The sequence below is a fragment of the Neltuma alba genome, unplaced genomic scaffold, assembly GCF_004799145.2.
Source record: "Neltuma alba isolate B1F8T4 unplaced genomic scaffold, ASM479914v2 tig00012988_pilon, whole genome shotgun sequence".
NCBI classification, from domain to species: domain Eukaryota; kingdom Viridiplantae; phylum Streptophyta; class Magnoliopsida; order Fabales; family Fabaceae; genus Neltuma; species Neltuma alba.
In genome coordinates this window covers 112,801-184,889 of record NW_021637341.1, presented here as the reverse complement: position 1 = coordinate 184,889, position 72,089 = coordinate 112,801, and the positions used below count along the sequence as shown (strand labels likewise).

At 32.3% G+C, this 72,089-nt stretch overlaps 1 protein-coding gene across 1 annotated transcript; it reads left to right on the top strand.

Annotated features, from left to right (window-relative positions):
- The first annotated feature begins 46,865 nt into the window (after positions 1-46,865).
- On the top strand, positions 46,866-50,368 carry LOC114733225 (50S ribosomal protein L3-2, mitochondrial-like). Its single transcript, XM_028920637.1, has 5 exons — positions 46,866-47,422; positions 48,091-48,300; positions 49,130-49,234; positions 49,399-49,512; positions 50,137-50,368. The coding sequence occupies exons 1-5, from the start codon at positions 47,072-47,074 to the stop codon at positions 50,308-50,310; spliced, it is 954 nt and encodes a 317-aa protein (XP_028776470.1). The 5' UTR covers positions 46,866-47,071; the 3' UTR covers positions 50,311-50,368.
- Positions 50,369-72,089: the final 21,721 nt, after the last annotated feature.

The following is a 72,089-nucleotide window of genomic DNA, read 5'->3' as shown; positions in this document are numbered from 1 at the left end:
TAAGTGTTTTATTGATTAGTTTAGGCATTTTACTTCTTGTATCCTAAGAGTTATTTTCTTACAGGATGACAACATCCATGCTACAGCTAAGACTGTCATCCTTCCATGTGTTGGAATGGCTGAACACCCAAGAGGGGGGGTGAATTGGGTGTTGATTAAAATTAAAAATCTTTTCACAATGTAATGAAATTCATAAGAAATTCTAAGTATAAAAAACAATGAATCGAGATAAGTATAATCACAATAGTAAAATGGTTTAGCTGGAAATATAAAGAGGTAAGGGAAGAGAAGATGTAAACAGTGATTTATCCTGGTTCGGTCCTCACTGACCTACGTCCAGTCCCCAGGCTCCCCCTGAGATTTTCAATCGACTATCTCCCTCAAGTTTAACACGGGTACTTGAGAACTATTACAATCACAAGTTTGATCCGGGCACTTGTGACGCCACTTACAATTCTTAGACTAACCAGTCTAATTCAACAACAACCTCACACCGAGGTAATACTCCCCCTTACTCACCGTAAGGATACAATCTAATAATGATAATGAAGATTGAATATTTCTTCTATCAAAGAAGTGATAGATGAATCTTAAGCACGTTTGGGAAACTCTTCTCTCTATCTTACGGATACATATGTTTTCATCTATGGAGCACAGAGACAGGGAGTTTTCTTTCGGAGTTCTAAATGAGAATATGTTGATTCGGCATTTTAGCATTTGATGTTGTAAGCTTGGACTCTTCTTCTTTTCTTGTTTTGAATGCTCTTCTATTTATAGATGATGTTGGGTACTTGACCGTTAAGCATTTTCTTCCCGTTTGGCTTGAAGAATATGACCGTTGAAACTAGCCGTTGGAAGCTCCTGATGAAAGTCGATTCTTCACATCATAAATTCGTTGTGGCTCTTTACCTGAAATAATCTTCCTCAAATCAAGTGATAAGTATCTGATAATCTTAGAAACAATAAGTTGGAAAACATGGAATCAATCATCAGATCTTCAGATATTCAGAAAGTAAAATAATCTTACTTAATCGATGCCTTGATCGATAACCCAAAAATGATTTATGCAAGAATAAACCTTTTCAAGTTATGTTTGCCTTCGTATCCTTTTAATAGAGAGTTATGTGTAAAAAGAAGGCTGAGAAAAGCTTTAAAGAAAATAGATCATTGATTTTAAGAATCATCATTGTCGACTGATGTTTAAACGGAGAACGTTCCATGATCGAACAAGTGATCGAACACTTATTGATCGAACAGATTATCGATAATCCAAGTGTTACAGAAATGAAACTTCAGTCATTGATGATCGAACAAATTATTGATAAATGGATGATGGATAAGGTTATCGATAAACAAAGTGTTATAGAATAGAATTTTAAGTAATGATTTTCCGAACACATTATCGATAAACAAATAATAGATAACCTTATCGATAAACAATAAGCAAAGGTATATTCGGAGAAAACACATGCTATGTAGGTTGATCGAATAGGTGATCGATTAATGAGTGATCGATAAAGTTATCGATAAAGTAAAAAAAGGAGATTTAATCCTGTAAATTCAAAGAACTGATTTATCGATCACGTTACGTGAAAAACAGGGTAGACATGTAAGAGCAATGATCGATCATATTATCGATAAATGACTGATCGATGAGGTAATCGATAAATGGAGACTAAAGCAAAACATAGAATGAGTAGAACGTATTACCATTTATCTGTCTTCTCATCGATAATCTATTTATCGATCATGCTATCGATAAATGCCTATTTATCCATAACGTTAACTTTGTTTATCGATCAAGTGATCGATGAATACATTTATCCATAACATTATCCAAAAACCATTTATCCAACAGGTTATTGATAAAATCTTAATAATGCATGTGAAGATAAAAGAGAAGAATCGAAGAGATAGTACCAGGAACTCGATAAAGTGATCAAATACGTAGTTGCTTGATCAAGCTCGAGTAACATATGATAATGGCTTTTCATTTCTTCATCTCTTCTAGAGCTTTTACTCAATAACATGTTTGAGTAGCATGTTGCTTGAGAACTTAACCGTTCAGTGTAGAACTTCTAGTCTTTGCCTCAATAAATTCGAAGTCTGATTCCAGCAAAACGAAGGTCAACTTTGGATGATCATAAATCTTCCAATTCAACTCCAATTTTTGCAAATGACCTATCTCCAGAAAGCTCTTTGAGTCTACTTTCTAATGCAACAAGAATTACCCCAAAATTCGTTGTGGTTGCAAAGTTATATTCATCACAGTGACTGAAGGTCGGAATCAAGGCGTTAATCCTTACTGCAATGTTTCGAGTAACATATCTCCCTCATATGAAACTCTTTGAAGGTGAATTTGGTGTCCATGAACCGTGTTCTGAGTCTAGTTTCATAGGAATCAAGTTTCACCTCAAACGGATTTGTGATTTGAGAGATATTGAAAAAATACCAAACCTATGTCAGAGCTGAACGAAGAACAGAGCATAACAGAGGATGTATTTTATCGATAACTTGATCGATAAATGGATGATCGATCAAGTGATCGATAATTGCCCATAAAAATCACCTCTGATGCTTATTTTCCATGTTTATATGAAGGGTGACTCAATATATGATGGTATAACTTCCCGTTTGTATATTTTAGCTTCCGACTGAGCCATTCAAACTTCTGATTGAGTATAGCAACATTTAACATCAAATCTATGAACTTGAATCTTGATATTTTCATTTGATCTTGTAAGTTCTTCTTTTCTCAATCTCTCTTCTTCTTCTTCCTCTTGATCATTCTCCATAACTCAAAGTGCAACATAATAACTCCTTTCTTTTCTTGAGGAAACTATGATAGTAAGTCAAAATATGAGATAAATAATTTATGTAAACTTTTTGCTCTATTATTTGACATCATCAAAACTAATCATATCTAACACCATGACATCACAAGAATTTTGAAGAGGGAAAAAAGTATGTGGTGTCATATTTTTATCTGATCATCCCTACAAAGCAAACTTTATTTTTTGTATTTTTGTTCAACCATGTGCGGATGATGGCAAAATAATCAACTTTGGTTTTGCATTCCATTCATTCTCTGAAATATTATCTGATCAGTTCGATGATCGATATCTAATTGGTAGGCTATTATATAAGTGTTGGATATGTGATTATTATGTTAAAATTATTTGTGGTGAGCTAACTCTATATTTTCTCTTGTAGATGGCATGGGGTTATTAACTAGAGTAGGAGAAAAAGAAGAATGCAATGTCAATGGACACACACAGTTCAGGCTTGATGTATAGTTACTGGATGAAAGGTATGCTCTTACTCTGAGTCTGTTTCTCCCAATTTAACCAAGTCGGTGATTAAAAACTTAGGTTTAGAGTGAAATTTTTTCTTTTTGTTTCTTTCATTTTGATAGGAAGTGCGACAAATGGCAGAATGAAGAGGGAGGTAAATGTATCAATTTTTTAATCATTTTGAAATAAAGGGTCATCTCTTTTAATATTTGATAAATCATTTAATAATTGTTTGATTACTGCATATCTTGGTTGCCCCCCGTTTAAGATCATGCACCATGGAACGTGGGTAGACAGTTTCATTATAAATAATTTCAAAATTGAATTCAATTTATAGAACTATTTATGTATGATAGCAAAAAAATTAAGATCACATCTTTCAAAGTTATTTTTAATTTCTGATCACAAGTAATTTTGAATGTGGGCAGTTTTCTAAATATATACTAGCTAATAAATTAAAGCATTATCCTTTTAGAGGTGAACGTGAACAGTTTTTTGACCAAATCATGCTTATATCATGCCACGTGATGGGCTTTCTTCAAAAATAAACAGAATAAATTTTTATATTCAAAAAATTCAGATATCATGTTGCAAATTTATTTTTAATTTCCTGATCTTAAGTAATTTTTAAGGTGGACAGTCCTTTGAATATATGATGGCTGTTAAATCAAAAAAATTATCCATTTTAACGGTGAACATGGGCAGTTTTTTTTTATTACAATTAAGTGAAGTAATTTTTTTGTTTAGTAAATATATGATAGCTGTTAAATTAAAAAATTATCCACATTGTCCCTTATTTCTATGTTATGGGCAGTTTTCTGATTTCAAATTAATATTTTATGTTTTAAATTAATTTAATTAATATTTTAAATTTTGAATTTAAACTAATATTTCGTTAAAAAGTGACAATTGGTTACTCTTTGGGTTCAAATTAATATTATTTTAAATTATATTTAATAATATTTCAAATATTGAATTAAAATTAATATTTCATAAAACTAAAATTAAAATTTATGGATTAAAAACTATGAATTTACAAATATATTTATAAAATCAAAGAAAAAAAATTGAATAGTCTTATGTGCTCGCGTTGTTATGTTTTTGGGTGGAATTTTTTGAGGATGGTTAGTCTTTCAGATTTCAAATTAATATTTCATATTTTAATTTATATTTAATAAATATTTTAAATTAAAATTAAAATCAAAATTAGTATTTCATAAAAACCAGTAGATGTCTAAAATAAATATCAGTGCCATGTTTTTGAGTGTGCCACGTTGATCGCTCCAATGAGAGGGCTTCATGTCTACGATCGTGGGCAATTTCATGCGTTTGTGGGCTCAAGTATGGGGGAGTTTTGGTTTCATTTGAAGTGATTGTGTGAAGACAGTTTAGAGAAGTTACCCCCAAGTTCTTGTGAGGCCAGAGATAGATTCTCAAGTTTGCGCATTTTATATTCAGTTGAGGAAGGATGATATTGATGGTAGTTTGCAGAGGTGTGTGCTCATGTCGTGTGAGGTATTCAATCTTTAGAGTTCAAGAACATTGGCACGGTATTTTCTTGAAACTATTACGACCATGATTCCTGCAGATAAAAGGTCAGTTTCAGTTGATTTCTTGCTTAGACTCCTTTGGATTTTGAACCATTTCGGGGTCTCGCATGTCACCTAGACAGAACTGATTAGATAAGCAAGCCTGTAATTTGATGAAGCAACTATGGGTGACTTGCCTTATGCTTCAGCATCATCAATGGAGTTGGCTTTAGCAGTGTTGGGAAGTTACTTGAAGCTCTGGAAAAGAATGTCTCCTAATCCTGCAGATAACAACCACTTCTTAAGATCAATTACACGTGTTAAGAAGCTCATTTAATCATATCTTCAGGTGGTTGCAAGGGATAATAATTTGCTAGTGTCAAAATTTGTGGCCCTTGTTGAAGCTCCTCAAGGTATTGCAAGGTTACAGCATGATGATCTCTACCCAACAATAAACATCTATCTTAAGGTAAATTTTTTAGGCTAATTTCATTTTAGTCGTCTATAAAGAGGACTTGAATATCAAAATAACCCCTTGAAAACAAATTCCATTTTTCCAGAATTCCATTTTTAAAGATTAATTCAAGTGGAATTAAAAGAAATATAAAGCTTTTGAGAACAAAAGTTGGACATAATATCTTGGGGGTTATCTTTGTAGGATTATAGGGGGTGTTTGGATAGAAACCAAACCATGGTTTCAGAAGTGCTTTTACGGATTACGAAGTAAATATGTGGAGGAGATTACCTCGTTTTGTGGAAAAGTGCTTTTGAAACCATGGTTTTAGGTTTCCCAAACACCCCCATAATAGAACTTCAGTGGAAGCTTTAAACTTTCTAGGCTTTTAAGAACCTCTTGCAAACTAAAAACATATCAATATATTTTGAGGACATTTGATGCCCTGTTTGGCCCCATTGCGATTTTGACTTGTTTTTATTTGAATTAGTATGATGAGTTGACTATGGGAAATGACAAGTTCACTTTAGCGAATAATAACTTTAGTAGACCAAATCATAATTTGGTTGAAGGACATTTCATACATTCCACCATGATTTCATATTTACAGAAGTGGGATCGGGTCCTTAGTTGTTATTTTTCAAATTAAGAGTCTCAAATCATAATTTTACATATTCAGTAGTCCTTATTTGTACTTTTTCCCTCTTCTTTTACTGCCCATCAAACACCCACCCTGCGTTGAACTGCAGTGGCTGTTGCTCCCCAACCAGGTCTAGAAATTCTCTTTGTTGCTTCATAGCTCTATGTGATTAAGGGGGTGTTTGGATGAAACCAAACCATGGTTTGGAGAATAGCTTTTGAAGCATAGATTCTGGGAAGAATAGATTTTGTGAAAAAGTGATTTTGAGAAGTGAGAGTGTTTGGATAGTTGTTATTAGAAGCACTTTTTATGTATACAAATTACTAAAAAAGGCATAAGTTAATGTGGTAATTACATAAAAGATATATTTTATGATATATTTTAATTTAAAGGAATAAAATTGTTAATAATATATTTTTTACCAACATAATTAATAATACATAAGATAATGTAATTAATAAATAGTTAATATGTGTATGCATATTTATAAGATATAAGATTAAATATGTTTATAAAAAAATAATTAAGGGGTGTTAAAGTCATATTACCATTTGGATCTACTCTAACAGGCACAATCATACTCTTCAATTCGAGCCAGAAGTTACTAATTCTATTACTAGATTTGTTAATACTATTATATTTTATGGAGACATAAAAAAAACTCTTGAAACGGTTCTTTCATGGAAATGACTTCTTTCTGAAGATAGATTGGCCAACCAGGAGTAGATTATAGCAAACCCTATGCGTAATCAGTTACCATCCAAGACGGATTGACAGGCTCTTTCTGTATATTTCTTTGTCAAGGAACTGGAATAATAAGTTAAATAGATTTTCTCTAAAGTAAGTTCCTTAAGTTAAATATAACCTGATTTTATTATCCTTTCAATAATATTTTTTCATCATATTGATAACCATTTATATGGAAGTAGTAGGAGTTATGAGGGACAGAAGGATTAATATCTTGTGCCTCTAAGAAACCAAATGGACTGGAGAAGCTGCCAAGGAACTTGGAGAGTATAAACTTTGGTATACAGGAAAGGTGAGTGCAAGGAATGAGGTTGGTATCATCGTTGATGGAACATAGAAAAGAAACGTGGTAGAGGTTAAAAGGTTTGAGGACAGAATAATATCGTTAAGAGTAATTGTTGAAAAAGATACTATCAATATCATTAGTGCCTATGCACCTCAGGTTGGGACAGAGACACACTTTAAAGATAAGTTCTGGGAAGATATGGAGGGGTTGGTTCAAAGCATACCACTCAAAGAAAAAGTTTTTATCAGTGGGGACCTTAATGGACATGTCGATAAGGAAGCAGGACAATTCAGCAGGGCCCATGGTGGTTTTGATTTTGGGGAGCTTAATAGTGGAGGACAATCTATTCTTGACTTTTCTCTTGCATATAATCTTAAGATTGTCAACACTTGTTTTAAGAAGCGAGAGGAGCATTTAATCACGTACAAAAGTGGTGTCTCAAAATCACAGATTGATTTCTTTTTGGTTAAGAATCCAAACAGAAGATTGTGTACTAATTGCAAAGTGATTCTAGGAGATGGGGTGACTGCCCAACATAGAGTACTTATTCTTGATGTACGTTTTAAGAGTACCAGGCAAAAGTACCATCAAGTGGTAAAACCTAAGGTTAGGTAGTGGCAGTTAAAGGGTGAAAAATGAGAGTTATTCAAAAGGACCCTTGTGGAGGAAGGGATTTGAGAGTCGTAGGGAAATGCAAACATGATGTGGGAAGAGATAGCTACAAGGGTTCATTTGGTGGGTAAAGAAATTTTGGGAGAATCCAAATGTCCTTGTCAGAGAGATAAGGAGACTTGGTGGTAGGATAAAAGTGTGCAAGAGAAAGTCAAACAGAAAAGAGATTGTTTTAAGGCCATACACTCGTGCAATAGTGTAGAAAACCAGAAAAAGTATCAGTTGGCTAAAAAAGAGACGAAGAAAGCAGTGAGCGAAGCTTATACTAAAGCATATGAAGGGTTTTATCAGGAGTTAGGAACAAAGACAGGAGAAAGAAATATTTACAAGATTGTGAAGCAAAGAGAGAGGGAAAAGAGAGATTTGGACCAAGTAAAGTGTATAAAGGATAAATATGGTAAAGTGTTAGTTATTGATGGTGATATTAAGGACAGATGGGAGGCTTATTTTCACAAGTTGTTTAATGACGGAAGCAATTATGCGACTCAGGACTTACAGGACTTGCTAATTAACAAAGATGATCAGAATTTGGCTTTCTACCGCAGGATCCATATCAGAGAGGTTAATGCAGCTCTCAAGAAAATGGACAATGGAAAAGCCGCTGGGCCTGATGGTATCCCTATTGAAGTTTGGAAATGTCTCGGAGATGAGGGTGAGGTGTGGCTAACTAAGCTTTTTAATGAAATTTTACGCTCTAAGAATATACTGGATGAGTGGAGGAGAAGCATTTTAGTTCCTATTTACAAGAATAAATGAGATATTCAAAACTGTGCAAGCTACAGAGGGATAAAACTTATGAGTCATACAATGAAGTTGTGGGAAAAAGTGATGGAATATAGGTTGAGGCTGGAGACTTCTATTTCAAAAAACTAATTTGGATTTATGCTAGGGAGATCCACTTCGGAAGCAATCTATTTACTAAGAGGATTAATGGAAAGATATAGAAGTAAAAGAAGGGATTTACATATGGTCTTTATTGACCTGGAAAAGGCTTACGATCGTGTGCTAAGAGAAGTAATGTGGAAGGCTTTGGAAAAAAAAGTGTACGGGTTGCTTATATCAAAGCCATACAAGATATGTATGAGGGGGTAACTACTAGTGTAAGGACGCCTGAAGGTGAGTCAAAGGACTTCTCCATTCAAATTGGCCTACATCAGGGATCCTGTTTGAGTCTGTACTTGTTTAACATTGTTCTGGATGTTCTAACTGAACCTATTTAAGAAAGAATTCCTAAGTCCATGCTTTTTGCGGATGATATAGTTCTCATGGCGGAATCAAAAGAAGAGATTAACACTAGATTAGAGTTATGGAGAAGGATGTTGGAGTCGAAAGGTTTCCTCTTGAGCAGAAACAAAACAGAATATATGCATTGTAATTTTGGAGGGAGGCAAGGCAATGGGGATTTGGAGGTGAAGATGGGGGAGCAAATCATTCCTCAAGTATCAAAGTTTAAATACCTAGGATGCATTATACAGGAGGATGGGGAAATTGATGGAGACGTTTCTCATAGAATACAAACTGGCTGGTTAAAGTGGAGGAAAACTACCGGAGTTATTTGCGATAAGAAGGTACCTGAGAAACTTAAAGGAAAATTTTATCAGACTGCTATAAGACCGGTTATGTTGTATGGTAGTGAATGTTGGGCAATAAAGGGAAAACAAGAGCACAAAGTTGGGGCAGCAGAAATGAGGATGTTGAGATGGATGTGTGGTCATACAAGAAAAGATAGAATTCAAAATGAAAATATCAAAGCAAGAGTCGGTGTGGCACCTATCCAAGAGAAAATGGTTGAAAATCGCTTAAGATGGTTTGGACATGTGCAGAGAAGGCCATTGGAGGCCCCGGTGAGGAGGGTGGATTAGACAAGATGGAGTCCCATAAAAAGGAACAGAGGAAGACCAAGAAGAACGCTTAATGAGTTCATTGAACGAGACCTCCTGGTCAACAACATATCTAAGGACTGGGTTGTTGACAGAGCACAATGGCGTCGAGTGATTCATGTAGCCAACCCCACCTAGTGGGATAAGGCTTGTTATTGTTGTTGTTGTATTGATAACCATTTATATATTTTTCAGTACTGTTGCCAACTGAGAAGTGTAGAGTGCAAATATTATGTAATCCATTATATGTATGAAGTGTAGAGTGCGGATACTAAATTATAAAGGTAATTTATTTTGTGACTACTCTTATTTAACTATTGATTACTCTAATTTTGCTATTGAGTACTTTTATTTCAAAATTTAAAAAATGCATTAAGTGTTACTGGAGATCTAGTCACTATTTTTTGTTTAGTTATCTACTACTATTATGTAGTCAATAATTATATAAAAATAATCATCAAAATTTTGAAATAAAAGTAGTCAATTGTTAAATTAGAGTAGTTAGTAACTATATGAAAGTAGTCGCTAGGAATAAGGGTAATATCATCATTTTGCAATATTTGAAAGTTCCAAAATAATGCAAGGGGTCTAATTTAGGATATTAAAGTTCACTTACTCTAATTTGTCTTTTAGTATTTTTGAGGATATTTTAGTGTATTTTTTCTTGGAAATAATTACTTTCCTAAAACCTCTAAGCCAACAAAGACCAAGACCATTGATAGAGTGATAATAATGGCCAATGACACCAATGTAACATGCCTTTTTTTTTAAAAAAAATTGAAATTCTAAAAATAAAAAATAATAAAATAATATTTTCTTATAATTAAATTAAGTAAAAAAACAAAACACCAGCTTTTCCATCGAAATGGAGAAAAATGAGAGGGGCAGTTGGAAGATAAAATATAGAAGAGAAAGCAGAAGAGAAAGAGAGAGCATAAGGCTAAGAGGGCGAGCGTGACAAAAGCAGAAGTGTTGGCATTTAAAGGGTAATGCAAGCTTTGAAAATCATCTAGGTATAGCATATTTTCTTTATGAAATTTTTTTTATATATTTAGAGCTTTATATTATTAGTATCATTATAATATTTAAAGAAAATTTTACGGTTTGAGTATAGAGTAAATATTGAGTTTTAATAATATATAATAGTAGAAATTTCAAGATACTTTATTAAGAAATTTTAATCAGTTTATATTTGTTCAATAATTTGTTTTGAGAATTTTAAATTAAAATTTTAGTTGAAAAATTTATTATTTAAGAAATATAAAATATTTTTACCAATTAAATTTAAGTTAGAAAATTTATTTGAGTTATTTAATATAATATTAAAATTTTAATCAGTTTGAATATTGTATAGGTTAAATATATATTTTTTGAAATAATTTTTGAAGGCTTGAAAAATTATACACTGAGAATTTTAATATAAAATATTTATATTTTAGGTAATAAATATATTTATTTAAGTTATTAAATTTAAATAGTCTTATATGAAAATTTTATTTTCAAAATAATATTGCATCTATTATAAATAGTTGGATATGTGAGAGTTAATATGTTTACATAATTTTGGTTCAAAGGGTGGTCTTGGAATTTTAGAATAGTTTTGAATTATATATTAATAGATATTTCTGTGTAATTTTGTAGACTCTTGAAAACTTTTAAATAACCATTATCTGAATATTTGCAAGTTAAAGAGTAGCAGGTAACTATGAAAATTTTTTTTCATGTACATGTGAATTGTGTGTGATTATATTGTGGATTTATTAATTTTTATTATAACATATTGAAATATATGTATATATTATGATTTTTCAAATAAATGTTTTAATATATTACTTTAATTTGTTAAAATTTATTGCTATTAATTATGATTAATATCTAAATATATTGATATAGAAATTTTATTGCTATCTTATTTCAATAAGATATTTGATGAAGTACTTCTTATGTAATATTATTTGCATATGACATATGTATTGTTGGACTAATGATAGAAGGAGATTTGTATGGATATAAAATTACCACATGGTATCCCACCACTAGATGCATAGTAGATAACATTTATCAGGGTCCCTTCTTTCATGTTTTCCTTTGGCTGGGAATTTATTGGAGCTGTAGGACATGTGACACCTCCTTATTTTATTTGCGAAGAAGGAGAGTTATAGTCTGAACTTGAACTTTATATTTTTGGCTGGATTTATCTTTAGTTTTGGTGAGTTTGAAATAATTCAGTAAAATAAATTAGTTCTTATTGGATTATGTGTTAGCCTTTGGCTCCAGTCAGCGGTACAAGAGTGGATGGTAATATAAGGGAAGATACATATTGCCTTATTTTTAGATATATTGGAAAATGATGTTGGTATATTATTGAATTAAAAATGAAATTAAGTTGAATGTATATATAAACACACACACATATAATCGGTGATACATATATGTGTGTGTGTGATTTCCATACATAAATACACACACATAATCGGTTTGTTTGTTTTATATGATTTACTTGTATAGATTTAATAGTTACTAAGATATAAGATCTCATCCTTTATATTAATATTTTTCAGGTAAAAGATTTAGAAAAAATCAAGGGAAGGCACTAATAGAGTAAGTCATGAAGCTTCTACACTTCTCAAGCACATGCTATATTATATTTTTATTTGTCATGACTATAGGACTTCAATAGTTTTTTTTGTTATGTCAGAAAAATATTTTAAAATTATGACTTGTTTTGAATGCTAGAAATGTATATAGACTTTTAAATAAAATATTTAATCAAATACATCAATATAATTATGTGAGGTGTTATAGCCAATATTAAAGCGTATAATTGAAATCACATATCCAATGACAAGTAATTTAGTATTGCCTGTGATTACTGGCCACGTACTTGTTATATAATATTTATATTGTAATTTTTTAAAACTTTTATATAACTGGATATAATGTTTATTGAATGAATTTCCTTCAATATATTATGAAATTATTTTTAAGTATTTTTAATATAATAATCAAATACTCAGTATTAAAAACTTGCTCACTCCGGCATAGTTCACAGAGAATGAGGATGCCATATTCTCGCTTTAAATGGGATACACGGCAACGTCTCTCTTTTTCATATTTTTCTTCAAAGACTCTTCTAAAAGTTTTAGACCGTTCGATTTTTATCATGTTTCGAAGATGGTGATGATAAAATGACATTCCAGTTGCTTTTCTTTTTTATCTGCAAGTGAAAAAAAAGAAGAAGAAATGGTAACTTATTTTCAATTACCAACCACATAATACCCCAAAGGCTAAAATAACTATAAATCCTCATTATAAAAATTTTATAAAATGTCAAAAAGAAATATTAAATATTGAGTGTAATTTTTAAACTAATTTTTATGTATAATCCAAATTAATCACTTTTATAATTTAATTTTCGTTGAAAGTAGGGTTTATAATTTTTATACAATTATACTTTTGATTCTTCTCATGTTTTAAATTTCAGATCTAATAATTTTTCATGGATGATAACTAATTTTTATAAAATATCACATTTTTAATCGTAAAATCTATTTATTTATAATTATATTAAAATATTTAATTATAAATTAGAATTAATTTAAAAAATATGAGTATTTTTTTTTACTGATTACAAGTTTTTGATTAATTAATAAGGTTTTCACACTTTCAAAATTTGATTAAGTTATTGGTCTTTATAATTGAAGTTTTGTCCACTTAAATATTTGCGTCATTTTTTAAAAATTCAAATGAGATCATGCATTATATAGATTTTGAATATTAAGTAATATTATTTATAACTTACGAAATTGTAATTCATACAGATTTGTATCATATTTATAATTAAGTAGTGTTTTAAGTTCAAATTTTATAGAAAAAAATTAATATTTTAATCTTTCAAGTTTTGACTCAATTATAACTCAATCTAGTAATTATTACCCGTTATGACTCAATCTCTCAGCTTTTAATTCGTTTAAAACTCAATCCTTAATTTTTTTTCCATTTAATAAATTAATCCTTGGCACATACTACTCATCCTGAGTCATCCTATATGGCTTGCTGACACTGATAAAAATTGGTGATGTGGCTTCCCAGTAAGCTATAAAATTTTTTTTCGGCGGGGGCGGGGGCCCCGGGGGGAAGAATCGATTTAATACTTCGAGCACCAGAAACAGAGGGTGCGTTGAGGACGGTAAGTCTGAAGAGAGCAAATCTGTGAGGTGTGAAGTGGAAAGAGAAAGCGAGGTAACTTGGTCGAGCTCATGAGCAACGCCAACCAGCTGCAGTGTGGGGCTGAGGAGTCCCATGAAGCAAGAAGCTGGGGATCATGGAGATTGGTTTTGAAAGAAAGGAGATGATTTTTCCTCAAGGTTTTTATTAGTAGCACTAGCAAGAAAATGACAGAGGTGGAGCTCGACAAGACAATGAAGAAGAAGATTGAAATGTTGGAGCAATTCATATAAACAAATATATTTATTCAAATAATCATATGAAATTCCACAATCATCATAATAACAGCAGAAAGATTTTTATAAATACCTCTCATCATCAGAATAACAGCAAAAAGATTTATATAAATACCTTTCGTCATGTTAAATGATTCGAAGAAGAATATGCAGTAATCATGATAAAAACCACCACCAGTTAGGAAATCATCAAAAGTAGTGAATTAGGTTTTTTCTTTATTCACTCACTCAGTCCGCTGTAAAAAAAAAAACCCACCATCAGATATATATAATTGTCTTGAGTGTGTATCCCAATAGGAAAATCAAATTATAAACCTTATTACCCAATATGTTTATTAATGCTATATTTCTTTCCTCAACAATAGCATCTCGTGATTTTTTGTACAAAGAAACTTAACATATAACAAAATTATTGTCCATCAACGATGTACTCATCATTTCATCTATTTTCCTTGTTGATCTCACTGCATTAATTTATTTATCATATTACCTACCCACTTTTACCTTATACACATCAAATGATAATTACATAATTATAAGACAAATAGTGACCACATGTTGTGAGAGGACATCTATAAGAGAAATATATAATTCCATATATTAGAACATAAATAAGAAATAAGTAATGATACACGTGATCTCTTACTAATCATAATTCTTCAAGTTTTCTTAAAATGGTATGATAGTCTACATATTCCTTAATGTAAACCATACATAAATTGGAGCCAATAAGATTAAAAAATCATTAAATCTCGATTTTAATATACCTTTTAACCCTTTCCATATAGAGATATTTGATAATATCCATCACCATATAACTTGTAACAATCCTTCTCATGATTAGCCTAAACAAAAGGAGATTTTAAATGCCCTAATGACAAGAATCTATCCTTCATTATCTCCAATTAGACCTTGCTTTATTGGCAGATAATTCTTATATATGCATATCACTTTATGGTTTTAAAGTTGGTGACCTAATGATTCTCCTTTAAAATCTCATTCTTATCCAAATTTGAGCCAAACAGTTAATATATACCTTTTTAATAAATACTTGATCTTGTATATATTTATGAAAAGGTATAACAGTTCATACTAATGATATAATAAATTGAGAATCTTTTTTGCAAATAATAATGGAGATCTATTGTGCCAATACATTTTATAGAGAATCATTTTATAGCTAGCAAACAATGCAATAATGACTTTACATGAGAATTTCTCAAATTTGTCTTTCAACTCATGAAGAATTCTTGATTTTATTCTATTTGTTATGTACCCATAACCAGTTCTAAATTGAAATCATTGTATTAAAACAATTTGACCTTATAATACTATCTAACTTCACATGTTAGTATTAATAGGTATTAGAACTTTCTTAATGTCAAGTTCAACAAGTAAAGAGATGCAATTACAGATAACAATATTGCTACAAAATAAAAATTAAACTTGAATCATGCATACAAGAACACTTTATGAGGTAATTAACCATCACTTTTAAGTGTATGTTTACCAATATAAATCATACAGTCATAAATTTCGTATCACTAAAGTCTACTTGTGAGTAAAAACTTCAGCATAGCACAAATTTATGTCTTCTAAATGATGAAACTAGAATGCATTTAGATTTCCTAATACCTGTGGGCTACTTAGGAATCATAAGACCATTTCTATACCACTTAGGCTAATTGATATGTAATTATAATTCTCTATCAGTGGGCAAAGATTAATCATAACCACATATTTAATTATAAGTGATATCTTTTTTTTTTTGGGTATAATACGGGGCAAAACGCCCAATCAGATCATCTCATTAGGAATCTGGGGAATAAAACCCCTCTAAAATCACTGTACAGCAGAGGCCTCAGATCATTAGGTGGCTCATCAAAAACATTGGCCAACCTATCAAGACTGAAACTGAAGTTAGCTAAAAAATCTGCACAAGTATTAGCCTCTCTATAAACATGACAAACTAAAATACTATCAAAACACAACGCCTCTCTATGAATCTGTTTCAGTATGCTAGACTTTATTTCTGTATTATCAATTATTTCCTTGAACATGCAAATAGCTGCGGTAGAGTCACTTTCAACAACAAGTTTCCTTTTGTTGAGGGCCTTTGCCAACTGTAAACCTGTAAGAATACCCCAGAGTTCTGCCTTAATAGCGACACAAGCTCCAAGTCGCCTTGCAAACCCTCTCATCCATTGACCTGTACAATCTCTAAGGAGACCTCCACAACCTGCCAAACCCATACTTCCTTTAGATGCTCCATCCACATTCAGTTTAACCCACCCTACATCTGGAGCCTCCCATCCCACATTTACCACCTTCTTTCTTAAACCCATGTTTGTAAACAGCCCATTACACATACGTATATCACATACATATTTATTTATTAACAAAGCAGGTTTAGTAGGAAAAGAGAAATCAAATTCAAAGATACTTTTATTTCTCCACATCCACAAGTACCAACAGGTGATACCAAAGGTTAGGCTCTAGTCCTCCTTGCACTCCAGCAGGTTCCATTTAAACCACTCAAGGTTGTTTCGCAGCATAAAACCAGTCTCCTGTGCCTTTCCTCCCAAGCATCTCCAGACTGTTTTAGCTCTGTCACAATCCCTCAAAACATGCATCAAGTCTTCAACAGCATCTCTGCATGTGTAACAGTTACCATCAGCCCCTAAAATGCAATTCCTTCTTTCCCCAGTGAGCAATCTATTATGGGATGCAAGCCAAAGAAAAATCTGTATTCTTCTCGGCCCTTCCACTTCCACAAGTTCTTCCAATAGCTGTCAACAATACCAGCTTCATTCTTAAGCTGTTTATACATATCAGACACACTATAGGTTCCCTGCAAGGAATCCCCCCATTTAATCACATCTGGCCCATTCTGAACATCAGGGGGCATAACAGCAACAATTCTCTTAAGATCTTCTTGAGGTAGTAACCTCTCTAGAAGTTGAAGGTCCCATTCGCCATCCTGAGTGACAAAATTTCGGACTGGTTTCTCAGCTTCAAATTCAGTAACAGTGGTGATACTATTGTTAATCAATTTTCTTCCATTATCCAACCAAGCATCTCTCCAAAACCTCACAGTACTTCCATCCCCTACTTCCCAGTTGACATTTCTAGTTAGATGTGGCCATAATCTGGAGAGATTTTTCCAAATTTCAGAATCAGAAGGTTTCATGATACACTGTTCTTTCAAATTAACTTCTCTCCCATACTTCCCCACCAAAACTTGAGAACAGAGATTTAAGGGATTAGCTAGAATATTCCAACCAATTCTCCCCAATAACGCATCATTCATTAGTCCTAGGTCCTTTAACCCGTAACCTCCCCTTTCTTTTGCACTGCAAAGGAGATCCCAGCTAACTGGATGTATTTTTTTCCTACCAGGTTCATCATTCCAAAGGAAATCTCTTTGGATCTTGATCATTTGTTGCTTCACACCCACCGGAATATGAGAGTGTTGCATATGATAGACTGCCATTTGGTTTGTAACAGCTTGTACCAGAGTTAACCTTCCTGCCAAAGATAAGGTTTGCTTCTTCCATCCACTAAGCTTGCTTTGCATTTTATCAAGGATATGTTGAAATCTTTCTTTTGAGTTTCTTCCCTTCAGCATATATGCCCCTAAATATCTTCCCAAATCCTCCAATTTTCTAAACCCAGAAAAATGACAGATTTCATTCTACAGTACTCTACTAGTATTTTTGGAGAAAAAAATACTAGTTTTTTGTGCATTAAGCTTCTGTCCAGAGACCTCACCGAATTCTTCTAACACATTTAAAACAGTGCTCATTTGTTCAAGGTTTGCTTTGCAGAAAAGTAGGAGATCATCTGCGAAAAGGAGGTGTGATATAGCAGTACCTCTTCTCCCATTTTCAGTGGTCTCCACTCCCCCTTGTTCACTCTATCAGCAATTAGATGTGAAAGCTTCTCCATACCTAATACAAATAGATATGGGGACAACGGATCTCCTTGCCTCAAGCCTCTTGTAGGCCTTCTTCCTTCCATTCCAAGTTATAGCCATGCTAGTTGAGTCAACACAGCTCATTATCACATTCACAACATGTTCATCAAATCCGATTTCTTGCAACACTTTTCTCACAAAGTTCCATGACATCCTGTCGTAGGCTTTTTCAAGATCAATCTTGATAGCCATATATCCTCTCTTTCCTTGCATCCTATTCATTGAATGCACCATTTCTTTAGCTATTATAATGTTCTCTTGAATACTTCTCTTAGGGACAAAGCTGGATTGGAAAGGGGAAACCAGCTTGTCCATAAGAGGCTTAAGTATGTTAACCACAACTTTAGATAAACCTTTATACAGAACATTGCATAGGGCTATGGGGCGAAATTGACTTACAAAATCCGGATGTTCTACCTTTGGAATCAATACAAGCAAAGTACTGTTTATTTCATTAATTCTTTTTGGGTTGTCCCAAAGTCTTGAGATGAACTTAGCTACTTCAGCACCGACAATATTCCAGTTTTGTTGGTAGAAAACAGCAGGAAACCCATCCTCTCCAGGAGCCTTGAAACTTCCCATTTGAAAAAAAGCTTTCCTCACTTCTTCAAAAGTTACAGGTCTGTTAATCTTCTTCACCTCTTCCTTACACACTTCTCCCCATTTCTGACCTGTCTCATACCACTCTCTGTCACTTCTTTCTTCCTCAAACAGTCTCAAGTAAAAGGATTGGAACATATTCATAATAGATTCCTCCTCATCTATCCATTCTCCTGCATCATTCTTTAAAACTCTTATTTTATTTCTTCTCCTTCTAATCATTATTTTTGTATGGTAATAATGTGTATTCCAATCCCCTTGTTCAATCCAGCTCCCTCTAGACTTCTAGAACCATTTCAGCTCTTCCTGTTTGAGAATTTCGATCAATTCCCTTTCCAATTCCATGTCAAGCTGCAGTAGAAAGGGGTTTCTAGCTCTATTCTGACATTTTTGTATTCCATATATTCTCACATTTAGAACGCTGGAATGTAGAGGATATCTTTAAATTTTTATGTGATGATTTGTCTATTAAAAACAAATATATGTACACGTAAGGATGTTGTGGCTACTCCTCAACTGTACATTCGCATTACATAGACATCAAATCATTATGTGTATTAATTGTACATTTAACCAAAAATTGATATTATAAATCCACATGTGATTAAATATGCATACAACATATGTATAAGGATACTGTAGCTATTCCTTAAACAAATATGAATGCTAATCACTAATATCATATGTGTACAGTTAAATTCCATACACACACACATACAATATCAATGAGAATTTCAACTAAATAATTTAATCAACTAAACCATTTATGTGATAAAATTATAATTACTCATTGATTACAGTTGATATTTTAAAATCCATATGTGATTATTTACCCTTGTACTATAAAAGAGGATGTTATGGCTACTCTTTATCAACTTTGCATGCTAATCACAGTTATCTCATTTATGCATAACATAATAGAGAACTTAACTAATTAATTTAATCAACATAAGTGACTGATTAAACAAAATTAAATTCTCCTACTATTTTATACACCCAAAAATTGTTTACCAAATCAAATTTAGGATATTTCAACTCAAATATAAATTTGCAAAACAACAAAACAAAACAACAACAGACCCAAAAAAAAAAATCATGCTCGCAAACCCAGCTCCATAAATTGATTTCAAATTCAAACCGGATCCACCAACGCCAAGTTCGTGACTTTTCAAAGCCAAACCTTGGCCTCTAATATTCAAAAGCTTATATAAACATTCAGATAAAAATAAGTTGAACGGATAAATGATGAAACTTCTCTCAAATTAATTTTTCAAATAGAAAATTAAGATATATTAATATCTCATATGCAAAGATAAATTAAGATATATTAATATCTCATATGCAAAGATAATAGGCAGAGGAAGGTCTGGAACTTGGCTTTGATGCCACATGTTAGAGTAATCTATGTGAACACACATGCTTATCCAAATAGTAGACTTATATAAATAGCTCACGTCATGCTAAATGATTCGAAGAAGCAATCTACACTAATCATGATGAAAGCTATCACCAATCAAGAAACCCTCAAAAGCAGTGAATTAGGTTTTCTTTTTATGCACTCACTTAATCTACCATGAAAAAAAAACTTAACCCACCATCAAGGTTAAGAAATAACTAAAAAGAATTGAGTTTAAAATCATACCTACTGGACTGGGCTTAATTGACTAATGAGTCATGCTCAAAATATTTTATTAAAACAAAATAAAATAATATAAATATATATTAAACTGTCTTACATGAAAGGCAAGACGTGAGTATGGAGGAAAAGCAGAGTTTCCAGTTTGAGAGGTAGGAAGGGGAAAAACACGAAAGCATGGAAATGAGATGTTGTGAATACCCAATTTTGTTTGAGTCCTAAAAAAAATATCAAATGTAAATGAAATTAAAAAAAGAAAAAAGAATAGTAAAAGATTAATATCTTCCTTGATTTTTTCTTGGAGGCTAAGTTTGAAAAGTCTACCATGGGGCAAATGAAAAAAAGAAAAATTAAATAAGAATATTTTTCTCACAATAAATGATAATAAAACAAAAGATAAAATTAAATGCTGGTTGGTCTCTAATTTAAAAAATATGAGATGAACATGTTAAAGAGGGAAATAAGAGAAATCAAAAAATAAAAATAAAAATTTATCATTTAAGATGATTGACTCCTCAATTTAGAAACATATTTTGGAATCATAATAGTAAAAAAATAAAAAACAAAAATTAAAATAAAAAATTACAATTTGACGATGATTTAGTGTTTAAATAGGAAGTTATATTATGAGTCATAATTAAAAAAATTAAAAAACAAAAATTAAAAAAATTAAAAAAAGACCCTAGTTGGAGCATATAAATAGGGAAGCGAGGGTTAAAGGAAGAGGAGGAGAATTCTAGAGCAGAAGAGAGGTAAGAGAAAAAGTTTTGTTCTTCATTCTTTTCGTGAGGCAAGCCTTAAGGGTACATGTTTCTATCCATTCTCATTTTCTTCTAATTGTTTGATTTTCCCTTTAAGTTTCAAATGTACATACTGCCTCACTGCACATTATTTCCAAGCACATATACTTCTTGCCTTCTCTTTCTTGTTTTATTGTGAATATAGAGGCACTCAGTTTTTGGGCAATGTCCATTGATTATTTCTTGCTTTCACTCATTTTTCTTAAACTTTAATGTAAATATTGTTTTACTAATTGAACTAAGAAAAATATGTTCATCAAAATTAATAAATAAAAATGTTTTCTAGAGCCGTGTGAGGTTTTTAGAACCCCTGCAGACTCGAATGATTGCTCTTTTGTGTGAGATTATAGGAGTTTCCGCAGAAAGTGCAACCCTAAGCTTTTTTTTTAAAATGAAATATCTTAAAATAAAATGTTTTCTAGACCCGTTTGAGGTTTTCAGAACCCTCACAGGTTTGAATGATTATTTTTCCATGTGAGATTATGGGATTCTCCGCAGGAAGTATAATCCAAAATTTTTCTTAAAAAAATATTTTCAAATAAAAATACAAAATTGTTTCATAAATTAAAAAATGACAACCCTCAAAAAATCCTTTCTAAATAATCAAATAAATATTTTTTTAAACGATATCAATCAAATGACACGCGTTTCTACCCTCGAACTATGTGGGTTTTGATCCCTCTAAAGGGTATATAGGCCCTAGGTTTTTATCCTAGGTCAAGTCTAACTTTATAAATAACTTTTTTTGTTTTTGTAAATAAATTGTTTTTCTTTGTTTTTATCTTTTTCCTTAGGTAATTAAAATATAATTAAAAGGGCCATAGTAATTTTGAGTAATTGACTTAGGATGCGTTTGGTATGAGGGATTTGGAGGGGAGGGAAGGGGAGGGAGGGTTAAGATTTTAATCAATACATAAATTTTAGGAGGGGAGAGAAACTTTTAAAATTTTTTTTCTCCCCTTCCCTCCAAAATGGAGAGGATTTGGAGAGAAAGGGCAATATTTGCCATGTTGTGATCATTATACTTAGGAGTGTTCACGGACAGGACGGAATAGGGACGAGTTTGTCTTGGGACCATCTCAGTGAACAAGGACAGGACAGGGCTTTAGTCCCGTGTCCCACCCCGCCCCGATCCTGATGTCCCGTTCCCCCCCATTTTTAAAAAATAAATTATAATTTTTCATATGAAATTTTTTTGTTATAATACTTATTTTTCATTAGGCTTCTAAAAATAAAATATTATAAAATATTATGTAGAAAGCTTAATTATATAGTATAAAAAAGATGTAAAAACAATATTGTAAAAAGAATACGTAAACTAAACACTATATAATGGCTTAATGAATTATTTTATTGAGAAATGAGATTTTGTTGAGATAATACGACAACTTAAAAGCTAAAAATCACGAAAAAATAATAATAATTATTAATAAGTAAATTAAATAATCTAATAATAATTATTAATAGTAATTTTTTTAAAAAAAATACCTCGGGAAGGGATGAGACAGGATAACCTTGTTCTCTCGCCTCGTCCTGTCCCGATCACTGTTCCCGGGCCGTCCCGAAATTTTTTTGGTCTCATCCCGTCCCGTCCCGTCCTGAACTCACCAGGACAAGGACGGGACAAATTAACAACCCCTAATTTTACCCATATTTATTTTTAATATTCATATGTTATCCTAAATCTCTTTCTTCTTGTCTTCAGACGCTACTCTCCTCCTTTGTATTTAAATGTGAAATTTGAAAAATAAAATGGATAATTCAATGAACAAAATTTTGAGGATTTAAATTTTGACACATATAATTTTATATGTCAAAATTTAAATCCTCGAAGCTTTGCAGCCGTAAAGATGAAAATAGAGGAAATATTAGAATTTTGGTATAAGTATTGCTTAATATATTAAATGTTATTTACAATTTTATTTTATTAAACATTCTATAAAATTTGAAAAAATAATCTTAAGTAAAATAAGGGCAAAATTGATCATGTTAAAATATTTTCCCCCTTTTCTCCTCGTGAACCAAATAAGGTAATATATTAAAACTCCCCCCTCCCCTCTTTTTTTTTTTTTATAAATCCAAATAAAATAATATTAAATCCTCCCACTCTCCTCCCTCCCCTCCCTCCTCTCATTGAGCCAAACAGACTCTTAGGGTAACCGTTCTCTTGAATAGGTGTTGTGGGGTGCCTAACACCTTCCCCACACACATCGACTCTCGAATTCTATCCGGTTTTTGTAGACCATATTTTTTAGGTTTCCAAAATTAACCTTTTAAAATTCTGGTGGCGACTCCTCCTTCTTTCCTTTTACGGGATGACCAGGATTTCAGGTGTGACAGATGGCATTTCCCTTGTTTTAGTTTAACTTCAACTTACTTAGAAGTCACATCACCAATTTTTGTCAGTGTCAGCAAGCCATATAAGATGACTTAGGGTGAGTCGTATGTGACCAGGATTAATTTATTAAAGGAAAAGAAAAATTTAACAACTGAGTTTTAATCAAATTAAAAGTTTAGAGACTGAGTCATAATTGAGGAACTGAGTCAAAACTTGAATGACTAAAAGATTAATTTTTCCAATTCTATATATGAAAATATTTGTTGGAAGAAATACTTTTAGAAGCATTTGTTATTTGTGACCCAATACCTTTATTTATAAGAACCGATAATAATGATGAGAGAGTTTAGTTTAATTGAATAGTTCAATAAATTATTTTTAATATAAACCCATATGATGACTGTTTTTTTTTTTTCTGCCACCACTCGTATGTTCTTATACCTTTCCTGTACCATTCGAATTCACAACCTTTAAAATGATTTATTTGAAATTTATAATATGTCTAATTAAGAATATTGAATGTGACATGTGACATAAATAATTAAACAGAAATGCGGTTTTCTTAATCCAAATTAAAATATTTTTGTTGATGTGTCAATTTGGTTAATCGTCATATTTTTAAATTAAGATATACTCCTCCAATCTTATTTAACATAGGATCAAGGGTACTTTTGAGATTTTAATATAAGTTATATAATCAAATTTAGAGAAATGAGCTAAAAGCAAAAAATGCAAATTACTAACTTTTAAATTAGAAATTCTTATAAAAATATGTCGTTATTTGTAACTTAAGTATAGTAAAAACATGTCAAAATAAATAAAAGGGAAAACTAATCCCAAGTCTTTATACTTTACATCAATTTTGAATTAGGTCCCGTAGATTGATTTGTTTGAATTGGTCCTCGCACTAAGATCTGTTAACATGTTGGTCCTTCAGCATTTAACACCGTTAATGTTTGGTGAAGTGGCTGAAATATGAATGAGTTGACTGTTGACTGTGCTGCCATTTGAATTAAAAAAATATGAGTTGTCACCCTTCCACTGCTGAATAAAAACATATCTACAAACGTTCAAGATATTGACTATACAAAAAATTAAAAAATGTCGTCATTTTGCTATAACCTCACGGCCGACATCCGGAACATCATTCCTAGGAACAAGCATCCCTTGTATTCATCTTCTGGGATGAAGCTTGGGAAATTAACAGTGTCAAAGCAATCAAAGTACAAAAGAAAGATAGAACCCTCGTCTGCCACCAGCTTCTAGATCTACTGCCTGCAGCATCTCCCTTCCTCCATCAGGACCATACAATCAACACGCTCTGGATCTGCCCACTTGAAGCTGAGTTTGGGTTTTGATGGGTCTTCGGCTCGAAAAGAACAAGATATATGCAACTCTTGAATAATTTTCGCTTTAAATATGTAAGGGTCATGATTTCTGAACAATGGTTGTGTTGGTTGATATTTTTATGGTGGTTTTGATGAACAGGATGGAAGAGGACAAACATGAGTACCTGAGGTCTGAGTAATAGGAAGGTGTAAAATTTACAAAAAAGGGAAAAAAATATCTTGGGCTCAATACAAAAATTAAAGCACAAAAGAAGTTTATGGCCTTCCTTTTGCTATCATGAAGCTAAAGAAGACGGATTTAGTGGGTTTAAGAGAGTACTGTACGCAATAAGAAATGTCAGTTCACTCTTGTTCATGATTTTGCTATATGGCTTGGTGTATGGCTAGCCTGATTCTCCAGATTTCATCCTAGGATGTGAATACGAGGAGGGATGCTTGTTTGGCATTCATGATCTCAGCGGCGATGTTGCGGTATAGAGTGGCGGTGAAGATATGGACCTTATCTTGGGTGATCATGATTTTTTTTTTCCTACACAAGGAGGGAAATAAGTCACAGCTTATGTGGATAAATATATTCAGCCAACTCTGTTGATATTAACGGTGTTAAGGGTTCAGGGACAAGCAGGTTTAACAGACTTAAGTGTGAGGGTCCAATTCAAAGAAACTAATCTATAAGGACCTAATTCAAAATTAATGTAAAGTATAAGGACTTCGGGATTAATTTTCCCTAAATAAAACAATCTTGATTTTGGATTTAGCGATGTTCATTTTTTTTTATCATTTTCTCTTAAATTTATTGCATGAGAGTATAATTTTATTCATAATCTACTGTTTTGCATATTAGTATTATTTTTCTTAAAAGGTATATATAATAAATAGGAATAAAATTAAAAAATTATTTAACTTTAAATTAAAATTAATAAGATTCAAGCTTTATTTTGATATTGATAAAAGAGTAATTTTTTATTTATTATTATTATTATTATTATTATTATTATTATTTAGGGGAAAAAAAGGAGAAGAGTACTTAGGTGACACAATGTTTAGTGATGAGGGGGAGCATAATAGTCCCTCCATTCTTTATTATAAAATTCAAAGTTTTGAATTAAGTCTTTCTTCTTATAAACTTTGTCTAGAATCTGGTTAAACATTAATTAATATACTTCCCCTTATTATTTTTTTCTCACACATTTTTTCTAATATTTTTTCTTACTTTTATCTATCCACTTATAAATAAAAACGTATTTAAAAAAGAATTACATTTTCAACTTATTTATTATTTTTAAATAATTTTAATAGTTTTCTTAGATCACACAATTTGATTATTTATATCTTATTTCCTCAGTCCCTTTATATATATATATATATATATATGTATGTATAATCTCTTTGAGATTTTAAACTCGTCTTTTTACTTTTACCCTCATTCAATATATTCCTTCTATAAATCAGTTATCAATTTGTGTATAACAAAAATCAGTTAAAAACTATAAATGGATTAAAAATATATTTTTATTTCTAAATATATTTTGATATAAATGAAAAATGATGAAAGATAATGTATAAGAAAATGTAGCAAAAAAAATGACAAAAGAGAGATAATAAATTAATTAAGTGTAAAATTAAAAAAATACATTAAATGGTCAGAAAAATCCAAAATGAAGCTTACAAAATAAATTACTTTTCTCTTTAAATTTGAAGTTTATAAATAGACTAGATGGAATATGTTGCTTATGATCTCTTTATAATAAATTTTTACTTATTATCTCTCATATACTTTCTTTATAAACAAGTGTATAATTGAAAAAATATGTCCATATCTTGCACATTTATTATTTTTAACTAAATTTAATTAATATTTTAAAAAGTGTAACTGTAGCAGCAGTTCTTTTCCTGAAGCATAGATATTCTCCTATTGGAGATAATTTTATTCGAGACACTATCATACATTAAATATGGATACCTCTTCTAACAAGAATTTGAACCTTAATTCACCATATCGTGAGAAAGTAATCCTTTCACTTGTCTTAATCTCTGTTGGTAAGTGTAGTAGTAGTTGTTTCCAATGATAAATGCAAATCTTGGGTAGCCATGAACAATACATACAGCAACGGGGGCGGGGATCCGTAGTCTACTAATTGTTTTTAAGTGCTGCTATACCGCTACGGCCTATAGGCGTTAAATCCAAAGTTGAAATGCTCCATACTTTATCCCAAGCTTTTTTTTATTAATATATTATAAACAGTAAAAAATATTACCAAAATTTGATAAAATAAAAATTATCTATCAAAATACTATACTTAATATTGTAAGTAAAGAACGAGTTTATAATTGTAAGAAAATTGTTTAGAATTTTATGTTTGCTCTTTCTCACATCATCCTATCAACTCTGACATGTAGATTTCTTTTGAATAAAAAGTAAACTTCATCTTCATAGAATGATTTTGCCTTCCTCTCTCCTCTCTCCCTGCCAACTAGAATCAAATCAAATGCTTGAAAAATTGATGAGTGTGGAATAGTTTAAAAAAAATATAGTGATGGGTATATGGGGGAGAAAGAATGATCAATAGAGTTAATAGGCAAATCAAATATACATTTCGTTAATTTTTGATATAAGACCTATTTATCTAATTTAAATAGATTAAAAAAACTAAATAAATTACTTGATAATAAATATGAGAAATAAGGTAGATAAATGTCTTACACTTAGAATCAAAATTTACCCTTAGAGTAAGTCCTCCATTTGAGACGGGAGGAGTATATTATATAAAAAAATGTAAAAGTGTTTTTTCCCAGATGTAAAACTTTTATCTATCTTAATTATCATATTTATCATTTTTTCTAAATATAAGACCTTTATCTATTTTATCTCTTATATTTATAATTTTTTTCTAAATATAAGACCTTTATTTATCTTGTTTATCATATTTATATATATCTTAATTATCATATTTATCATTTATTTCTAGATATAAGAATTTTATTTATTTTATCTCTCATATTTATACTTTTTCCCTAAATGTAAGATATTTATCTATCTTATCTCTTATATTTATAATTTTTTTCAAACTAAAATACTTTTACACTTTTTGATACTGTATAGTCCTCCCATCTTAAGGGGGTGTTTGGATGAGGCAAAATCATGGTTTGAAGAATAGCTTCTGGAGAATAGATTCTGGAGAGAATAGATTTTGAAAGAATAGATTTTCTGAAAAAGTGATTCTGATAAAGTGAGAGTATTTGGATAATTGTTGTCAAAAGTGCTTTTTGATATGTAAAAATTACTAAAAAGGACATAAGTTTAAATGATAATTACATGTAAGATATATTTCATAATATATGTTTATTTGAAGTAATAAATTTGTTAATAATATATATTTTGGCAACATAATAAATAAGACATAAATAATATAATTAATAAAAATTAATGTGTAGATATATTAATAAAATAATTAAATATGTTTTTAGGAAAATGATTTACTTTGCCAAAAAAAATATATTTCTTAAAAATTTTAAAGATGAAATCCCATATTTTTTTTCACAAAATTAAATAACCACACAAAAAAAATTTCATATTAATTGTCTTAATAATAGAGGTTGTATCGAAATATATTTGTTTAAATAGTTTTTTTTAACAACACATTACATTATCTGAAAAGAAAAAAGAAAATAAAAAGGATATGATTATTTTTGTATATAGTGAATAATTTGATCTCTTATGGAGTTACGAAACCAAGCCATGTGAGATGAAGATTCTATTGATGAAGGTATTAAGACCTTGTCTACATATTAACTCTCTAATTAGGTTTTACATTGATGACCGGAACAATAATCTTACATTTAAGACCAATATTAACTCTCCAATTAGGTCCTACATTAAAGACCGAAATAATAAATTTATTAATTTTTTTTTGCCAACATAATAAACAATGTATAAAAACATATATTAATTACTATATCCAGTTCTAAATGTAAGAGTTAGTTTACTAATTTGAGTAGATTAAAAAAATAAGTTAAGTTAGTTATTTGTAATAAACAGGTGTTACTTTTCCTACAATATCCCTATTAATCAAGTTTATTGGTTATAACTTAAAAATGATAGACAAATATAAAAATAAAGTAGATTGAGGTTTTATATTTTGGACCAAATACAAATCAAATGAGGTCTTATATTAAAACAGGATGTGGTAATTGTTAATATGTGTAATATAATTATAAAATATAAGATTATGTTTTTAGAAAACTAAATAATTGTTTTCAACAAAAAAAAAAAAATACCGTAAGGGGTGGGGGGAGAACCACTCAAAAAGCAAAATTTTTTTGCTTATTACAAAGCCTTGGTTTTGAAAGGCAAACCATGGTTTTATCATAAAACCATGGTTTTGAAAAATTGATAGGTGTTTGGGTAACTTTTTCCCAGACCATGGTTTGGACAATCACCCAAACACCCCCTAAATATAGGATTTAGTCTAAAATAATTTATTTAGTTTATTTAATCTATTTAAATTAGGATTACATATTATTCATGATTCGACTCAAACTTTTATGGGTCTCATCTTAGTCTAGCTGAGGTGACACTTGTGCAATGATTCTTCTCTACCATCTCATGGTGACTATCTGCTGTCAAACCTTCTATATCCCATGAAAACATAGTGAGGCAGTTGCTCGTGCGAGTGAGCCAATCTTGTGACTTGTACGACATATTGGTGTTGCATACCTCACGCCTATACATGTATAAATACACAAATGTATATTCAAGAAAATTTCTTTAAATTAGATAAAATGCATTGAATTACTAAGTAAGAGGAAACAAAAAGGTCAGTACAACCATACCTTATGCTTGCCTAATTGAACAAGAAAAAGGATAAAAAAGAAAAAAGAGTTCAATACATCATGCTTTATGCATGCCCAAGGCCTTTACATGCTTGGAAAAAGGATCTCTAACTATAGGCTTGGTTAGGGGATCTGCCAACATCTTATGAGTGGACACGTAATGAACTGTCACTTGTTTCTCAACGATTATATCTTTTACAAAGTGATATTTTATGTCTATATGCTTAATACAATTATGGTACTTATGGTCCTTTGTATAGGTTATTGCTGCTTGACTATCGTAGGGAATTAGGGTTGGTCCCTCACTACTACCATGGATTCCCAATCGTACTAAGAATCTTTTAAGCCATACAACTTCTTGGACAGCTGTAGAACATGCTATGTATTGTGCTTCTATAGATAAAAAGACACACGTTTTTCTTGCTACTCTAGGAGATTACTCCATTACTTAGTAGGAATGCATAGCCTGACGTCGAGTGTCACTCCTCCAGGTGTCCTACCCAATCAGTATTGGAATAACCCTATGCATCAAGGCCATTTCCTTGATAGCACAACTCATAGTCGATGGTTCCTTTTAGATATCTCATAATCCTCTTTACAACTTCCCAGTGTTTTACTCCTGGATTGGATTGGAATCGCTCACAAGTCCAATTGTGAAGCATATGTCTGGCCTGGTACACAACATAGTGTACATTAGGCTGCCAACGGCGTTTGAGTATGGGACTCTCTTCATGTGTTTTATATCGCATTGTTTTATGGGACGCATTTCCTCGATTAGGTTATGTCCCTTAATCACAGGGATATCCATAGGCTTATAGTCTCTCATGTTGAAATGCTTAAGAATTTTTGCTATGTATGCCTTTTGTGACAATGACAGCAACTTTCTAGAACGATCTCTTTTTATCTTAACACCTAAGATATATTTTGCTTCGCCTATGTCTTTCATCTCGAAGTTCAAAGATAACCACTCTTTGATCATCTTGATTAGTCTAAGATTGGTACCAGTTAGGAGTATGTCATCGATATAGAGGGATAGAATGACAAAGTTGTCTCCAAACTACTTGATATAAACATAGTGATCTTCTTTAATCATTTCAAAGTCATAGGAGCTTAAAGCTTTGTGGAACCTTAAGTACCATTGTCTAGATGATTGCTTGAGTCCATAAATGGATCTCAAGAGTTTACAAACCTTTTGTTTGTTCCTTTTCTGTATGAAGCCCTCAAGCTATTCCATATAGATTTCTTCATCTAGTTTTTCATTCAGGAAGGCGGTTTTTACATCCATATGATGTAACTCTAAGTCTAAACTTGCCATTAGAGCTAGTATCAATCGTATCAAGTTGAAATGTACAATAGGTGAGAAAGTGTCTCCGTAATCCACTCCTTCCTGTTGTGTATATCCTTTGGCAACTAACCTTGCTTTGGGTTTATCAATTGATCCATCAGCCTTGCGTTTGTATTTGAGAACCCACTTGCCCCCTATTGCTTTTCAGCCAGGTGGTAGATCAACTAATTCCCACACTTGGTTGGACTCTATGAATCCATTTCCTTTTGTAAGGCATTTTGCCATTTTTCCTTAGCAGGCCCTGTTAGTTCTTGTTTAACATTTACGGGTCTTCTTCATCGTTTTCTGGACTAATAATGAAGGTTGCTCCTTCAATTGAGAAGTGTCTCCTAGGTGTTTTGTTTCTGTTACTTCTCCTAAGTAGGGTTGCTACAGGATTTTCTTCCTGTTGTTGAGTTAGACCTTGTTGTGAAAATGGTTCAAACCTCCCACTTGGATCAGTACACTGAGGAACACTTTGTTGTACCTCATTGCTATCATTTTCATAAAAACAGTTTGTTTGATCAATACTCCCTTTGCTAGGAAATTCGGTTTCTATGAATGTTGCGTCCCTTGACTCTATCTTACTCACTAAGCCGTCATCATTTTCACCAATGAAGACATATCCCTTAGAGTTATCTTATCAAGATACACTTTTTGCCCCTCGGTTCTAGGTTGTCATACTTATGGGAAGAATCACGAATATAGGCTGCTGACCCCCATGGTTTTAGGATGCTTAGATTCGGTTTGCGGTTTGCCCACGATTCATAAGGGGTCACGGTGACTGATTTAGAAAGCACTTAGTTAAGTATGAATACGGCAGTTAGAAAAGCATCTCCCTAATATGAGGTTGGAAGCTTAGCTTGTGCCATCATTGATCTGACCATGTTGAGAAGAGTTCTGTTTCTCATTTCAGCAACTCTGGTTTGTTGAGGAGTGCCGGGGATTGTTAGTTGCCTAACAATACCCCTTTCTTCATAGAGCTCCTTGAACTGATCAGAGAGGTATTCTCGACCTTGGTCAGTTCTTAAGGCTTCGTTCTTGAACCTAGCTGATTTTCCACTAGATTGAGATATTTTCTAAAGCACTCTAATGCCTTAGATTTGTGAGAAATAAGGTAAGTATAGCTATATCGAGAATAATTATTGATAAAGGTAATACAATACCATGCTCCGTGATGTGGCCTTACACTTATTGGTCCGTAAATATCAGATTGTACCAGTTCAAAAGGGTGGTTAGCCTTGGTTGCCTTTCCAAAAGATTTCCTCGTGCTCTTACCAGCCAGGCAATATTCACACAGAGACATTTTCTTTTTGGACGTGTTTCTTAGCAAACCCTCTTTTGCTAGTTTGGTTATGTGTTCTTGACCAATATATCCTAATCTAGCATGCGATATATCGTAATTGACATTGGAAGAAAGTGCAGGGAAAGAACTAGAAAAATTGTTATTGAAATTCTCTAAAACAAAGAAACCATTCGAAACATAACCAGAAACTAAAAAATTGGTCCCATACAAAATTTCTACTGTGAAACCATGGAAAAAAAATTGAAATGAAATTTAACTAGGGAAATAACAGACACAAGATTTCACCAGATTTCCGAAGCATTTGTAGGACTAGGGTTTTTCCTCCATGCAGGGTTAGTTCACAAGTGTCGATCCCTTTGAGTTCTACTCTCGTGTTGTTCCTAACATAAAGCCATCTACTTCTTGTTGGTAACAGATGAAATTCTGTGAAGTTGCCACAATCCTTGCTTATATGGTCTGTAACCCCTGAGTCTATAATCCAAATAGGATTAGTTTCAGCAATAAACGTAGTGCTAGAAACATAAGAGAAATGTATTGAATCTAGATCCAATACCTTTTTCTGCTCAGGGTAGTCCTTGGCATAATGCCCATTTTGTTGGCAAGCATAGCATTTGATGGTTGCTATGTTTCGCTTCTTTGCAGATTTCTTGCTTTTTTTGAAGGAATTCTTTCCCTTCTTCATTTTAGGGCCGCCTTTATTATTTTGAGAGCCTTTGCTTCTCTTGGAGTGGTTTTGGGAGGTTAACCATCCCTTTCCTTTAGTTAAATATGTCTTATTGATAGATTTCATAGTCTCCATTCAGTCATCCTCCAGTTGGAGGTGGCAAGCTGCATCATCAAAGGTTTTTTTACTCTCATTATGAGTAATGGTATGCTTCATGGTGTCCCAACTGGCTGGGAGAGATCTCATGACAGATTGAACCTGTTGCTCATCAGATAAGGCGCCTCCGGCTTCTTTAAACTCCCTGATCAAATTCTGCATTGCCCTTAGGTGATGCTTTAGGAGTATTAGGACCCAGCTTGAAATTGTCAAGTTTGACGGTGAGTCTCCTAAGCCTTACAGCAGAAGTATCATCAAATTCGGATTTCAGTGCTACCCACACCGTAGAGGCAGAAGGATGTGTTTCGAATTACACCAACACATCATCAGTCATGGTACTTAGCATGGTAATTCTGGCATGGTGTCCCTTCTTTTCGAGGCCACGTAGCCATCTTGATCCTTTCGTGATGCATTTGCCTCAAGCTCTAGAAGAAAAGTTGTCGACACATTAGTGACTTCTTGTTCTTCGAGGACATATGATATCTTACGACGCCACTTGCTGTAATTGTCTTCGTTTAGCTTGTCACCTCCTACGAGGTCAGCTATGATGGACTTGATTCCTTTTTGAGACATCGTGCTATTATATAGACAATAATGTATTTTAGTATGGTATGCAATATACATGTTATTCAAGTAGGTCATAGATCGTCCGGGTAAGAGTCTTGCCATTTTCGTGATCAGAAGACAACTAGGTTGACTCCCATCCCATTACTTCTAGTTTGCTTCTCACCTTTCTTATTTTTGACTTTCCTTGAACATATCCCCAATTTGAGTTTTCCTTATGAAACTCCCACTCAAATAAAGCATTTATTAAAAAAATTTTATTAAGGAAGCATAAATGTTTACAAAAATTTGGATAACCTAAAAATAAAGTCTCAAAGAGTAAACATAAACCAAAAAAAAAGAAAAAGAAAAAATGAACATGAACAAAAACTCATTCATTCATAATGTATTTTATCATGGGTTCTCTCAAACTCTCTTTCACATCTTTCTAGCATCTACAAAGACTTTGTTTGGAAAATCCTTTGCTAAATATGTGTCCTCTCCTTGCCAATTCCTCTCTATATTGGATTATGATGTTTGAAAAAAAGAGTACATCTTGTTTATAAGTAATTTGTGTAGCATAATAGCTTAATTTCGAAAATAGACATGTTTTATGCTTGTATTCATCAGCATGCTTTTATACTATTTGTTCAACTAGATTTATGTCTCTGTAAACTTTTTTCTCTTGTTGGTTAGAAATATATTTCCTTTTACCATTACTCCCCTCAGGTACATTAGAGCTCACTTGTGATTGAGGCGTTTTTCTTGTATTAGTACTTTCCTTGGCATAATTATTTGAAGACTTTGGAGCATCAGAAAGAGGATAATAACTTGGATATATTTTAAAAGAGGGGTTAGAATATGAGATTGCAATATCCTAAACCCAACTAAAAAAAATTTAAGTTAAAAGAAAAGAAAAATAAATAAAAAAAATATTTATTTGCAATTGTTCGTACAAAAAAATGTCACTAAAAGTAAGCACATAATATATCAACTTATAGCTCATGATTTTAGGAATATTTCAGGCAAAACAGTGTCCAAAAACAAGCCTCCATGCACTCCTAGAAACTTTCCAAAATTTTTTTTAAAAAACAGAAGGAGAGGGTAGCCCACTCTTAGGCTGCCATGCGCTACCATGGCAGCTTTTCTCTGTTATCAAACCCACTCTATTTGATACCTCACGTCTTAAGGAGTCCAAATATGTGCTTATTGTGACATAAAGGGCCCTGGGTGTGACCTAAAGGGCCCACATGGCGTGTTTCCAGAATTTTTTATAAAAAAAATATTTATTTATTTTTTTGAATTTTTTTTGGGGGACCGACCCGACTCTATAGAGGTTCCAGGTCAAACAGACCCCAAACGCAGGGTTCCACTTAAGTGAAACGCTGTGTCCTGGCCAGCCTAAAATGATGCCGTTTTGGGTTGGTCAGGTCGTCCCTGATCTCCAGCCGGGTCGCCCTAGACCCGCCCAGAACTCTGACGGGTCTGTCGTGACCTGCCGACTTCAAGCCCCCATATCTTACATCTTCGAGCCACTTCTTACGCATTTTAGGTTTCTATGAAATCATCTTTTCAAGTTCTACAATTCTATGGGTTCATTTTCTTTTTAAAAAAACCTTATTTTTAAAGACCCAAAATTCGGTTATACATGGCCGACAGACGGAGCTTGTGAAAATGACCTTTCATCATGTTTTTGAAACTTTACCGTATTACAGATAGATTTACATGCTTCAAATATGAAATTAGAGTGCGTTTTGGAATTCCATACTTAAGTATATCAACATTTGAAAAATGATGCACGAACAACACAGCAGAATATTCGGAAAAAAAATGTAGAGCCTAAGCAATATACACTCACTCACACACACACACACACACACATGTATGTATCTTAAGCCTTAAGATCAGCAGGCTCTAATGCCATTGTCAGACTAAATAGAGAATGGATAAGGAAACATACCAGGTTGGATCTTAGGTTGGGTTAGTCAGATCTTCTGAGCTCACGCTATAAGCTAGACTATAAAAGTTTAAGCTTTTGAGTGAACAACAGAGCACCTTTCTGTAAGAAAGAATGAGAGAGAGAGAGATAGTAGGAAAAAACAACTACTGGAGTGAGTTGAATTGATAGGTAAAAGCCTCTATTTATAACTTTTGCTAAGGGTATTTTGGGAAGCCAAAATATCCACTGAACCCATCAATTTGATTTTGAATTTGGATATTCAAATATATATATTTATCTCATAATATCATGATATTTGAATTAAACTCCACAATCAATCACAATTAATTCTAAATATATATATATCTCTAATATGCATATTTAATCTTACAATATAAATTAATTAAATTTATATCGTAACTGATTGGATTTGATTCAGAATGTTTGACCGAGTCAAACATATCATAATCTAGCTTGGATATTTGATCAGTATATTCTCTTAATATCTAGTCAAATAGTCCCGCCCATCAAGGGTAGATCCAAGCTCAAAAATGCAACAACATGCATATAGTATTCATGAATAGTTGGCTTATTTTATTATGATCATCATCATCATTATCATCATTAAGATGCTCGAGAACCCTTTGAAATAAAATCCGCTGTTTCCTTTCAAAAACACTAGCCCAAAAAATTTCCAAGCCGCAGCTTTTTGAGCTAATTGCTGGAAACAGTAAAAAATAATGCCAAAATACTACATGTTCAAAACTATTTACCGAAATATTGCAGTCAAAGTCGTTCCTCACCAGTTCGAGTTTAACTTAACAGACAACTCGTTCTTTCTAAGTTTGAGTTTTGCATCCTAATTGTTTTTTTTAATAATTTTTTATAAAGTAGCCTGCCAACTACTCCATCCCATTTGATCCTTGCAATTCCCCATGTTATTTTTTCTTGATCCCATGCTGTTCACACTTCCCTTCAGCCCCCTCCCCTCCTCCCTTTATAATTTTATTCATTGCACACATATTCACAAAATATTCAGCTGAATATTTTAAATAATTTCCAAAATTTTAATATATTTCTTTATATAGTAATTTACTAAATAAATATATTTTTATACTAAAATAAAAATAATTACTTTTAAACTAATTAATTATTAGAGCTATTTTTTTTTGCCAGCATAAGAACTAAAAATTTGATAAGTAGAAATATTTAATATTTTAAATATGTAAGGTATATATTTTTTAATTATATCTTTATTTTTTAAAAAAATACATGAGAGATAATAAAAAAAACTTATTGAAGAGAGATACTAGTAAGAGATAATAAGAAGAAATTTATTGCAGAGAGATGCTAGTAACATAATAAGGAAAAAAATTTTACATGGGAGATAATAAAAAGAAATTATTGAAGAGGGATCCTAGTGAGAAATACCCTCTCTCGTCCTATTTATAAGCTTTAAATTTAAAAAGAGGTATGCTCTATTTTATAAATTTTAATGTGGGTTTGTCTTAATATTTAATGCATTTTTCTAATCTTGTGTTTAATTATTTTTCTCTTATTATATTTTCCTACACATTTTTTATCCTTTTTCTTATTTATTATAATAGCATATTTGAAAATAAAAGTATATTTCTAACATATATATTATTTTTAACTAATTTTAATAGGGTTAAAAGTGAAAAGACAATTTACAAATAAGGATATAATTAAAAAAATATGTATATATCTTACACATTTAAAATATTAAATATTTCTACTTATCAAATTTTTAGTTTTTATTCTGGCAAAAAATTATTTTTAATAATTAATTACTTTAAAAGTAATTATTTTTATTTTAGTATAAAAATGTATTTATTTAGTAAATTACTAAATAAAGAAATATATTAAAAATTTGGAAATTATTTAAAATATTTAGCTGAATATTTTGTGAATGTGTGCTCGGTGAATAAAATTATTAAGGGAGAAGGGGAGGGCGCTGAAGGGGAGTGTGGACAGCAGTGGGATAAAAAAAAAAAAGTGACGTGGGGATTTGTAAGGAGAGAATGGGATGGAGTAAGTGGCAGGCTAGCCTGCTATCTCCTTTATAAAAAATTATTAGAAAAACAGTTAGGATGCAAAACTGGAGCTTGGAAAGAACGAATTGTGTGTTACGTTAAACTCGAGCTTGTGAAGAACGGCTTTTACTACAGTATTTCGGTAAATAGTTTTGAATATGTAGTATTTTGGTTTTTTTTTTTTACTGTTTGCAGCATTTAGCTCAAAAAGCCCCAAGCCGCCATCAATTTACCGCAATCAGTATTAAAATTAGGAGGCTCAACCACACGAAGCCATTGCCTATCTGCTTGTTTGAAATAAGAGTGCCTAAAGTCACACCTAAACCATATTTACGTTGCGGCGAACAAAGGAATTTCTATGTTCACAAATAATACTTATTTACCATATAAGTAGTATATTTCATAAATTAAAAATGATTATTAATGTATACAATAATTTATTTTTGAAGAGCTCTAACTTTGTATATGACAACCTAATAATTATTAAGAAATATTAAGGAAGTATAACATTACTAAATATTAACATTATCATTTTAGGATTAATATAATATTTGGTTTTTAAGTTTGCTCTTATTTTAGTTTTGATCCCTTAAATTTCAACTCATAAGTTTTAGTTTCTCGAGGGGTAAAATGATCTAGGTTTTTAAAAAATTATTGAGACTAATACTTTAAATGAAGAGAAACTCGAGGAACTAAAATTTATGATTTAAAACTTATAGGACCAAGAGCAAACTTGAGAAACCAAAATTTTATTAATATTTTATTTTTATATCATAAAATCATTTTATGTATTTTTAAGTTTAATAAGTCCCTTATTAAGAGTGAGTTAGTATTAAAATTTGTATGCATGCTTGTCATGCATCGTTTTGTATGTTGAGCTTATTTCTCTGATAAATATTTATAAAAATGTTTTTATAATTTGCTACCACTCACAAAACATAAAATAAATATTTTATTAAAATCTTAAAAACCCATGATTTGATGCTAAGTTAAGAATTAAGTTAAGGGGACTTATCTAGGTATTTTTAAGCTCTGCATCTCTTCTAGATCTTTAAAAAGCATGAAGGGCCCACAACTTTAGTTTTGATACCGTCCAAAATGAACGTTCAATTCTACCATGTTACTTTCTTTTTTTTTTTTATAGGCTGTTAGGCCCCTGTCTCCTTATCTTTTAAAAATAATGTGAGATTTCTTTGGTGGAATTTTTTTTTCCATATACTTTTTTAAAATTTTAAATTTGGGTGTTTTTATTTGCTTTACTCGTCTTCTACTCTTTTTTGTCCCCCCTACTATTTTTTCCCTCAAACCTAATTTCGTTTTTTTTTTCATTTGGATTTAATTGATAGTCTCTTAGACTTTGGAAAAATAAAACCTAGGATGTTCCATGGAGGAAAAAAGGAGAATAAGACAATTGTAATATCTCAAATTCTTATTCATAGAATTAATTTAAGTAATATTGGGATATGATTATTTCATAATAATTGAAATTTAACATGTAATTATCTAAATAATTGAAATTTATTCAAAATGGTTAAATTTTAAGGGCCTAATCCAAGCTATAATTCTATGAAAAATAAGGGAATCAATAAGGTTTTGCCCGTTGAAACCAAATTATTTCAAATTAAAATATTATAATTATTTTAATTTATGAAAATTTTATTGGGAAAAATACATAAATTTAGATTATTCCTTTTTAAATTTCACAAGAGTCTTGAAATTTTTTTATAAGAGTAGAGAAATCATAAAAAATAAATTAAAATGGAATATTATAATGGGGTTTTCCTTACAAAAAAAAAAGGGAATATTATAAAAGAGAACGGAAAAAAAAAAAGAAAACAAGGGAAAAATTTCACTTAACTCCTCAATAGACATTTAGTATTCAAATGCCCCTAAAAAATTCTAAAATGTCACTGTATCCTTATAACAGTAAATTGAAATTAATTTGTCAAGACAAAAGACTAAAATGCCCTGAAAAAGAAAGAATAATTTTGTTGTTGAAGAAAAAAAGAAGGTTATCACCCAAAAAAAAAAAAAAGAGAAGAAGGTGGCACATGCAGTGAATGGAAACTGTTCTAGCGGCACGAGCTGACAAAAAAATGCAGTGGCTGATGATTATTCTGAAGTCGTGTCCCTCCACCATCTCTCCAAGTCATTGTTAGTGTTGCTAGAAGTGTGAAATAGCGTGACTTTGCCATACAGTGTTATGGCAACAGTGACATCATTGGTTCAATAAGTTAGGATTGCTTGCTGTGTGAGATAAAATTTGTAATTTTCTTTTAGAAATTATCAAATTATTCATCTTACCTGTTAAGCACTTGTGGTTTGTAATATGTGAATGGTGTGTGAAAATGGGTATTTGAATGAATGGGTAAGTAGTTGGAAATGCTTGGTCAGTGAGGGAAAATCTGAACATGTCTTTGATTTTAGAAGTTCTCATCCTCTTATTTTAAGTTGTTAAACATTGGGGGTCTATAATTGCTGAAAAATAGGTTAAAATGGGTGAAGAGGTTATGTGATAAGGTGCTGAAGAAGCTTGTTGAGTTAGGAATGAGAGGGAACGTAGGTGGGTTACAACATAATGGGTGATATTAAAGTAAGTTATACAGATAAATGATAACTAGATGTTGTGAAAAATTTATATTTGTGTTGCAAATTTGCAAATTCTAATTGTCTAGAAAATGGTAATTTTGTATTGTGAAAACTCTTATTTTTGTTATAAATTTGCAAGTTCTAGTTATCTAGGGAAATGATAATTTTATATTATGAAAACTTATATTTTTGATTATATTCTTTCTACATTCTTTATAAATTTCCCCCTGCATGAAAATAATAAAATACTTCTTTTGCAGATATATATGTCGTTTCTCATATCAACTTGCAATAAACCAATCGTCATTCACTAACACGTCTATTCCCTAATCAATATGGGCACCTTTTACGCAAAAAATAACCACGCATCCTGTATGAACAACTTCAAATTAGGTGTTTGCACTTTCAGCTTAAATATTAACAATATAGTCTATCATAATATTATTTTCTATCCCTTCATGTAAGTATACATTGCTCATTACTCAACTTTCACTCTCAAACACAATCAACAAATACACATGGAGAGTCATTCTAAACTCCATAACCAATAGCCATAGCCCAAATACATACCTCGGTTTGTCCCATGTCCTATCCCGTCCCGTCCCGGTCCCGACGGGTCTCTCTTCCCCCTAGTTTGGACCGTATTTATTTTTTTATTGGGCTTGTAACTTCGTTTCTTGTTTTTTTTGGGCCTTAAAAGTCTATAATAATTAATTTTAGGCCTCATAATGGTCAGGTTTTGAATGTAACAAAAACGCCTCTTTACCTTGTATATATATATAAAAAAAACCCTCTTTACATTAGACGCGGGATGAGTTTCGACGCGATGGCAGAGGGAGAGAGACTAGCAAACTCGACTCCCAGGAGCCAAGGCTTTCACGGCGACGCAATGTCTAGAGCAGCAGTAGAGTGAAGGCTCAAGAAGGATTATCAATTTGACCAGCCGATCTCGACACCGGTGGGGAGAGTCTCACGAAGCTTTGAGCTGGCGAGAATAGGACGACAATGATGAGTATTTTGGAGAGCGAAAGGCCAAGAAGGAGATGGACTCAGGAGACAGTCTGCTTTGAAAATAAAAGCTATTATATAAGCATCTGCATTCCTACGTGAAGCAGAGCTAGCGCGGAGAGAGAAACGACGAGAATTGATCGGTGATCTCACCGGGAGACAAAGCAAGAGCTGGCAATAGACAGTGACGAGAGTAGCTAGATCGCGTGGCGTGAGAGGCCAAGACGAGAGGGAGATCTGCAGGAGTAGAGCCGTCACTGGGGAGCTCTAATGGTATTAGAAAATAGGACAAGGGAGTGGTTTTGTTAATTTGTCAAAATATTTACAAGTTTTTTTAAAATTATATACCCTGGGACGGGATAATCTCGCCATGTGTCCCGTCTCGTCCTGTCCACTATTTTGTCCTATACTGGAAATTTTTTTGTCCTGTCTCGTCGTCATCGGGATTGGGACGAATCCATTGGGACGGGATAATTTGAACACCCCTAAACCTAACCTATCCATTTAACTATTTTCAACAAAAAGGTTTATCATTTTACATCAAACCATAACCAAAAGCTCTTTACTCACAAACCACCACAAGTGCACAACTCAACATCATAACAGTAGAAATTTACAAATGAGATCGGATAGAGGAAGATTTTTCCACCCAAGTAACTTAATGGTCCTCCTTTGCCAAGCTTTGCAATGTGAAGACAATATGCACAAGCTTTGGACCTGTGTCATGAAATTACTTGATTGATTTTTTTTAATCATAAAATATGGGTTTAATAGTATAAATTACTAACATTTCAAAACTTCAATTTGATCATGTATATTAATTTAGGATTTTAGAAATTGGTGTCACCATTTTAAACATTGGAATTTCAAATGATATTTATTGCGAGAATTTTACAAAAAGAAATTTGAAATTACCAAATCCTAAATTAGGTTTAATTCCAACATTTTAATGAGTTTTGATAACACTAAACTTGCAAATAATAACACATTTTTGGAGAATTTTTTATTTAAATTTAGTAATTTAAACTTTTTTTTTTTTGAGATTTTCTCATATTTATTTGTCCTTCTTCTTAACATTTTTATTAGAATTACTATTTTATAATTTTTAAATTTCAAAAACATGTTATCTCACTTATACATAATAAAATAATTTTATGAGTTTTAAAAGATAAATCTATTAATTTTACCCTGTAATCTAATTAATTTTAATATACTTAAATTTAGTTGGGAGAAAAATATATGCTTTCCATTATATAGTGTGTGTATATACTGAATTATTGATATGCTACCTCCGGTCCTAATTATAAGAGATGTCTTATACTACTTCTGGTCCTAAATATAAGAGCTGGTTGACTAATTTGAGTAGATTAAGGAAATAAATTAAGTTAGTTAGTTGTAATAAATAAGTGTTGTCTTTTCTAAAATATCCTTACTAATTAAATTTATTGGCTAGAACTATCATTATTAGAAGGATGATTTTGGAAAAAATAAATAAATGTTAGAGATAAAATGAATTGGAGTGTTATATTTAGGGTTGAAATAAAAGTCAAACGGGATTTTATATTAATACTGTGTTTGGTTCGATTAAGGGGAGGGGAGGAGAGGGGAGGGAAGGGAAGGGAGGGGGAGAGATTTTAATGAAGAGAATAGGAGGTGAGAAAAGAGAAGGGTGTTAGATTTAAGGTTTTGATGATAACAATTTAAATAAGTTTTGGTTTGGTATGTTGATTGATCACCCGATGGATCAAAGGTTAATCAATCTTATGTCAGATAAATTGTCACTATTTGCTAGTAAGTTAGCAGTAGGATTGATCGATAAACTAATAGATAATTCAAATTTTATGAGTTAATCGATCATTGTTAACACTGAGTTATATAGAAACTTGAGCAAATTATTGATCAATTAATCGATAATCAACTGTTCGATCAGCAGTCAGAAAAATCTGTACAATTCTGGTAAGCTTTTATCGATCATATGATTGATCAACGTGTTATCAATGAAAGCACAGATAAATGGTAATGTCTTCATACTCACTTAGTATTCTGGTTAATTCATTATTTATCGATCACTTTATTGATTGGTAATTAATCGATAACTTGTTCTGACATTGTTTATTAACTTACTGGTTTATCGATATTTTTACTCTATCTAGGTATGTTGTCAGGATCCTTAATCGATCAATTGATTGATCAGTGGTTTGTCGATCAATTGATTGATCATCATCATATCACTGCACTAAATAGTTCTAAGTCATTTTTGGATCACCTGATTGATCATTGAGCTATCGATCAAATGATTGATCATCCAAACTTCTAAAACTTCTGTTTTCACATAACGTGATCGATCAAGCCTTTTTCCTGACCTGTTTAAACTAAGTTTTTCTACGATATTTTATCAATCACTTAATCGATTAAACTTTAATCGATCATTTACTCGATCATCGAATATTCTGTAACTTATATGAGAAAATCTGTTTTAAAACCTTTTATCGATCAATTTATCTATTATTCATTTATCGATAAAGTGTTCGATCAATGATGTTTAAAATATATTTCCCTCATATTTAGCTTTATCGATAACCTGATCAATCATTGAACCAGTTCATTTCGTAACAACCACTCATGGTGATCTTCAGATTCTTTTGAATCTTTATCTTCAGGCTTTTCTCAGCCTTCCTGTAAGTCTTAATTCTCTTTTAAAAGGATTCAAAGGCATAAATGACATCAAAGTCTTACTCTTATATGATCTTTTATATTCATATCTCACTATTTATCAATCACATGTTTGATGAGCTGTTGATTCATAACTTAATCAATAAATATACATATCTGATTCAAACCTTTTTCCTTCTAATTAATCAATAACTTGATCGATTAAAGCTTTATCGATCAAGACATTAATCATGTAAGTTCATCTTACTTTTTAAATATATGAATATCTGATGATTGATTCCATGTTTTCCACCTTATTGTTTCTAAGATTATTAGATACTTATCACTTGATTTGAGGAAGATTACTTCAGACAAAGAGCCACAATGAATTTATGATGTGAAGAATCAACTTTTGTCAGAAGCTTCCAACGGCTAGTTTCAACGATCATAATTTTCGAGCCAAATGAGAAGAAGATGCTCTATGGTCAAATGCCCAACATCATCTTTAAGTAGAAAAGCATTCAAAACGAGAAAAAGAAGATAGTCTGAGCTTACAACATTAAATGCTAAAATGCCGAATCAACATATTTTCATTTAAAGCTCCAAGAGAAAACTCTCTTTTTTTGTACTTCGAAAACTATGACATATGTATTCGTAAGATAGAGAGGAGAGTTTCCTAGACGTGCTTAGGATTCATCTATCACTTCTTTGAGAGAAAAAATATTCAATCTTCATATCATTATCAGATTATATTCTTACGGTGTGTAAAGGGGAGTATTTACCTCAGTATGAGGTTGCTGTTGAATAGACTGATTAGTCTAAGGATTGTAAGTGGCGTCACAAGTGCCCGGATCAAACTTGTGATTGTAGTGGTTCTCAAGTACCCGTGTTGAACTTGAGGGAGATAGTGGATTGAAAATCTCAGGAGGAGCCTGGGAACTGGACGTAGGTCAGTGAGGACCGAACCAGGATAATCACAGTTTGCATCTTCTCTTCCCTTACCTCTTTATATTTCTGGCTAAACTATTTTATTACTGTGATTATGCTTATGTTGATTCATTGTTTTTGTACTCAAAATTTCTCATGAATTTCATTATATTATGAAAAGGTTTTTGATTTTAATTAACACTCAATTTTCCCCCCTCTTGGGTGATCAGCCGTTCTTAAAAAAGGTAGCTAGAGAGGGAGGGTATGGAAAGGGAAGGGAGGGGAGGGATTTTAATAAAAAAGAGGGAAAAGGAGGGATTTTAATGATACCTTGTTGGGTTTAGAAGAGGAGGGGAGGGGAGCTGATAAAAAATTAACTATTTTAACCTTGTAAAATTAATTTTTTTTTTTTACTTTTCTATTCTATCAAGATATAAATATGTATAATGCAATTCATCAAATTTAATAAAAATTATTAAAGTTGCATAAGAATTAAAATTACAAATTATTAAAGCCGGGAATATAATATTAATTTACTAATGTGAAACTAAAAAGGATAATAGCAAAGAGCATTATTGTTTTGGGTCTCTAATCTAGCATAATGGTATGCACGATGATTCTGAAAATACATATTAAAAAAGTCTGATTAAAATCATCATATTTGCCATAGTCACTTTGTCCTTTGTACACAACAACATTTTGAAACCAATACCATTTTTAATTAACCAAAGTCAGAACAAGTACTTTAATTGAAAGATCAGATGATAATGATGGAAATATATAAAAGATCAAATAGGAGAATCATAAACAGTAGTGACTAATTTTTTATTAAATATCTATGGTATTGTTAAAGTGAAATTTATTGTTCTTAATCAATGTTTTTCAATCCTTGGTCATGACCACGTCACAGCTTCAAAGACTAAGCGCTTGTTTAGTGTTTTTTGTTTTGAAAATAATTTTTTATTTTTAAAAATAAAAATATAAACAAATTTATTTGATAATTTGTTTTTAGTTAGTTGTTTTAAAAAAATAATATGTCTTTGAAAATTTAAAAACCAAAACACTTTTTAGATGTTTTCTTGTTTTAATTATCAATATCATCATTAATATCACTGATTAATCATATTTAGCCTTCAATCTTAGTCGGTTGCCACGCCTTATTAATCATGCTAAACTGGCATTACAAAGCAAGGAGAGAGAAAACAAAAATATTTCTTGGCTTTAGGATAAGTAGAAAATAGTGCAGTAGGGTTATCATCACAAAAGGTATTCAACTCCAGGGATGAATCGGAAAAGAAATCTTTATTGGTTCTACCTCCTATTTTTTATGAAGAGAATGAATTTTTTTAATCGAAGGATAAAAAAAAAGGGTCCGAACCCTTGGGGGATGATTTTGAAGATCCAAAACCAAAAGACAGAAGTCATAAAAGACAAACGATATTACTATGTGAATCCATTCATCCGTATATGTAGCGTTTCACATATGGGAAAATGTTCAATCAGATGAAACAAATTGAAAAAAAAACAATTCCCATCATGAATAAAGAAGCTGAATAAGATGGAAAGAAAAAAAAAATTCTATAATACACACAGCTTTGAAACACAACGATTTGGATTGACCTCAAGCTGACAACCACTTGTTATTCAAGAAAAATTGACTCACAAAGTGAGCACCAAATTATGTTATATTAGGATGATAAAAATTAAAAGTAGAAAAAAATTATACTCCTCCGGTCCTTATTATAAGACCCAATTTGACTTTTTATTTGATCCTAATTATAAGACCCAATTCATTTTCTCTCTTATATTTATGCATTTTTTTTCCAAGATAATCCTTCTAATAATGATAGTTTTAGCCAATATACTTAATTAACAAGGATATTTTAGGAATAACAACACTTATTTATTATAAATAACCAACTTAACTTACTTCCTTAATCTCCTCAAATAAGTCAATTGGGTCTTATAATTAGGACCGGAGGAGTATTATCTTATTTAGATTAATTTTGTAATATAAAAATTTATCTCTTATCTTTCTTTTAAAAAACATAAAAATCTCTTTTTTTAAAAAAATATCCAACCAAACAAGAGGAAGAAACAAATAACATTTCCCTCTTTAAAAATTTCCAAACAAGGGGCCAAAAACGCCGTACCAACATAGCACAACTAGCGGAGGCCGTAATTGGGAGCGGAGGCAGTGGTATACACATCGTCCCATCCTAAAACCCTACTCTCTGAAATCCACACTCAGACCCATTGCTGTCTTCGTCGAGACTCGTTTCCCAAACCAAACGCTGCAGTCATGGAAGCAGTCATGAAGCTATGCCATCGCAGCCTCTGTTTATAAGCGTTTAGGAAGACTGGAAGCAAATCTTATCTGCTTACTTGCTCCATCATAATCTGCATTTCGACCATGATGGCCTTATCGAGAGGCCTTATTTCTCGTCTGCGTGTTTTCACCAGCAACTCGACTGCGACATCGACGGGGACAGGAACGCCGACATCATGGCCGCACCAGTTTTTGAGGGGCTTATGCTCGGAGTTATTGGATGATTCGGGTGCGGGGGAGGCTCGGATTGTTGAAGCGAAGCCAAGGGTGATGACTCCAGGTTCTAAACGAACTGGGGTTATCGCTGTCAAGTGTGGAATGACTGCACTTTGGAATAAATGGGGCGCGAGAGTTCCCATCACCATCCTCTGGGTCGATGACAATGTTGTGACTCAGGTCAAGACCCCGGAGAAGGAAGATATTTTTTCCCTCCAGGTGCGTTCTTGTTATCAGTTACAACTTGTAATCTATATATCGCTTTTGTTGGGACTGTTTTATTTTCATCTAGGAGTGATAGGGGAAGCCCCTTCTAACATCAGGCCAAATGCTATGTTGCAATTAATGCAAAAGCAAGAACTCTTTTTTTTTTTTTCCCCACATTCCTATGACAAAATATGCAATCGAGCTATTTTAGTTGTTAAAGAACTCTTTTTTTTTTTTTTTTTGGGGGGGGGGTGGGTTTACAGATCCTTCCTTTTTGAAACCTCTTTCTCTGTATGTCTTTCCTGCGTATAAGCTTATTGGTGCTGTTTCACTTTCACTAGTGGGTTATTTTGTGCCTTCCGTTAGTTTAAAAACTCAAATATTGATCAGTCTAGAGTGTTGTCTTTTGATACAATGCCAACTGCTGTTAGTTTACTTAAATATTAATGTAACTATGTTCAAACTACTGTCAGACTCTTTAATTTAACTCCAAGCTTATGTACAAAAAAATGGATAATTATGCGCTGGCTTAATCAAATGCCACTTTCATACTTTGGTTTTTAGTTTCATTTCTCTGCTTCAGTACAAATTTCCTTGGTTTCAGAAACAACACTTATTAAGCATGCTTGGTTTAGTGTATATCTAATTATAGACCTACTTAATGCTGTGTTTTTAGTTAGATTGGTTGCGGACAGAAGAAAGAAAAACATCTGACTAAGCCTGAAGTTGGTCATTTTAGAGCTCAAGGAGTTCCAATGAAAAGGAAACTTAGGGAGTTTCCAGTGACAGAGGATGCGCTTCTTCCTGTGGGTACGCCCATTGGTGTCCGCCATTTTGTTCCTGGTCAATATGTTGATGTGACAGGAATCACCAGAGGAAAAGGTTTTCAGGTGGTTTTTCAATTTTCATTGTGTGAGAGTCCGCTTATAATATATTTTTCCTTTTTAAAACTGGTTTGTGTGTGGTGCATGCACTTATGCATGTCTTTGAGCGTGATAACTGTATTTTCCTCCTGTTGGTAGAGAGATGCATGGTTTTCAGTGGTTGTAAGTATATTAATTACTAACAATTGTGTCAGTGGGATGAAATTGGATGATCTTATTTTGCTGAAAGAAATAAAATAAGGCTTTGAATGCCAAACTATGCCATGACTGTATTGTTCTCTGCCATAGTTGTTGCTTTAGTGGGTTAACAAATGTGGTAGTTTAGGGGTGTTATGTCTAACAAATACTGTAATTTAATATGTGCTTAAGGTGTTGATGTTAGAATCATGTGTTGATAAGCTCAAGTACTTAACAGATAAAGATGGATGTACAACTTTAGATAACATTATTTATTTGTTCAACTGTTTTAATCTCTATGATTTCTGGAGTTTTGGGAAGATTGTTCATGGTTTGCCGACAGATTATTCTATTTGGCCTTTTACAAGCAGTGCATTTATATAGTTTGTTTCATTGCATGCTTTCTTGAAGGCCATATTTTCATCTTCTCATTTCTCAAAATTGTATGTCTTGTTTTTATAATTTAGTCTAAAAGCACTTACTTATTTGTGGGCTGCATTTGCATATGCTTGTGATAATTTTTTTTTTCTTTTGTTTCATGTTCAGTAGTTGCATGCGTGTGAAGCAGTCTTGACTTCACAAAATGATGTTACCTAATTTATGGTATAAAATTTTCAGTTGTTTGAATAACAAATCTTCGTTATATTCACTTTTTCAGGGTGTCATGAAAAGGCATGGTTTTGCGGGCATGCCAGCATCCCATGGTGCATCATTATCTCATCGAAGTGGTGGTTCCACAGGTCAAAGGGATGCTCCTGGAAAGGTGTGTGCGACTCCTGAATGTTATATCCTTCTTAATACACCATTTGCTGTATTTTGTATGTAGGAACTAGCGCAAGGCATCGCTCATTTTGGTTCTTCAAATCATTTTGTTGTCTAGATTTCTCTTTTTGATACAGTAATTTTTTTTTTCTGTTTACTTCTTAGGTATTTAAAGGTAGAAAGATGGCTGGACGAATGGGTGGGAAGCAGAGAACAGTGAAAAATGTATGGGTCTACAAAATAGAACCTGCGAGGAGTATGATATGGGTTCAAGGCCAGGTATTTTTGTTTATTTTTTCTTATTTTTTAATTTTCTATGCATTTTTCCGTAAGATGTAAATAGTGGGATTGTAACTGTAATTGAAGGGAAAGGACTATTATTTTAGAACAGTTGTCATTGACCCTTATTTTATTAAGGAAAAAAAGCCCCACCTAATTGTCATGTAGAGTAATGCAATTGGGAAGCTTATGGAGAAATTAGAAATAATGTGGACGATGTTATGATCCTTATTTCATCCAAAGAGTTGGTTGTTAATAGTAGCACAATAGAACACAATGCTATCCATGGAGTTGATCTGAAATATTGGGATAACACTTGTTTGTTGTTATTGCGGTGTTATGATCCATGAATTTTAAAACAAGTTCAAGATCATGTGTGACATTTGGTTAAATATTTCAATTAACTGCTCATTTGATTAGTGTTTTAAGAGCTTCTGCGTAGTATAACTGCCACTGGTAGCAAAGTCAACGCAACTAATGTTGGTCCACTAAGTTTTCTTTTTTGGTAAAATCTTCCTAGTGCCAAAAAGAACTGATTATTCTTTCTGGGGTGAGATCAGTGGAAACTTTGTAGCTACGCTTCTTGTCTGGTCTCAGAGTTTGATTTTTATGTGTTCTTAACAGGTACCAGGAGCTGAAGGGAACTTTGTTTTCATCAAAGATGCCGTCTATAAAAAACCCAGTGAATCAATTCTTCCCTTCCCAACTTACTTTGCTTCTGAAGATGAAGATTCAGCAAGCTTGGAGCCACTGGTTGCTGACCTCGGTGATGTGGATCCATTTATGGTTACAGACTAAAGCGCATGAAGCTTTTTTTCCGTATAGTAGCTGGTTCATTTATTTTAGATTTATTTGTTTTGTGGTTTGAGATTTTGCTGGAATTATTTGAGGATGATTTTGACCCCTTTTTTTTTTTCCTGGGGTTATATCATCGATACTTTAGTACATGAAGTAGCTTTCACCTCCTCGATCTTAAGGTTAACCCTTTTTTTTGCTACAATAAGTGGGAACTTATTTGAAACCTTGCACATCAGGTCATGGTTGGGACTTTGGTGCTGTCATCATTATCAATTTTATTCGTTTAGTGGTTTTTGAAACCATGGATTTGGATTTGAAATGGCTCAGGGGCGTCCCTTTGGTTGGGACGAAGTTCTCATGAGGCGCCTAAAATCAGCTATGGCGAGATTCTGGGATTGCATGTTCATGAGGTTTTCTCTCTCTCTTTACTTAGGAAGAGAATTCAAGTGGGATTTAATGGTGATACTTTTTGTTTTCAATATAGTATAGTTATTAATAATTGATTATTGAATTAGTTAAGGTTTATTTTTATGGTTTCTTAGTGGTATTGATCAAAATTTTGGTTGTATTTGTAATAATGAAATACATATTTATAGAGTCAAATACTTTAACCTCCTTTCTATTTTGTCCTAATTACACGGATTCTCTCTTTATTTTAAAAACATATATTTAAGTCCATTTGTTAAGTTTAATTAAAATTTGGGTTCAAGTATTTTTTATTTACTAATTTGCTTTTTATAATACTGAATCTTAAATTTTGGTTAAAACTATTTTGAAGAATTTAAGTTTTTTGGCTCTTTATGTGAATTTTATTTTTTACTTTTACAAATAGTTATTTGTTTAATGATTTTATCATATTAGGACAGAACATTAAGTAATTTAGTTAATATAAACATAAAAAATTAAATGAAAATTTATTTAATTTTTTAAACAAATTTTTTTTTTGGCCAAAATTTTTTTAAACAAATGTATAATTTTTTTTGGACCAGAAAACAAATATATAATCAATCAAATATGTTACAAACGTTTGCAACAAAATTTTTATTGAAAAATTTTAAATGATAAATTTAAATGATTTCTATAATGACCCAAACTTGTATGATTTGTATTATATGGTAAAAGAATATGAATTTAAAATATTTAGTCATTTAAAAGAAACCTAAATAAATAAGTTTTAATATGTTATGAAGAATTAAAATTATATAATTCTATAATATAATCAAAATAAATAATTTTTATAACATTAAAAAGTTTGAAAAATATGTATTATAATTATTTTTTGTTGTATCAAAAATTAATTTTTTATAGATATAAATCTTCAAAAAATGTTTATGTTAAGGAAGGATATTTTGATCAAAATAAAAGTTTGAAATTCAAACTTAATGGTTAACTTTGGATAGATAGGAATAAAATCCTAAACATACAAAGGTAGTTTGTGAAATATATATCTTAATTTTAAGAAATACATTTTCAAAATAGAGAGAACATTTTTGTAATTTAAATAAAACAAATAGGTAGTCAATGTGTATTACTCATATTTATAATGCAAAAATATGTATATATTAATATAGATTACTATGGAAAAATATTGAGGTTGTTATATAATTGAGACCAAACAATTTGGTACGGTTTTTTATCCAAATGTGATAAATAGTAAACAAATTTACTCAAATATGATAAGATAAAAAATATTTACTGAAATGCTATACCTGAAAATCGTTCAGACCATGATCGAGTTTAAATTTGTATAGAACTCGTTCTGATCGAAAATGAGTTCAGTGAGACCCACGTCTCAAAACAACAGAACTTGGTCAGACCAAGAACGAGTTTAGTGGGACTTTCCTCAAAAAAGTGAATCGATTTGTCTTCTACCTACACCTTTCCCCATAAACTCCATGTGCTTTTTTCTTTTGTTTTTGACTAGACTCCACGTGCTTTTTGTCTTTCAACCACACGCAGAGCTACTGCTCATAGACATAGTTAATTTCCTTCATTAGATATTCTCATCAGTATAGGGGCGTAGGGAGTAGTCATTCAAATTGTCCTTAGCTCATGCCTAGCAAGTATTTTTTTGGCATGTGAGTGCATAGTGTATATTTCATTACTATGTATATAATGTGTGCAATTTTCCACTCAAATCTTCCTTTCTTCTCATTACTTTTCAAGTTCTTCAGCTTCTTTCATTCTTTCGCCTTCCACACTTTTGTTCAGTGAAGTTGGTGGTATGTGCGGTCTTGCAAATATTGTATACGTTTTATCGCAACTTGAAGCTTGATTTTTCTTCTGACTAAAGTACATTCTCTTGATTAAATTTTTTCCCTTAAATTTTTGTATGTATTTTGCTAAATGATGGATAAGAATTTTATATTTAGTCATTTTTACATGTTGATTTTCTTTTAATTAAAAAATATAGATATATAATTAATTTTCATATAAAATAAATTGTAGTTAAATTTTTTATAATATGATTAAACATATATATCTTTTTTTTAGCAGATAGTGTTTGAGTAAATATATAATCAGATTAAATATGTATCTAGTTAGATAGTGTTTGGTTGTGAGCTTAGTCTAGTTTTCTATCTGGCCCATGAAAACTAGCACTAAGTGGTGCCAAAATTTTCCTAATAAAAAGAGTACTAATGACGGGATTAATAATGATGAAAGAAAGGAGTTTCTTTTTAATTTTTTTGGAAAATTAGATAGGACATAGAAAAAGCAATATTTATTAAAGAGGATCTTAAAAATTATAATTATTTAGGGAGACCAAATAATAAAATATAAATTTAAAAACAGTCAATTGTCGCTGATGATATCTTCTATATTTTCTCTTACCACACCTCCGTATCATGATAACCTCCTAATAATTTTCAGGTTTTGAAACCTAAATGAAGTTGAAAGCTTCATGCGTTTGTTTGTTTATTTGTTTTTTTTTTAAATGACAGAAACACAAAAACAATATGAAGGATGATCTATCATTAAAGAGAGGCTTCAGGCTTTCAATTATAGGGTGTAGCTTTTGCTTGTTCAAAAGCTTCAATTAATTTTATCTTTTGTCATATTAAGTAATTATAATTTTTCAATAACTAGGTTGAACTAGTTATTAACATTTATTTTTGTTTTCAATCATAAGTATATTTTTTGGGTCACTTAAACGGTACCCCAGATAAAAACTTTTTTCAAGAGTTATGCCTAATATAAAATTATAAAAGTGCATTCATTATAAGCTTATCATTATTCAATCTAAATTTATCTTTATGTGCTGGCCAAAGTATATATCTCATCAGAAACCTTTGTTCACAGTATAAAAATTAGAGGCTGAAAGGAATATAATTATTCTTTAATAATATATATAAATTAAAATTGAACATTTGAAATATGATGTTGGTTGAAATATGAAGTTGGGAGTAGGAGAAAAACGAAGCAGAGGCAATGTTTTAAATAAAAAACTCACATTTTCAAATAGATTTATTTAATCAAATATTTATCTAATTTAATCATTCAAAATATCCAGTAATGGAGCATAAGTTAGAGGAAATTTAGGGATGTAGTTAAGGAGTAATTTAGTATTTTTAAATATATTTGATCCTTTCAAATAATTATAATTTTTAAGATCATTTCTAATAACGAAGTAGAGGCAATTATTTTAGCTCATATTTTTTTATAATATTTAATTTAATTTTGTTTGAATAAAATGGAATGTATGAAATAATGAATAGAAAATTGTTTATTTAATATATTTAAAATATGTAATTTATATTATGAAATTTATATTTATATATTAGAATTTGCAATATAATTTTAAGGGAAAATAGCAAATAAAGACATTTGAATTATCAAAATTGCAAGGAGGTCACCTGAATAAACCAAATTGCCAAGAGGGACCCCATCTCAAATTGCAATTAGCAAATGTTGGTGAAAAGACGAAATTGCCCCTTAGTAAATTAGTTTCATTAATGAAGGCTAAGACAAAGAATTTGATTAGTGGAGCTTGGAGGAGAAGATTGGGTGTTGCATAGGCTTGAGAATCACGTAAGTAATGTTTCTAAGTAAACTCTTCTTCTTCTCTACCCTTTAAGATCGAGGAATGTCCTCTTGTTCTTGAATATGGTGAGTGGCATTGTGGGCCGTTCGGTGATAGGTATGGAGGGAGTGAGAAGTGGAGTTGATGATGGAATAATGTTGTTTGAGGAGATTTCGGTTGGGTTGAGGTTCAAAATTTTTGTCTTTGTAGTCAGATTGTTGACCTGTGATTTTCATGGTGCAGGTTGCCATTGATTTGGGTTAGCAATGTCATGAATGGGAGAGTACGGGAGGGGATATTGAAGGGGGTAATGATTGTTAGTTTGAGTGTGAAGTATAATGTGGTGCAGTAGGGGGAGGGAATGAAGATCTTGTCATTTAGAATGTCGAACTTGTAAAACCCTAATGTCAAGGGGGGAAGAGAAGAGGTAGTTGGTTATGATTTCTAAATGCAAACGATTCGTTTGATTGAATAAGAGTACACTGAAGCTGATATATTTATTATATGTAAACTGTTGTTCTAGGTTAGCGTGAAAAATGAACCGTAACAATGGGTCAAGCTCTTGGAAGGATTTGTTTTGTTTTTTTTTTTTCATATTGGTGGGTATTTTGAAAGAAATAGTGAAGGTGAAGTTAAATATGTTGGAGGGAGTATGAGAGCATGCAGCATAAAAGAAGGGATAACAGCCAATAAATTAAGAGGGACAATATCACAGTGGATAGACAATGATGCTAAAGGGTGCGAGATTAAGTACATGGTTAAGTTTGCTGATAGCACATTGATTGATTTTTATTATGAAGGTGATATTTGCAATATGTTTAGATGTAATTATAGTAGTGCTTATTTGTATATAGAAGTAAAAGAGAACCAAAAGGAAGGTGGAGTAGGAATGACGGAGAAATATAAATGGTTAAATTTTTGCAGTTGATAGTTATTATTCGCTAATGGATTATTATTAATACCCAAAGAAATGTTGTTATTATGTGTATCGTGTAGCAGTAGAAAGTTGTTATTTGGTAATGAATTGTTGTAAATTTGGATATAAATCTTGGTATTAAGGTAATGAAGTTGCAGTCTGAAGTTGTAATTTGGTAATAATTTGTTGCTAATTATTATACAAATCTTGTTATTTTGCTTAATCTATTATAGTAGAAATTTGTTATTTGCTAATGAATTGTTGATATTTCCCATACAAATCTTGTTATTATGCTTATGCTGTTACAGTAGAAAGTTGTTATTGGGTAATGAGTTGTTGCTATTTCCCATACAAATCTTGTTATTATGCTTAGTTTGTTACAGTAGAAAGTTATTATTTGGTAATAAATTGTTGCTATTTCCAATACAAATCTTGTTATTAAGCTTAAGTCTATTGCAGTAGGAAGTTGTTATTTCCCAATGAGTTGTTGTTAATTTCCATTTGAATCTTGTTATTATGGTTGCAGGATTAAGAATTTGTTTGGGCTATCGGAAGAAATGACTGAAGGTGCGGTGAACCTTGGTAATAACTATAAGCCACTCAGTATTGACAATGGTGGTGAATGCCTAACATATGAAGGAGGGGGTTTAAGTCAGAGAAACTTGTGTGACAATTCAGAGAGTGAAGGGATTATAAGGGGTAATTTGAATTGCATGAAATGCGTTGGAGTTTTTGCAAGAGTAGGGTAATATATTCCACATGCTGAAGTTTTTAGGGAGGTTGTGTACAGGTTTAGTATTGCACCGAAGTTTGCAACGAGTTATGTGAGAAACAATAGGAAGAAGATGAATGTGAGGTGTAAAGTGGAAGTGTGTCCTTGGAAGATATGTGCAAATGTTGTTGAGAGGGATACTCTTTTATTACGGGTGACCACATTCGTTACGGAACACATTCATTCAGCATAAGACAATCTAGATATCACTTATGGTGGCAATGCTGTGTTGACGTCATCACTAATACTTGAGAAGATAAGCAACCATATCGAAAAGCATCGTACCGAAATAAGGAAGACACTGGAAAGGGAGTATGGTGTGAGGCTAATATATTTTCAAGCTTATAAAGTAAAGGAAAAGGCAATGGAACACATACATGGGAAAGCAGAAGAATACTAAATGTTCATACCATGAATATGCCAAAGATTAAAGGAAACTGATGATAAAACAGTTGCTGAATGGGCTGCTGTTGGTAATATATTTGAGCAAGTTTTCATTGTATATGGTCTGTGTATTAAGGGTTTTTTGGGTGGTGCAAGGGCTATATTATATGTTGATGGAACTCATTTAAGTGGTCTATAGAAGGGGATACTACTCTCAGCGTTAGGATATAATACAAATAATGACTTGTTGCCTTTTGCAATAGCAGTGGTGAAATAAGAGAATCTTGATTACTAGAGTTGGTTTTTGTACAAAATTAAAGAAATTGTTTGTTCGGTATAGCTGACGATTGTGTCAGACCAACACAATTTCATAATAAGAGCTATCCAAGCAATATTTGGGGGTGAAAGGCATTCGTATTGTTGTAGGCATATGAAGAAAAACTTCAGCATTGAACAAGTGAAAGTAAACAGAGGTAAAATGACAAGCCAATGTTCAAAAGAAGATGCATTAAAGGTTCTTGATAGAGTAGCTTATGCAAGGGTTGATAATAAATTTGATCATATAATAGCATAGCTGAGAACTATATCTCCCGAGTTACATGATTAGGTTATCAATCAAGATGATGTGAATAGGTCGACAATGAGCAAGTTCCCATTTAAAAGATGGGACAATATAATAACCAATATAGCTGAGTCTTTCAATGCTTGGATGGTGAAGGAAAAAAAGCATAGTGTGGCCTAAATGATCCATGAGCATCAAGAGAAGATAGCAAGGAAGATGCATGCAACATATGTGGCAATGACTAAGTGAAGGAATTGTGTTGGGCCAAAAATCGAGGCAAAGGTTATGGAAAGTATGTATTTCAGTAGGTATATGAGTTGTGACAATTATAGAGGTGGAAGACTATGTGTACATACATTTAGTAGAGACTAAAGAGTAGACCTTGGTTTACACCAATGTAGTTGTCTTGGTTGGCAAATGTCAGGAATTCCATGCTGCCATGCTTGTACAACCATTAAGACTATGGGGGCAAATGTATATAAATATGTTGAAAAGTGTTACAAAATTTCAGCACAAGAGAAAATATATGGCAAGAGCATAGTTTTAGTGGTGACGATCGATATGCCTAACCCAAATGACTGTATGTTTGAGAATCTTGCTCAACAAACCCTACTTTTACCACCAAACACAACTAGGCCTCTTGAAAGACCAAGGACTAAACGGCAAAAATCACAATTCTAGAACAAAAAAAAGCCTACCATTACACCAGATGCCACCAATTTGGACACACAAGGAGGACTTGCAAAAACCCTAACTCATCTTGAAGTTAATTTCAACAAGGGACAACTAATTTTTTTGGTGTATATATGCTCCACCCTTATTTTTTTTGGTGAGAAGGGCATTGGTAGATTTGCATAGCTACACAGCTATTTTTGCAAGTAATATGTTTGGTGACAAGGGAAAATAAAGCTTACAGACATTATTAATGTCCTTTTGTCATTGACTATTGCAAAATCTGGTTACTGTCAAGGGACCTCTGACTTTTTGTTAATTGACATAGTATTCATGTAAAATCCCTTGGTTGTGTTATAAATGCAAACTGGTTAGTTTGATGTTAGTAAAATCGGCTTGTTGTCAAACCACCTTTGGTTTGTGGTTATTTGATATAATATTGTTATAAATTCCCTTGGTTGTGTTGTAAATGTAGGTAGTTAGTTTGATGTTAGCAAAATTTGGTTGCTGTCAAAACACCTCTGGTTTATGGTTATTTGATATAGTGTTGCTGTAAATTCCTTTGGTTATGTTGTAAATGTAGGTAGTTAGTTTGATGTCAGCAAAATTAGGTTGTTGTCAAAGCACCTCTGGTTTATGGTTATTTGACATAGTGTTGCTATAAATTCCCTTGGTTGTGTTGTAAACACGTATGTTTAGTTTGATGTCAGCAAAATCAGACTGCTGTCAAAACACCTCTGGTTTGTGGTTATTTGACATAGTATTTTTGTAAATTTAGATTGATTACTTTGATGTTAGCAAAATCAAGTTGCTGTCAAAACACCTATAGTTTGTGGTTATTTGACATGGTATTGCTATAAATTCCCTTAGTTGTATTGTAAATGTAGATAGTTAGTTTGCTGTCAGCAAAATCAGGTTGCTATCAAAGCACCTTTGGTTTGTGGTTATTTGATATAGTATTGTTGTAAATTTCCTTAGTTATGTTGTAAATGTAGATAGTTAGTTTGATGTCAGCAAAATCAAATTGTTGTCATGGCACCTCTGGTTTGTGGTTAATTGACAAAGCATCGCTGTAAATTCCCTTGCATGTGTTGTAAACGTAGATATTTAGTTTGATGTCAGCAAAATCAGGTTGCTATCAAAGCACCTCTGCTTTGTGGTTATTTAACATAGTATTGCTGTAAATTTCCTTGGTTGTGTTGTAAATGTAAATTGGTTACTTTGATGTCAGCAAAATCAAGTTGTTGTCAAAGCACCTCTGGTTTGTGGTTATTTGACATAGTATTACTGTAAATTCCCTTGGTTGTGTTGTAAATGCAGACTGGTTATTTTGATGTTAGCAAAATCAAGTTGCTGTCAAAGCACCTCTGGTTTTTTGGCATACTGATGTTGTCAATTGCTTAACCGAGGTTGTTATTTGGCATATTAATGTTATCAATCATTAAAGAAAAGTGAAAATTATGTCATTTGAACAGGAAAAAGTAAACTTCATCAATTCCTTTTCAGGACTTGTTATTTGGCCAACTGATGTTGTCATTCGTTAAAGAAAAGTGGAAGTAGTGTCATTTGAACACAAAAAATTGAACTTCATCAATTTCTTTCCTGGAGTTGTTATTTTGCCTACTGATATTGTCATTCGTTAAAGAAAAGTGGAAATAGTGTCATTTGAACACAAAAAATTGAACTTCATCAATTCCTTTTCTGGAGTTGTTATTTGGCCTACTGATGTTGTCATTCCTTAAAGAAAAGTAAAAATATATCATTTGAACACAAAAAATTAAATTTCATCAGTTCCTTTTCTAGAGTGGTTATTTGGCCTACTGATGTTGTCATTCATTATAAAAAATTGAAAATAGTGTCATTTGAACACATACTTTGCATTATGTAAGTAGAAATGTCATTTAACCGTTTCATAATTATGATTAATAGGTAGCAGTTAAGCCCAGTCAACAAGTTTACTACACATAATGATAATGCAGTAACATTATGTACAGTCAATGTCCTCCATTCCCCTAATTCATTCACTATAGGGACTTTCTCCTTTTTTTTTTGGATGTTCGCCCCTTCTGTGGACGTGGAATAAAATTTAGCGCATTCTCACGCCATTCATTGTTATCATGGTTCACCAATCACCACATGAGATCATGCTGAAAAGCTGCCACTTTGCCATGTACAACAAATTCAGCACCAAGTTAATCATATCGCCCTTTTGCCAGTGAGACATATTAGGACATGCACACTACAGTCCCTCCTGGACATTACACCACTATTACTTTAACCTCCTTGAATAAATATAGGAAATCAACACATTACATGTGTAGTGTGTGTATACTCACAAATTACTCTGTTGAGGTACATCAGGCAGCATAATTTCCAAGTTTGGCATTTTCTCAATCAAATCTTTCCTAACTATGCGGATAATGTCATGGAACCTTTCTCTCTACCCATATGTCATATATTCGTCAACATCACTATAATTTTAGACACTAATAACACAATATAATATGCCCTGGTGATTCTTACATGTCACACCTCTCTTTATAACCCATTATACGTCAATTGGAACCAATATAACGTGTTTCGCAGCGTTTTCGGATGAAAAATTCACAACTAAATCTAAAAAAATCGAAACGAAGTGGTTCCAATTTTCACACAAAGCTGGCTAAGAGTTTTGTGGAGGAAAAATAATCATTAGGTCCAATTCCATCCAAAATAATTCTAAGAAATTCGTCAAAATATACTGTTCATTTGGTAAATTTTCGAATTTCCGGTATTTTTGTCCAACTTTGGAAGGGCATAACTCTTAGCACACAACTCCGAATTTGATGAATTACCACTTGATTTAAAGATAAAAATGAGATCTATTAGACTGCCAAATTTCACGCTCAGATTCTCACAATTTCTCATTATTTTATGTGCCACAATTTTGGCACTTTTTGGGGAATTTCTATCCCCTAATTACCCCTTTCTCTTTTTTCACATCCATTCCATAATGTACCATGCATAACTCTAACATTAGGGCATGAGAATAAAGTATAATACACATCATAACATCATCCATAACTAGATACTATCATTACATAAAGTTCAATGATACCTTACACAACATAACATAACAACATTAATTACATATTGCTCCACTATTCCAATACCAGTTCCTTGCCTTGATCCATGCTTAGTCCATTTCCTAATTAGTGTATAGAATGACATAGGAGGAATGATATTTCAAAGAAATCCCAGTAGCATATGAATTATAATTATCATGTAAATCAATGCAAGTTCAATTGTGACATGTCCATGCAATCCAAACCATTCCCAACTCATAGGAATTCATGCCAAATACCAGGCAAGGAGAGGAACATCATATCATCCACATTGACATACCACAAAGCATTTGGCCAAAGCATAACCAATGTCAATCAGACAGTCAAGATCACCACAAAGTTCCTCCAAATCCAAGCAACAACAAATTACAACAAACAAGCAAGATAAACAATCAAATTATAATTCAAAGCTATATTTGCAAAGCTTGTCCACTTAATTCCTCCAAGGAGCAATGCTTCTCCTTAATTCCTCCTCTTAATGCCTGTTAAACTAAGCATAAACATAGGCCATATTAATCATAAAACAACTTGATTCTAACACTTTAACATTAACTTAACAATTCCCTCCTTTATCTTTGATTTTCAACAAAATGATTCCTCCTTTAGGATCAAACTTCTCATGACCCAATCCTACACAATTTTTCATGAGGAATCCAATGGTGCAATCAGATTTTTAAAATTCAAACTCCTTCCCCATGATCCTCACTTGGCCGAATAGGGTGCTATATGCTTCTAAAAATTCTATTTTTGATTCCAATGATTTTAAACATCTTTCAACATTAAATCCCTACACAAAAACATGTTTTAAAGCCATTGGAATCATCAAATCAAGCAAACTCAAATTGCTTCTGCATGAACAGTGCAAAACGAAAATGAAGAACCAAAACCCTAACTTGGCTTTCTTCCAAAAATCAATCCATACACCACTTAATCTTGCTTATCCCACTTGATTATTAAGGTTTCTATCCTTCCCTAAGCATCACATATCTCAACCGAAATTTTCAGATTTTTCCAGCATTTTTCCAGTATTTTCCCAAGCAAAAATCCTTGTTTAATCAATGTAAAACTTAGGGATATTGATGCTTGAACATACCTTAGTGTTTCCTTGAAGTAGGTCAGATGATTTCTTGCCTAAAACACCTCAAAATTTCGTGCAAGTGTGGCTAGATGAACAGTGGTAGAGTTTCCCCTTATTTTTCCCAAATTTCTAACATTTTTCATGTATTTTCAAGGGGTATTTATAGAAAAATTCCATCTGCCCTCTCCCTCTTGATTTGCACGAATTAGGACAGCTCAATGGGGTTATGTGGCAGCCATCAAGTGTGAAAAATATTCAGATTTGAACAAGTGGCATTTCTCTAGATTTTTCCACAAAAATATCCCTTAATTTCACATTTTATTTAATAAAATGGTGGAATCTGGAAAGTGCACAAAATTAGACCTTTAATAAGTCCATTTTGGGCCTCAAAAATGGTTTGGGTTGGCCTAAAAAGATGGCCCACAAACCAAATCACTATCTCAAACCAATTAGAAACTTTATCGGTTACTATTCACTAGTAACATTTCATAATTTTTTCAGACATCCAAAAATTCGTTTATCTCCATGATAATTCACCTTTTAATATGAGAATATGATCTGGAAATTTTCAGAATTTTTCACCACCTCTAGGTATTTATTTTGAATTTTCCCCGGTTAGGCCTTTATCGGTGTCACTACGGGAAAATAAATTCCCTAAAATTAATCCTTGAGCTTCCAAGGCCTAAAATTTTTTTTATAAATTCAAATAAATATTTAGATGAATTTTCCATCAATATCCCAAATTTATTGAGGCCTTTAACTCATCAAAATAATTATTTTTCTTCATTTTCCAAGTAATTTCCCGAAAAACCTCTATTTATGGGAAATTCCGTAATAATTCATTTTCACCAAAATTTCACCTTTCAGGCCTCAACCGAGTTTCCAAAACCTCTACTCTCCACTTTCCCATTTTTTGGGGATTTTCTGGAATTTTTCTCAAATGTTCTCGTTTTGCCCTTCCTAGACTGATACTTACGAAAATGCCAGCCCGGACCTCCTCGGGGTTTCACATCAAAAGTTGTTTCATCTCCCCTTCTAGTTCCTATATTGACCCTCATCCCAATTTTTAATCCCTTATAGCCAGGTGAAAATTTTTGGGATGTGACATTACATATCTTGCGATGGCCATTTCTTGAGGGTCATATGTGACAGCTTTCTTCTTAGTTGTGATCTTCTTAGGCTGAACAGTTCCTTGCATGGAATCTAGGACATAGAACTTCATAGTGTTGGGCTCAAGGGCAAAGCAAAGCTAGTGCTCACCAACATGTGCAGGACCCATAATCAAGTCACAGTCACCTATATTATACTTGACAAAATTAGGAATTATTTGTTATGCATGATAGTTAAAGTCCCATCGAGTTGGGTCATGGATCATTACCTTCTGATAAAAACACAAATTGAAATTGTCATTTTGCAATTAGTTTCTTTAAACAGTTATTTGCCTATACAGTCTTGTTACTTTATATGCTACACTTGTCATTTTCCTTTGCAAACTTGTAACTTTCCTATCCAGACTTATCATTCGACAAACTAAACTATTTCATTTTCTGTATCCATACTTTCAACTATAATAATGAAGAAACCTCACTATGAAGTCTGCATAAAAAATATGCCTCCTTACTTACCCTTCTACCGCCTGTTGCTCATCCACCACAACCTTACAAACCAATGACATGACCCTGTTATTAACTCTGTTATTTCCCCTAAGAGAATGTAGTAATTGTTGGGTGATGTCTTCATCATACATTTTAATTAAAGGACTGATAATCATTGAAGTGAGTTAGCATGTGTTATGTTAATATGTGGTAACAAAACACCATCAGAAAAGTTTAGCATCACAATACTTACTAGTTGCCCTCATCACCTTTCACACTTCAGCTGTAATGGTGAAGAAAATATCTTCATCCTTCGCAGGCCTTTTCAACCTCATATGTACTTTCAACTCTAACCAAGGAGACTTAATTTTGCTGATGTGAACCCTGGGAGATCTCCTTATTGCTGTGGTTGAACAGCTTCAGTTGCTATTGCAGGTTCCACTATGATGGGGGTTTAACTCTTAACAGGGTCAACATATTTGACAATTGCCAGGAGGATACAGTTATGGCTATGTCACCTTCTGCATTATCACTTTTGAATATTGGATGATAGGTTTATAGGGGTACTAGGCGCGAGTATGTCACCCTCCATTTCATTATTGTCCTTATCACCACCAGGTCTATCACCCTTATCTTTACTCTTCCCTTCTCCATTTCATCACCATCCCCATCAGCATTGCCTACGTTGTCCCCATCATCCTTCTCTACACTCTGTCCCTCATCCTTCTCTACACTCTGTCCCTTATCCTTCTCTTGACTATCTTCATGATCGCTCTCTCCATCATCCTTTTCCTTCTCCTCCTCCTCACTTGTCTCATCATCACTCCCCCTGTCATCCTTCTCATTATCCTTCTCCTCACTTGTCTGATCATCACTCCCTCTATTACTCTTCTGCATAGCTTTACTAGTCTCACCAGCATTTTATCTCTACTCATCATCAATTTTAGAGCCACTGATAGTTGATGTGAGTGTCTCAGTAGGAGCCTTTCCTTTTGTCTTACCATTTCTCTCTCTTAGAATTTGTACCTTTAACAGCTCCTCATCTACCATATTCATCAGTATCTGATGGCTTTCTTCTATTCTCTTTATTAGTCGTGCACGTAACTACTTCAACTCTTGCATGAAAATGACGTTTATTAATTAAGTAACAAAATAATTATATGACATTATGACCTCACTATTGTAAATGACAATTTCATTTTATTCGGTGACAACTAAACTATCATAAATAGCAATTTCAGTATATCAAATAAAAAGCTAACTACACCAAAATATAAGTTCACTGCCCTCAATCACAACTTAAGTATTACATATAACAAACACCAAAATATAAGTTCACTGCCCTCAATCACAACTTAAGTATTACATATAACAAGTTTGGTTTTTCAGAAAACAACTGTTGTGAATAACAAGTTCATCAATAGTATAAATAACAACTTTGGTATATCAAATAACAGCTTCACTATAACAAATGACAAGTTCAGTTTAACCAATCACAACTTCATAATTATAATTAGCAACTTCGGCACATCAAATAATAACTATACTATAACAAATGGCATGTTCACTTTATCTCATCACAACTTTAGTCTTATAATTAGTAACTTCAGTGTATCAAATAACAACCACACTATAGCAAATGACAGGTTCACTTGACCTCATCACAACTCAAGTATAATTAATAACAAGTTTATAAAATAACAACCCAAACCTAAACTTTAGCGAATGACAAGTTCACATTGCCCAATCACAACTTTGGTACTGTATTTGACAAGTTAAGTTTATCAAGTAACAATGTCGATTATAGCAAATGACAAGTTCACTTAACCTAATCACAACTTAAGTATTATATATAGCTAGTTCAGTTTATCAAATGACAATATAACTATTGCAAATAACAAGTTCACTTCACCAACAATATTACTCTACCAAACATACATATACTAGGTCCAGAAAGTCAACATTTATTCTCTTGTCTTTGCCAGACACATCACTCCCTTTCTCACCAACCAAAATCCCCTTGACGCTCTTCATCTCTGTACTCGCCAATTCTTTGATCTTTTCATCTGTCTAGTATTGGATAGTAATGTGGAGCCTCGCTTTGTACCTTGGCTAAGGTTAAAATGCTCATCGAAAAAAAAGCTGCAATACCACATATCATCATCAATTACATTGTGCATATTGCCAATAAATTAAACACAGTGAGAAACAAAATAGTCATACTAGAAGCAAGTATATGCAACCACCAATAGAGCTACTCACCTGTCCATCATTACCCTGTCTATACTGCTTCAAAAAGTCGGCCATTTCTTTCCATATGTCTTCCATAATATGTATTGTCCAATCATACTTTCCAAAGTTATCCATTATGGAACACATGACTCTTACCAGCTTCTTACTCACTTTTGAGCTAGATGACGGACATAGAAAGGTACTAATATGTATAGGACAAATAAGAATTCAAATCTGTGATCCTCTTCCCCAGAAATAATGTCATTCAGTATTTTGTTAAATGACACTCTCTGATATTCATTCTTTAAGTTCTTGTACATTTCATCATCCTTCGAAACTTCAATTTTAATCTTCTCTCCACCATGGCATATTTCTAGGAGCTTCTCAATATGTTCTACTCCTATTTTCTCAGTTTTTTTCCCAAATTACAAATTAATGTGTTGGTAGTCATATGATCTGAGCACTGTCACAATGAGATCGTGGGCGAGTCTCTTCAATCCAACCTTCAACAAGCTTCTAAATCCTATCCTCTCCACCCTATCCCTTAACTCATCATCATTATTCACAAAGTGCAGTAATTTGTTACAAATTTCATAGACACTCGGGCTAAAAATGATAGTACATATTTCTTGTTTTTCCTCCTCTTCTATCTTTTTTGGCCTTGTTTTCTTCACCTCTTTTCTGTACCTCTTCCTCTCTTCATCAAACAAAGTTCCCCATGCCTCTAACACAGCGTCTCTTTTTTGTTTGCCTCTGATATCACTGTCATCTAATGTCGCCAGATACTTCCTTTTGACTAGCGACCAGCCATTGTGTGCCAGTTTCAATCTAGAGGCTCCCTTACATGCCATGTCCTTTTTTTTGCAAAACATTCAACTTACAATGGTTCGCTAAGACAACTTATTAACTGACTAACAATAACTCTGTCAACACTCATTCTGTTAATCAAATGCCTATGATAAACTTGTTATTTTCTCTACAAAAGTTGTCAAATCTTTAAACTTGACTTGTTATTCCTACCTACTTATCATAATTATTATTTCTAATCATATACTAGTCATTTACAGTTATTAACTTGTCATTTGAAATGAAAAACTTGTCAAAGTGTCATACTCAGCTTTGTTATTCAAACAAGTTATTTCCCATTATCAACTTCTCAATTCCATATAGCAATATTGTTATTCACTATTATAAACTTGTTATTTCTCATCACCAACTTGTCAATTTCACATTGACATCTTGTTATTTCCAATTAATCAACAACTTGTCATTTACTATTATTAACTTGTTATTTTGATTATTGAATTTGTTAAATCCCACCATCCATCTTCTCATTTACAGCAAAACACACTTCAGTACGTCTTTAATTCAATTTACACTTTACCAAATCCTATATCTTTATTTTCCTAACTATTATTGTTATCTACGAAACTGATATTTTCATTCCCTCCCCATGCAAACACCATTCTCACAAGTTATTTAATAGAAAAAACATATCTATTTCACAGTAAAATATCTATTTCACAGTAAAACATTCTTCATCACTCAATCACAATTGGGTACTTCTACTTTCCTGCTCTAAACTCTCTTCCTCTCACCAGTGAATCACACATTCTTGCAGCAACCAACCTAAACAAAATTAGCCATCAAACCTACCACAATCAATTGCCTAACATAGCTGCTAACTCTAATCACCAAACGCGATTGCTACCCTATTGTTCAATAATGCCTTCGCCTTCTCTAAACCCTTCCACAATACCGATAAAACCCTACTCTGTTCACCTTTGTCACAACAAATATACTCTTCACATTGGAACACTCCTCTCGACACTACTCTTATGGCAAAATAGCGGTAAGGAGGTGCACGAAAATAAAGAGATTTGCAGGAATGCAGAAGAGCGGGAAGTTGTCGATAGTGGGGGGACTATGTGCCGCGGTTTCAGTTTGTTCAAATTATTGAGGGGCAATTTCGTCTTTTCACCAATATTTGCTAATTGCAATTTGAGACCGAATCCCTCTTGGCAATTTGGCTTATTCAAGTGACCTCCTTGCAATTTTGGTAATTCAGGGGTCTTTCTTTACCATTTTCCCTAATTTTAATATATAATGTTTATTTTAAATTTAAGTTAATATTTTTTTTAATTTATTAAATTTAACATATTAATATTTTTATTCTAAATATATTTTTATGATAGATGTTCTACGGTCATTATTCATTTAAAAATATTACAAGTTACTACTTAAAAATGTAAATGAGTTTCTTAATAAAAGAATAGCCTAATTTTTATAATTCTAAGTAAATGATTATTCTACTACTCTCTTTTGAAAATATATAAATAATTAAATTAAAAATAATGATATTATGGAGTTAATTTATTTTCACAATTCGTGTTTGCTTAATTAATAATTATAATGTATTATTTAGGAAGCAAAATGGATCATAGAAAAGAGCTTGTATGTATATTTCCAAATGGACGAATTTTTAACGGCCCAGCTGGTGCAACATTTAAGTGTAATAGAGTGAAATTAGTGAAAGTTGATCTAAATATTACAATGGGTGGATCGAAGGAAGTTATTGGATGAAAGCTACGACTTCCTCCCAATAAAATCATGACAAATCTAGTATAAAGATATCCGATGTGCATAAATCCACCATAATACCAAACATGCAATCCAGAAGATGATTCAAATATACAACAAATGTGGCAAGTGAGCTATCGATTCTCAACTCAGTTAACATGTGCAAAGTTACATGCCAATATATGTGGCTCGGAAGATGATGGTCATATTGAATCATAACAAATGGACAACAATGCTGGAAATAATCTTCCATCAAGTAGCAATTAGGTAAATATTGTAGAAGAAGAAACCATGTTTAGTGATCACATGAAAAATCCTTGCCCATTTAAACTTCCCCTAGACAGTGGCAGCAATGGGCCATCTTATTATGTTCCTCAAATGGAAGATACTATAGATGAATTTGACGATGAAGATTAATATGATTCTTATTTAAATATTGGCGATGGAAATGATAATGATGACAATGATGGGCATGACAAGATAAACCAAGATAATGAGCTAGCATATGCTTTCTTCTCACATATTAATGTTAAGTCAGCCATGGCTCCTAGTTCAACGAATTAGAAGAAATTCTACCTTTTAGTCATAATGAAGGGTCACATATAAGAAAGATGTTTAGCAATGTTAGTGTTCTAAAATGTGCAGTCAAGTTATACTCTATTTGAGTTCATCACACATTCAAGGTCTATTATTCATGTAAGAAGTATGAAGAATATCGATGTATTACCTATCGTGAAAACTACAATTGGAGAGTAGGAGCTTGTAAGAAGGAAAACAGAAACTTTTGGTAGATCACAAAATGTGGGAGGCACACACATGCTTAAGCACATCACTAACTCAAGACCATCTGAAGTTAGATGCTGATGTTATATCATCTTGTATCATAGCAATGGTAACTGACAAGCCAGATATGAAAATGTCTCCAGTTATAGAGAGGATGCAATCCATGTTTAGTTATACAGTGTCATATAAGAGGGCATGGAATGCAAAACAATTAGCCATTGCTGTTGCTTTCAGGAATTAGGAGATCTCATATTCCTTACTCCTAAGGTGGTTGGAAGCAGTACAACACTTCATGCCTGGATCATACGTACAATTTTCAAATAAACAACGCTTTCAAGTCAATACAAATGGGGAACCAATTAAAATGTTTTGCATATGTTTTGGGCATTCAAGCCATACATTGATGCATTTCCATACTTAAAGCCCATTATACAAGTTGATGGAATATTTTTATATGGAAAGTATAAGGGCACGTTACTTATGGTCATATCATGAGATGGTGACAAAAATAGTGTGCTACTTACATTTGTGGTAGTTGAAGGGGAGACAAGATCAGCTTGGACATGGTTTTTATACCATGTGTGTCATTGTGTTGTATGAGACAAAATAGAAATTTGTTTAATTTCAGACAGACATTGTTCAATTTTGGCTGCAGTTTCTAATCCTCAATATGGATGGCATCCACCACATGCACATCATGTTTTTTCTCTGCGTTGCGTGGCCTCAAATCTTCACAAAGCACATTGAACAAATTGGTTGAAAGAGAAATTTATAAATATTGGTGAGATTCTTGGTGTTTTTTACAACATGATAACTTTATGATTTTATGATTATTTTTAAAAAGTTAGTAACTACTTGTAGGATATGCCTATGAACGTCATGTCGTTGACTAACAATTAGTAAAGATAGCATTGCAACATGCACCTACTACTAGATAGATTGGAGCCACCCCAAAAGAAATATGGTCACACGCATATGACGTTAAAGGTCGACGTTATGGAAACATGACAACTAACCTTGTAGAATGCATGAATGGTGTATTCAAAGGTGTTTGAAGCCTACTACTAATTGGTTTCGAAAAGACGATCATGTATAGAGTTAACAACTATTTTGTGAATAATGCTCAAAAAGTTTATGCACAAATTATAGCTAGCCAAGTGTTTTTTGAGACAGTAACAAAGAAGTTAGACATAGTAACACAAGATATATCTGCATGTGTCATTCGAGAGTTTGATAGAATATCAACATCATTTGAGGTATGGAGCCATCCAACATTTAACTTCATCAATTTCATAGGTATTGCGAAGTTTACTTGATTGACAAAAAATGTGATTGTGGAGAGGTTTAAGTAGAAAAGTTTTCATGTATGCATGATGTCGCAGCTTGCTCACAAGTGGGCATTAACAATTTGCAATATGTTGACAACTTTAATCTAATAGGAGATGAGACTTACTAGCCACAAATTGATTTCCCTACTCTAATACCTGACCCATCAATTATTAGAGATAAAGGCCATCCTCCTTCAAGATGTATACGTAATGAGATGGATTGGACCACACCTAACTAACCCAACAAGTGTGGATTATGTAGACAAATTGGTCATAATCGCTCTACTTGTCCCAAAAGTGTGGTATCCAGACAATAAATTATGTATGTCACTTATGTAAAAAAAATATTATAGTTTATGAATAAGATGAAGATAAAATGTAATTGGTTTTTATAATTTTTTATATTATGTGGATATTTATTTGTTATGTTGTGTTTAGATATTTGAAAATGGCACAGTATCCAAAAGAGGTCATTAACCCTGGTCCAGACGATGACTTACTTTTGTACTTACAAGCCCAACATATTTTGTAACAAGTTTGGAATAACAATGCAAGTAATCTATCTTAACTAATGCTTATTAATTCTATACTTTAATACTAACTTTTTTTTAATTTTCTTGTGTAGGTTTTTCGAATCCTACACACTAGACAAGTCGTGCACACTAATTGAATGATTGAGCTACCTAATAGGATATTTGAATATCTTAGATTGGCTGAATTTTTTGGTGTTGCTCGGGTAGGGCAATTTGATGATGACCAAAGTTTAGTCTGAGCTCTTGTTGAGAGGTGGCATCCTGAGACTCACTTTTCATACTACACATGGAGAGTGCACGATAATGTTAGCGGATATTGCTATACAGTTGGGCCTTCCATGCGCAAGAATACCTACCATTAGGAAAAGTGACTTTAATTGGCTAGATATTTTTGAATGGCTTCTAAGGGTTACACGACCTACAAATAGAATACATGAATAATGACTACTTATGAATTAGTTGGAAGAGTACTTTAATTACTTACCCAATGATGCAGTCGATGTACGAGTTCAATAATTCACTTATGCATATATTCTCAAGTTGATTGGTAGATATCTCATGCCAGCTAGATCGGATACTAGGTTGTATTTAATATACCTTCCACTACTTTATAATATGGAAGAAGTTGGGAATTTTAGATGGGGTTTAGTAGTTTTGGCCCACCTGTATAGAGAATTATGTAATGCCATTAATTCAACTGAAGATAAGATTGGAGGGTGCTTATCATTATTACATTTATGGGCATGGGATTATTTTTCTATGCTAGCACCATGACAACCTATATCTCCAGATCCACAATTTGATATCTACCATTTCTTACCTCCTTTAGGGTGTGTTTGGCTCAACGGAGGGGATGGAAGGGGGGATTTTAATGGAGGGAAAGGAGATGAGAGGAAAGAGAGGGATTTTAATATTATCTTATTTGGCTTAATATGAGGGGAATGGGAGGGAGAGATTTTAATGTTATCTTATTTGGTTTAGGAAGGGGGAAGGCAAAATATTTTTATATGGACAACTTTGCCCTCATATTATTTAAGTTGATTTTTACAAACTTTATAGAGTAGTCAATAAAAGATAATTATAAATGACATTTAATATATGAGATCAACTTTTTATAATTAGCAAAATTAAATAAATACAATGGAAATACATAATTAATAACTATAATTATTTTTGTATCCAAAATTATACTGAAAGCTATAAGTAATTATAAATATTA

Bases quoted from the DNA above. Each gene is read 5' to 3' on its own strand.
- LOC114733225 (XM_028920637.1), top strand. From the start codon at position 47,072: ATGATGGCCTTATCGAGAGGCCTTATTTCTCGTCTGCGTGTTTTCACC. The intron at 47,423-48,090 runs GTGCGTTCTTGT...GTTTTTAGTTAG, and splicing joins AAGATATTTTTTCCCTCCAG to ATTGGTTGCGGACAGAAGAA. The intron at 49,513-50,136 runs GTATTTTTGTTT...TGTTCTTAACAG, and splicing joins TGATATGGGTTCAAGGCCAG to GTACCAGGAGCTGAAGGGAA.